The sequence below is a fragment of the Chionomys nivalis genome, chromosome 1 (assembly GCF_950005125.1).
Source record: "Chionomys nivalis chromosome 1, mChiNiv1.1, whole genome shotgun sequence".
Lineage (NCBI taxonomy): Eukaryota > Metazoa > Chordata > Mammalia > Rodentia > Cricetidae > Chionomys > Chionomys nivalis.
In genome coordinates this window covers 148,352,413-148,418,942 of record NC_080086.1, presented here as the reverse complement: position 1 = coordinate 148,418,942, position 66,530 = coordinate 148,352,413, and the positions used below count along the sequence as shown (strand labels likewise).

Genomic DNA, 66,530 nt, shown 5'->3' with positions numbered 1-66,530 from the left:
ATAAAAATGCTTTCCACATATTTTAGGTCCAAAAAATATTATATGAACAAAGTGAATCCCCACCCCTTGCTGTAGAGGCAGATTCAGTTCCATTAACTTCTTTTTATTAACGACTTTCTACTAAATTATCATAACTCCACATTATATTAGCAAGCTTAGAAGCCTGTCAGACACACAGGCATTTTTATAGAGACCATTTAAGACCAAAAATCATTCACCTATCAGATAGATGGGCGATTCTAGGATCAAGTTCACATGTAGGGAAGAGTCTCCACATAGGTCCCTCAGTCATACCTGATGGTATTTGCTGGTGCCAGTCTTACGCTTTGTGAGCACCCAGTTCTGTTTTAGGCAGCAGCTAAATTAACAAAGACAAATAGCAGAAAACACCAGGCTCTGTGAGCTTGTAGAACCCCGGCAGGGGAGGGTCTGGGTAGGCAAAAGTGTTTAATGAATCCAGAGGGAGATGATTAGACAGGCTCAGCACAATCATGCGCTCTCCAGGGAGATGCCGGAGCAGTGACTTTTCACCAAAAAGGCAGCATGACGAACTAGAGTATGAGGTCAACCAGAAAATGTAATACTGACTCTGTCATTTTATACAAAATTAACACTTTGCTAATCAGAACACTGCACTTGGCTGTGGCCAGTCAGACAAGATCCAACTACAGCTTCCTCCTAAAACATCGCTAATTTGATGCAGTAGGTTGGGTGGACAGAGAGCTATGAAAATTGTCTATGCAAGTAACTGTTAGATGTTTTGTGCAGTTTGAAGCATTGTGAAGTGAGAACCATCTGTATTTTTCAAGGACATATACATTAGGAATTCTCTCTCTGAAAAGAACTGAAACATCAAACTAGCAGCGCCGAGGGCTGGAGAGATGGATCAGCAGTTAAGAGCATTGCCTGCTCTTCCAAAGGTCCTGAGTTCAATTTCCAGCAACCACATGGTGGCTCACAACCATCTGTAATGAAGTCTGGTGCCCTCTTCTGGCCTGCAGCGCCTTAAGCATAAATTTTGACAAAAGTGTTTTCCCTATTACTCTGCATAAGTAGTAGCGACTGCTGGCATTGGTTCAGGCATTTCTCCATGGTTGCAAGAACAGTCAGTGGCTCCAGAAATTATTCCCACATTCAAGGACGAGAAAAGGAGGACCACTAAAATCAACTGCCATTTTGCCAAGTTAGGGGTTCCTAGAAACTTCCCTGGAAAGGGGTTTGCTATGGAGTTTGGGAACCCTGGAAAAAGAGCGTAGACTTAAAAGATTTATTGATTAGCTGCTAGCGGGATGAACAATCTCTACGCCAAATTTGAGACTGCCCTGAGAAGGGGGTTGAGGGAAGGACTTTTAAAGGGGAAAACCACAAGAAGACCTTTAGTAGCTACCCAAGCAAGCAAAAAGCAGCCTGTTCTGCCAAGCTGAGTGGTTATAGCCGCTCAAAACAATCTTTGGGTATCTGGATGAGAAAAATCATAGTTAGCCATATCATAACAAAGATACATTACATTACATTACAGCCGTACATTTTTGGGTGGGGGTCACTGACTCGGGCTTACTGGGAATTTACCGTCCAGGAACTGGAGTCAGAGACAAACAGCTGGTGAGTACCAAGATGGATGCCTAGCGTAAAACAGCTTCTTTGGCCGTAACAGTTACCACTGCATCACTCACTATAACAGTGTCCGGTTTCCTCCTCTAAACACAAAGAAGGCTGAGCAAACAAGCTTAGGTTTCCAGGAGATGCTCACAAATGCGTGTTAGTTTAAAGACAAGAGGTCCGATCCACAGGGCCTGTCACGGTTCGCCGTTGAACTGTGAATACTCGAGCACACGACGTCTCCCCATGCAGCTGCCTCACACGGAATACATTCACAGACCACAGAGGCAGCAGCTCTAAGCCTCGGCCGGTACTGCACCCTGCTCAGTCTAGTGTCTGCCACATTCTCTACAACTCATTCTCTTTGCTCCTTCTGCTTCTCCTTTTTCTTCTTTTCAGTGCTGGGGATCAACCTGGGGACTCACACCTGGGGACTGCCTTGGGCAAAGGCACTCTAGGACACGGATTAGAACTGTGTGGGTAGGAATGAGCCCTGGAAGTACTGCAGTGTCCTCTGCCGTGACTCGACCCCATCACTGCTTGCCTGAGCCTTTAAGTGAGAAAATACAGAACGTGCGCCACATGATAAATGTGAAAAGAAAAGTTTTCACTCTCGCTAGGGCCATCTCAGACTTCAGCGTCTTCGTGCATCCCGGCAATATTTACCACCCTCAGCTAGGTGTGGTGCTGCACACCTTTAATTCCAGCACAGGGAAGGATCTCTGTGAGTTCAAGACCAGCCTGGTGAATATAGTTCCAGGTGAGTTCAGCCGGGGCTACAGAATGAGTCTGTTTAATACAGATCTAGATAGATATATAAATTCCACCCTGAATATTCTCTCCCTCTGAACTCTGGGCAAGCATCCTGCCCTCCCGAGCCCTTTTCCTCACTACCACACTGAACAGTTCCGGGTCTTCTGGAGCCCCTAGCCTGTGATGTGTTCTGTTGCTCTCGTTCCTGCAGGCAGCGAACTTGTTGAAAGAATTCTTCGGGAGCTTCTGTCTCCCTACTTTATGCTGAGAACAGTAAGGGGAACCAACCGATAGGACCACAACAAAGCACTTGCCTGCCTCCTGAGCTCTCAAAGGACGGCTCCTGGATAAGTTTGCTTCCACAATGCTGGGCGGTGGACCAGAGTTGACATGCAACTTGTATCTATAAAAATGTGATAAATGAGTGTAAGTTGATTTTTTAAAGCTCCATTGGGGATATACTTTAAATGCCTGAAATTAGGCCTTGAATATAGCGTTAGCCCTGATTTGTCAATATTACCTACTGACATTTTGCAATCTGAATTGTCACAGGTATCCATGTTGTCTTTGTTTTGAAGGGAATGCTACATTCAAGACTACATAAAATTTACACAGAAAGAGTGAATATATTTTTTTAAATATTTATTTATTTATTATGTATACAATATTCTGTCTGTGTGTATGCCTGCAGGCCAGAAGAGGGCACCAGACCCCATTACAAATGGTTGTGAGCCACCATGTGGTTGCTGGGAATTGAACTCAGGACCTTTGGAAGAGCAGGCAATGTTCTTAACGTCTGAGTCATCTCTCCATCCCCAAGAGTGAATATATTGCAAGAAGAAAAAGTTCTTGCTTTTAACTTATTTCTTTCATACATGTAAACATCTTACATTATAAATTAAAGCCAAAAGTTAAAAAAAAATAGTTATTTTCCCTTTTCTTTCTCTGGTTCTTTTTCTTGTTTCATAGTCTTGAGGCTGAATAGGAAGATAGAAAAGAGTTAAGAGGTAGGGCACTGGGAAAATAGCTCCATCAATAAAGTTATTGATGATCTGAGTTCAATCCCAGACACTCAATATAAAAATCTGGGCACTGTGGAGTGTGCTTGCAATCCCAGTGTGATGGAGGCAAAGATGGGAGGACCCCTGAAGCTTACTGGACTGACAGTCCAGCCTCAACAGTGAGGTCCAGGCCAATGAGAAACAAATGAGGTTTAGGGCAAGGAGTGGGGTTAAGAGTAGCACAGGCATTTAATCCCATCTCTGGAGAGGAAAAGGCAAGTGTGTCTCTGAGTTCAAGGCCAGCCAGGGCTACACAGTAAGACCCTGTTTTAAAATTAAAAAAAAAAAATCCATCTGGGTTTGGAGAGATGGCTCAGAGGTCAGATGCTCACACTGCTCTGGCAGAGGACCCAAGTTTGGTTTCCTGGACCCAACATGTGGCAGCTCCTAACTGCTTGTCACTTCAGCTCTAGGGGATCCAACACCCTCTTCTACCCTCAAAGGGCATTGCACAAATATGCCCAAGCACACTCTGAGATGTAAACATATACACATAATGAAAATTTTAAAAATCATTTTAATTTGTTTAAAAAAATAAGCTGGGAGACCCGCGGTGTAGACGCGGCGGGAGCCTGTTCCTGTACCTGAAGTCCCTCCTGAGTGGAGAGTATTCTTGAACTGCAGTGGGACCCAGGAAATGGAGCAGGGGCATTTCCCGACCTCCTTGACTACCCGGTCAGTCTGCGGGGGCTGCTCCCCTCTGCTGGGGCTACTCCTCCTCTGCTGCAACCTCTCTCTCCCTGGCCCATCCCAGCTTGCCCCCAGAGGCTTTCTTCCTTCTCCCTCCCTTCTAAGGGGCCGCGGGATCACCCATTTCAGACTGTTTGGGTGCTGGGTCGGGTGCTTGGGGCAGAGGGCAGAGGGAGTGTCTTTGTTTTGGTGACTGGCCTGCAGAGGGGTAGGCCTTTTGTTGGCGAAGTCCCTGGCGAACGGGGAGCCTGGTCCGGTTCCTGTAGACCCTCCTGAGTCGTGAGAGGGATCTTGGCCCCGGGGCGGGAGCCAGGAAACGGATTGGGGGCATTTTGTAAGTGGGAGGGGGGGGCAATAGATAGCATCGGTAGGAGGAGATGGGCAGGCGCCAAGGCAAAAATTCACCCAAAAATCTGAAAAACAACATGAAAACACCAGAACCCAATGATCTTACAACAGAAGGTCTTGAACACCCTAGCACAGAAGAAGTAGAAAAAATTGACTTTATGAAAGCAATAGAGTACCTCAAACAACATGTAAAAAATGCACAGGAGACCACTTCCTACGTATAACCCCAGCAGCACAGACATTAAGGGCATCATTGAATAAATGGAACCTCCTGAGACTGAGAAGCTTCTATAAAGCAAAGGACACTGTCACTAAGACAAAAAGGCAACCCACTGACTGAGAGAAGATCTTCACCAGCCCCGCAACTGACAAAGGTCTGATCTCCAAAATATATAAAGAACTCAAGAAACTAGACTGTAAAAGGCTAATCAACCCAATTATAAAATGGGGCACTGAGATGAACAGAGAATTCTCAACAGAAGAAGTTCAAATGACCAAAAGACACTTAAGGTCATGCTCAACTTCCTTAGCGATCAGGGAAATGCAAATCAAGACAACTTTAAGATACCATCTTACATCTGTCAGTATGGCTAAAATGAAAAACACCAATGATAACCTTTGCTGGAGAGGTTGTGGAGAAAGGGGTACACTCACCCATTGCTGGTGGGAATGCAAACTTGTGCAACCACTTTGGAAAGCAGTGTGACGGTTTCTCAGGAAACTCGGGATCAACCTACCCCTGGACCCAGCAATACCACTCTTGGGAATATACCCAAGAGATGCCCTATCATACAACAAAAGTATATGCTCAACTATGTTCATAGCAGCATTGTTTGTAATAGCCAGAACCTGGAAACAACCTATATGCCCTTCAATGGAAGAATGGATGAAGAAAATATGGAGTATATACATATTAGAGTACTACTCAGCAGTAAAAAACAATGACTTCCTGAATTTTGCATACAAATGGACGGAAATAGAAAACACTATCCTGAGTGAGGTAAGCCAGACCCAAAAAGAGGAACATGGGATGTACTCACTCATGATTGGTGTCTAGCCATAAATAAAGGACATTGAGCCTAGAATTCGTGATCCTAGAGAAGCTAAATAAGAAGGTGAACCCAAAGAAAAACATATAGTCATCCTCCTGGATATTAACCTTCATCAGGCGATGAAAGGAGACAGAGACAGAGACCCACATTGGAGCACCGGACTGAAATCCCAAGGTCCAAATCAGGAGCAGAAGGAGAGAGCACAAGCAAGGAACTCAGGACTGCGAGGGGTGCACCCACACACTGAGACAATGGGGATGTTCTATCGGGAACTCACCAAGGCCAGCTGGCCTGGGTGTGAAAGAGCATGGGATAAAACCGGACTCGCTGAACATAGTGGACAATGAGGACTGCTGAGAAATCAAGAACAATGGCACTGGGTTTTGATCCTACTGCACGTACTGGCTTTGTGGGAGCCTAGGCTGTTTGGATGCTCACCTTACTAGACCTGGAAGGAAGTGGGGGGTCCTTAGACTTCCCACAGGGCAGGGAACCCTGACCGATCTTAGCTCTTAGGGTTGACAATAGAGGGGTAGTTGATTGGGGGAGGGGGAGGGAAATGGGAGGCGGTGGCGGGGAGGAGACAGAAATCTTTAATAAATAAATAAATTTTAAAAAAAAGCTGGACCTGGTAGCATAGGTCTTTAACACCACCGCTAGAGAGACAGAGACATGCATATCTCTGTGGGGTTTAGGGCCTCTCTAGTCTGTATAATGAATTCTAGGCCAGTCAGAGATACATAAGACACACAGTCTTGTCACACACACAAAAAATCTTAATAACACAAGGGGGAACTCAGCTGAACAAGGACCTGAGTTCAAATCTGCAGAAAACATGTTAACTCCAGCACTATCAGGAGGCAGTTTTGGCAATCAGTGGGGCTTGTGCTCTGTGTCACGGCAAAAAGACAGAGAGTGATAGAGGACACTCAGGGTCCTCCTCTGGCCTCCACACACCAGTGCCTCTGAGCACACACACATACACACCACATACATCACCACACTGCCACACATTTACACACACACACACTGAAGGAAGGCAATAGCAACCACAGTGGATGGCTATTGAAGAAAGACACCGACGTTGACCTCTAGTCCCCGTACACAAACCATGCACTTTCAAATATGACACACCAAAAAGAATTGAGGGCACGTGCGAAAGGAAAGAGCCCCTCATCTCATGGCTGACATAGATTACTCACAGCTCTATGGCAGAGGCACGTGAGTACATTTCTCTTTTCTCATCTGCGGCTGATTCTCTCCAAGTGCATCTTTCCTGTTGTGAATCAGGCTTTACTCTGATTGCCCTGACATTCTTTCTTGCAGTCCCAACAAGCCGTGATCCCAGCTGCACATGCTCAGAGGCCCCAAGCAGTGATCCCAGCCACACATGCACAGAGGCCTGAGGCTCTGCAGCTCTGGATTCCTCCTGGTTTCCCAGCTGCCTAGCGATCAACCTTCCCGGTTTCCCATGACCTGTGAGTTTTGAATGACAAACAATTGCCTTCAAAGATTAGTTCATAGCACATCAAGTTTTGTTATAATTATCAGCATCTCAAAAGTTTCAGTGTGTCAAAAAAAAACTTGGCTCCATAACATGCCCCAATCAACTGAGTTTCTCTGACTACAATGTTTTTAAAAAATGCTAAGACAAGAGAATTTGGAAATTTCAAATTTTCAAATTTTCTTTGAGGAATAAGATTTTATTTATGCCGGGCGGTGGTGGCGCACGCCTTTAATCCCAGCACTTGGGAGGCAGAGGCAGGCGAATCTCTGTGAGTTCGAGACCAGCCTGGTCTACAAGAGCTAGTTCCAGGACAGGCTCCAAAAACCACAGAGAAACCCTGTCTCGAAAAACCAAAAAAAAAAAAAAAAAAAAAAAAAAGATTTTATTTATTATTTAAAACATTATTGATTCTCAAGTTAAACATAATCCAAGGGGCCAGGAATGGGTCATGTCTAGTGGAATCGTTGACCAAAGGAGCCCCATGGAAACCCCCAACAACGCAGGTCATTCCCAAGGATATTGGTCTCTCCTGGCAAACTGACAGTGAGACCCTGCTGCTGAAGACAGCACTTACACACCTCATTGAACACAGAGAAGTAAAGCTGGGGCCCAGCCAGAGCCTTCACCATGGTACCCCGCATGTTACCAGAGGAGAAAGGTGACCAGCGCAGTGGCAAACCCTGTGGTCTACAAAGGTGATCTGCCTGTGTGATATGATAGTGCAATAGTGGGAACAGCCAACTGCCAACTGTTTGGGGTTAAGGCCCACTCCACAGATGGAATCCTTCACTGACACTGCTAGGTGTCATGGTTTTTTGTCTAAGAGGCAAGCCACACCCACTCCCTGCTCCCCCCCCCTCCATCTCGGATCTCTTACTGTTCCCTCTTTGCGCGTGCATCTCTCCACTTCCACCCTTTCTTCCCCCCACACTCTCTCTTTCCTCTGAGTAATAAATATTCAATTCTATTCTGTACGATGTGTCTGCCTGTGTCCCTTCTTACCGCCACCTGCTCAGCCGCTCGCTGCTGGGAAACCACACCAGGTGGGACCAGCCTGCTGGGGACTGCTGCCTGCCGCCACATGGCCCACTGCTGTCTCTGCCTTGGGACTGGCTACTCCCAGAGCTCGCTCCCTGCCTAATGCTGCCTGGGACCCGCCAGCATTTTTTTAAAAAAAATCATAAAACTAGGGTACAAGAAGCTGAGGCTGAGCAGGTCAGAGCCCTAGGGGAAACCCATTACTACTGGTCTGCTAAAGCAACATGGCAATAAAACGGCTCCTAAGGATATTCTGCTATACCCATAGCTCAGTGCCCGGCTCAGTCATGATCAAAGAAGATTCCTCTTGCATTAGATGGCAACTAACACAGAGACCTACAGTTGGAATTTTCAGAGCACTCAGTTCTAAGCGGGATCTCTTCATCACTCCCCTCCCATCAGGGCTCAGGGATGTATGCAGAAAAGTAGGCAAAACAGCTGTAAGAGCCAGAGGGGATGGGTGACTCCACGGAAACAGTGTCTTCCAGACACAACAGGACCGATGCACATGTGAACTCACAGAGACTGTGGCAGCATGCATGGGGCCTGCACAAGCCCAAGCTAGACGGGGTCCCAGTGCTGAGAGGGAGAAGTGGACAGGAGCCCCCATCCCTAACCAAGGAGCTATCTCCAATTGACATGCATTTGCAAAGAAATATTAGTTCTCTCCAACGGAGTTTCATTGGTAATATTAACCATTCCCAGCACAAAACAAATTCAAAAGCATGTTTGTAGACTTTTTATCTCATATTGCTTTGTTTGGGCTTTTTTTTTTTGTTTTACTAGACTTTTGTTTGTATATTATGGTTTCTGATTTTTTATTTTTATGAATTGTGTGTGTGTGTGTTTCTTGTGTTTTTCCTTCATTTTATTTTGATTATGCTTTGGGTTTTTTGTTGCTGTTGCTATTTACCAGTTTCCTAAAAAGAGAAAGAAATAAAGGGCATGCAGTTGGGAGGGCAGGTAGGGCAGATTTGGGAGGAGTTGGGGAAGAGAAAACTGTAATCAAAATGTATTGTCTAAAAATTTTTTTCAATAACAAAAAGAACCTTAATCTGTATTTTATCAACTTTCTTCAACTCTTGTTTTTTTATTTATTTATTTACTTTGTGGGTCTGGGTATTTTGTCCATAAGTATGTCTATGAACCGTGTGTATGTGTGATGCAGGAGGGGCCAGACGAGGGTATTGGATTCCCTGGAACCACCATGTGGGTGCTGGGAACTGAACCTGGGTCCTCTGAAAGAGCAGCCAGTGCTCTTAACTGCTGAACCATCTTCTCCAGCCCCATTTTCTTTAACTCTTTGCCTCTCTAAAATCCCATCTCATTAATTATACAAGCATAGCAAAATTGAATAATGTCAAGTCATTTATTTTACTTTAATTTCTTTTAAAGGGATAAAACCTGTATCTATATCCTATTAGAGTGAACTTATTTTCTTGTGTAAAGTATTTTATGTATTGTAATTTTTCTTGTACTCAATAAGCAACCTTTTCTTATTATAAGTTTAGGGAAACTGAATAATGAGTATTGAATTTGAAATCATTATTTCTCCATCCAACAAATATCACCATATACCTGTTTTGGATCCTCAACTATCATCTCTCCTGGACTGTCCCCCATGCTCAGACAATAAGATGAATGAATGTGTTTCTGTGCTGTTACACAAAAGAGCAAGCCGAACACATCCTGTGAGCGCTTCCTGTCACCTAAGCTCCTTCCACAAAACGTGGTACAAGCCAAAGGCGCCCTGGCCAGAGACTGTAGATGCCAGTCCTTAAACCTACAAAACTAAATAAACATTTCTTCCCCCACCCCCCCCCCCAAGACAGGGTTTCTCTGTAGCTTTGGAGCCTGTCCTGGAACTACCTCTTGTAGACCAGGCTGTCCTCAAACTCACAGAGATCCCCCTGCCTCTGCCTCCTGAGTGCTGGGATTAAGGGCATGTAACACCACCGCCCGCCTAAATAAACCTTTCCTTATGAGGCACCAGCCTCAAGTATTTCACTACAGCAACAGAAAGTGGACTGCTATAGTACAGAGTACGACAATGAGGGAAGCAGGCGCAGGGGATAAGATGGAGTGTCACAGTCAGGTAAGTGCCGCCAACGAGGCAGTAGCTTGTGTAGACCCCTGGAAGAAGGAAGAGAAGGAGCCGCCCTGAGGCAGAAAGATCTTTCGCCTATTCCCAACAACGAGGCCATTGTGTTTGGAACGGGTGTGAACAAAGAAGAGACCTCTAGACAATGACGTCCGTGGGAAAGCAAAGCAGATCACAGGGCCTGGCCGAGCCAGCAGAAACACAGCATAAGTTGCAGGTGTCGTTTTAAAATTTCAAGCAGTCAAACTTGAGGAGTAAAAAGAAAGAAGTGCAACTTTAATGACATTATTTTGTTCCAGCCAAGATATTATCATATTAGCAAGGAACAACTGTATTACACTACAAAGCAATGTACTAGTGTGATGGTTTGCATTTTTGGTTTTCTTGCTAAGTCTTTAAGTTTAGCATGGATTTTAAACTCACAGCACAGCTAAATTCAGTCTCCCAACATTTCTGTGAGGGCCAGCCATGATCATCATCATCTAAGTCTGGGTAGAAAGAAAGTTCTTTACTTCCTCCAACCATTATCACCTGGGACTCTGGCCATCGATAAATTTAAATGGAGTCTAGAACCTCAATAGTTTACCCTGAGATATGCCTGGCAGGCCGAGATTACCTGACCCCTACCCATGAGCAGACCATTCAAAGGAATTCCTGGCATTCCAAGCACTGTAGATAGAAACACCTGCCAGCACTTCACCAGGATACCCCTAGACAAATGTCAGCCAATCAGGGGTCCTGAACCTCAGAGACCCCTCACCCCCTACCTTTACTACTATAAAAACCCAATTCTAATGAGCTCGGGGCTCTCCAGTTATTCCAATACATTGGACATGCGGAGAAACCGAGTTTGCAAACTTAATTAAAACTAAGGCTCTTTGTTTTTACATATGGGACTCAGTCTCCTTTGTTGACTTTTGTGGGACCCACAGATTTGGGCATAACAATTTTCAAGTACCCATTACTCACAAATGGCTACTAGCTATCCTAACTGATCAGGCAGTTAAACAAAAATTGTGAAGCTTTTAAAGGGTTTTGGTTTATTTTTATATACCTATAACATTATTAATTATTCATTTTATCATTTAATTTTATTTTTATTTATTACTAATTTATATTCTATATAATTTAAATGATAAAGCCTAGCAATATGAGAAAAAAATGAACTATTATGAATTCATGTTTCCATCACACACTTTAAACAGCAATGTCTGGTCAAGCTTCTGTGTGTGTGTGCGTGTGCGTGTGTGTGTGCCCACGTGCTCATCTCTGTGTGACACTGTGTGTGTAATGTATAAGTATGCACACCACCATACCACAGTACAGAGCATGCGTGGCTGGTCACTTGATTTGATTCCCCCCCTCCCCTTGGGATTAGGAGGCTATACAATACATATGTGCGGATCAGAGACTACTTTGAGAAGCTGGCTCTTGCCTTCCAGCAAGGGTTTCAGGAATTCCTGATCATCAGGGTCATACTACAAGGACTTTCTAGTCAGCCTGGTCAGTGTTGATTCATCTGTATTAGCCAAAATCCAAGCTATTCTAAAGAAATACACTGGCAAGTTTGGAACAGAGGAGTACCTTATCAAAGCCCATGCCACTGCCTAGTGGGAAGAAATTGTGAAGGGCAGGCACGGAGGGAATTAAGATCTGCTGGCCTGGTCTGTCACCTAGTTACACTGGCCTTTAAGAGACAAGCCCTGCCCTCTCCCAACCCCTCCCCTTCTGCCTAGGGAAGCGTCTATCCCACCTCCTCCAGCCCGCACCCTGTCTTTCCCTCTCTCTCCCAAAGAGGTAATCTCTTTCTCTTTCTCTCGGCTCTTCCCCCTTCTCCCCTTTCCCCCTTTCCCTTTCCCTCCATAACCACTAAATAAATAAATAAATACCCACTTTCTCTGCATGTCTATCCGTCTCTGTCTCTCACCCAACAGCTGACCCGCCAAGGTCTCTCATCTGCTGCTTAGCTCCCTGCTTGGGACCTGCTGCCCCTTGTGGCCCACTGCCCACTGCATTACAGGAATATCCAGACAAACTGGCAGCTGTGTATCTTGGGGTGGCGGCTGTCAGGGTGGCGGCTGTCAGGTGAGAACAGGCGGGGCTGACCCTGACAGCTGAAGCTAACCGGAGATACTGATGGATTGGTTATGGACTAAGAGAAGGAAGAGCCATTTATTAAATATGGGAGAGAACCAGCAACTGCTGAACAACAGAGAGTTTGTTTAAATTTAATGCATTAAATTCAAGCCACCCATCCACTACCAAAGTGGGGACAGTAAATTTAAAAGTTGGATTTGTAGAGCCGCAGCTCAGAAAAGAAGTAGCAGCAGGCCGGGCGGTGGTGGCGCACGCCTTTAATCCCAGCACTCGGGAGGCAGAGGCAGGCGGATCTCTGGGAGTTCGAGGCCAGCCTGGTCTACAAGAGCTAGTTCCAGGACAGGCATCAAAACCACAGAGAAACCCTGTCTCGAAAAAAAAAAAAAAAAAGAAACAAATTTGAGAATATAGGCAGCAGTGGGAACCCTGGGCCACCTGTAATCTATTGCTCGAGAGAGAGGAAGATTTTAAGTTCTAGACCAGTTTAGGATACATTCTTATGTCAAACGGCAGGGGAGGGCAGGAGAAGGCAGGCAGATGTGTTTAGGAGGAAATTTATGGAATTGAGAGGAACAGAGAGAGGGTTGGTGCCCCCCCGCCATGTTCATGGCAGGAAGAGGAAACACAGAAGCCCAAAGTGAGTAAGAAAAATTTAAAAATAAAACACAAAGGAAAGTAATGTCACTAAAGATAAGAAAAAGATGTATTTCAGGAAGGAGAAAAAAATAATTCACAAAATTAGAAAATAAACTGAAACAAATCAGCATCTGTTTGGTGACAAAATCCAGACAAAGGGTTATTCTACCAGACCTGGAAGCAAAATTTTGTTGCTCCGCATCTCTGCACAGTACTTTCTTGGAGGCGGCGGGGGGCGGGGGGGGGACACGACAAGCAGGGGAACAGGCTTCAGAATTCTTCCTTCAGCAATCTCATTGTTAACAATATCACAGGTATTTTGAAGCAGGGTACTTTATTATATTGCTACAAATAAACTCTGTTAAAGACAGCAAGCCAGAACATTCAGCATAAAAAGATTTGCAAACATTTGCGATCTCATACTGGCATCTGGGTGAGGGATTTCACACCTATAATCCCAGCAAAGGAGACTGAAGCAGGAAGACAGTGACTATATAGCAGGAATCTATATCCTAAAAAAGAGAGAGAAGGAGAGAACAAAAATATAAAATTCTCCTGTTGTAGATGTATATTGTAGATAGAATCCTAATGTAAAAATTTTAATTTTAAAAGTTACATATTTTATCTGTCTATGCCAACAATGCTTCCACAGGGAATGCTCCTAAAATTCATGGGACTTTCTGGGAGAAATACAGCAATCACCTACCCTCCAACGTCACACAGCACAAGGATGTCTGTGGGACCAGGGAAAGCAGCATCATGGCAGGAGCCTGCAAAGATGGACATGCTGAGGCTTGAGTGGATGGAGCTCAGACACAGGCTAAGAGAACCTCTGCAGGACATAAGAGAAAAGGCCAGTGGTCCAGTTCTCAGCTAGGCGATGGTGGCACATGCCTTTAATTCCAGCAATCGGGAGGCAGAGGCAAGTGAGTCTCTGTTAGTTAGAGGCTAACCTGGTATACAAGAGCTAGTTCCAGGACAGCCAGAGCTGTTACTCAGAGAAACCTTGTCTCAAAAAAAAAAAAAAAAAGAGAGAGAGAGAAGAATGTAAATTTGCACAGCCACTATAAGAATCAATATATAGTTTCCAAAAACATTAATAATAGAAATTACCATGCAATTCTACTCCTGGGTTTATATCCCAAGGAAGTAAAATCAACATATCACATATCTGTGTTTGCATGTTCATTGTCACAACAGCCCAAGGCAAAGAGTTAATCTTAAGTGTCTACCAGTGGATAAACTGATAAAGAAATTATGGTATAAATATAAAATGGAGTAATATCCAGCCCCTGAAAAAAAGAAAAACCCTGTAATATGCAATAACATAGGCAAACCTGGAGAGGAAAACATTTAATTGAGGCTGGCTTACAGGTTCAGAGGTTTAGTCCATCTCATCACAGCATAAAATAGGGTAGCACGCAGACAGACATGGTGCTGGAGAAGGAGCAGAGAGGTCTACATCTGAATTGGCTGGCAGCAAGAAGAGAGAGAGACACTGGGCCTGGCTTGAGTATCTGAAACCTCAAAGCCCTCCCCTGGTGACACACTTCCTACTCCAACAAGGCCACGCCTACTCCAACAAGGCATGTCTCCTAATAGTGCCATTCTCTATGAGCCTCTGTGGGCCATTCCCATTCAAACCACCACAAAAGGTAAGGAAACCAAACAGGCAAAATAAAGTTTCAACACAAACTCACTAACAAGTACAGCCTAAAAAAAAAAAAAAAAAAATCAAGCCGCAAAAGAAAAGAACATGGTAAGATGAGGGTGTGGAGTGGGTCGGGACTAGCTAGAGAGACGTTGCTGAAAGGGTGCCACCCCCATCCATGAGAACTCCCTTCCTGCTTTCTATTCAGCTGCTTTGGTCAAGGTGGCCAGAGGCTTCACGCTGCCAAACCCAGCAGCCAATTCTCTGCCCCTGGCAACCTTGACCAAAGCAGTTAAATGGGCTCAGGGATGGAAAGAAGGGACGGAGGGAGGACGTGGCTGCAGCAGGCCCACAGGTCATCTGTAAGTCTTCCCCTCCACCATGCTCCGACTTCCTGTGTTCACAGCCTTGGGCAATTGTTCTCTTACAGGCCAACAGCATGGTGACATTTAGATGTCACTTTCAGGTTCAGACTGTAAAAGACTGACTTCTGCCCAGGCAGTGGTGGAACACACCTTTAATTCCAGTACAGGCAGACACATCTCTGTGAGTCTGAGCTCAACCTGTTCTACAGAGCGAATTCCAGGGTAGCTAGGGCTACACAGAAAGACCTTGTCTCACCCCCACACCCCAAAAAAAATACTTCCGCCAGTCTGCCTTTTAGCAGATTTCTCAATTTGATGAAGCAAGCTGCCGTGTCAGGAGACCGGCTATTAAGCAGCCTAGGAACCAAAGTCCTCCCAGTCCAAGAGGCCAGCGTGTACAGCCTGCACTGGAGCAGAGCGAGCAGCCCCGGCAAGCACCTCCATGCCACTTTGTGTGGAAGATAAAATGTCGGGGACCAGCCTCGACGAAAATACCTTTCTAGGGTAGAGGCATGGGAATTTAGAAATATAGTAAAGAATACGAAGACATGAATGAAAATAATAAAATGCAGAAACATATAGGATAGTATCAGGAGGGAATTTCCATGAGTACTGAAAATTCTCCCATGTTTCATTTCCAATTGCTTAAAATACCCCTGACCCCAAAAGGTAGGAGTAAGATAAAGACTATATTAACATGATACAAGAAAATGAACAACAGACGAATTGAAGGTCATGGACTATGACCACAGTAAAACTTTCTGTTGCTAGAACAAAGCAAGTCACGCTCACACCCTAGACCAAAACATTCTGTAGGCAAACCACTCCCTGGGTGGAATCCAGAGTTATCTCCATAAAGGAAGATAAAGAGATCCTTAGACTCTTGAAGTTGGAACATCTGCTTCTCTATTCCTGCAGTACAAGGGCTGGCTATTGGCCACACCTGTTGGCAATAACTCTCTGATCTACATCTAGGTGGGACCTTTGTTTAAGGTGAAAGAACAATCACCTTGAAAGAACCAGAGGTAAGTTCCAACTCTCTGCCCTTTGGTCAACGTGGAAATAGGCTTGTATTTTCAGGCTCATATTTCATATATTTCCACATTGAAAGGAGGCCCAGTTAACTGGTGCCTGTACATCCGATCAAACAGAGACTGGGAGAACAAGTAACTTTAAAGTGGTCGGTTCTTTGGTGAAAGCAGTTACAAACAACAGGTAACTAATATGAGGGCTACAGTCAAAGTGTGTGGGGAGGGTGTGGGGGGAGGCTCTTTGTTTGTTGTTGTTTGGTTTTTCTCAAGACAGGATTTCTCAGGTTTCAAGACAGAGCCACGGCTGTCCTGGAACTCACTTTGTAGACCAGACTGACCTCCAGCTCATCTGCCTATCTCTGCCTCCCAAGTGCTGGGATTAAAGGAGAGCGCCACCACCGCCCGGCTCTATTCTGCTATTCTGGCTTTTTTGAATGAGGTAGCCCAGGCTGGTGTTGATTCCCAATTGCCCTGACTCAGTTTAATGTGAGCGGACTGGGATGGAATGGGAGGTTACACCAGTCGGAAAGCAAGTACTGCTTGTAAGGTCACATAAGACCAGAGACTGAAGCTGACGATACCCTCTCAAGAACAGGGCAGGGGATGTCTCTAAGAGCAGATGACAGAAAAAAAGCTAGTTTGCCCCAAACCAAAACTCTGGGGAAGAGAAAGGATATCTTTATTTTTGTTTATTTTTATACTTAAGATTTGTGTGTGTGTGTGTGTTGTGCCTATGTGTCTCTGTGCATCTCTGTGTGTGTATGTGTGTGTACCTGTGTCTCTGTGTGTGTATGCGTGTGTACCTGTGTCTCTGTGTGTATGTGTGTGTACCTGTGTGTGTATGTGTGTTTCCCTGTGTCTCTCTGTGTGTATGTGTGTGTCTCTGTGTATGTATGTGTGTGTACCTGTGTGTGTGTATGTGTGTGTACCTGTGTGTCTCTGTGTGTGTATGTGTGTGTCTCTGTGTGTGTATGTGTACCTGTGTGTCTGTGTGTGTGTATGTGTGTGTACCTGTGTGTTTGTGTGTGCAGGACTGAAAAGGTATCAGATCCCCTGAAACTAGAGTCTTAGTCACCTTTCTGTTGCCATGATAAAAGACCATGGCCAAGGCAAGTCTAAAAGAAAAGCACTTAATTAGATTTATGGTTCCTGAGGGTTAGAGTCCATGAAGGCAGAGTAAAGGCCCAGTAGCAGGACCGGCTGAGAGCTCACTTCTCACAGCAAACAGAAAGCAGAGAGCACACGGCATGGTGGAAGGATTGTAAAACCTCAAGCCCACTCAGGGACACACCTCCTCCAACAGGGCCACATGTCCTAGTCCTTCCCAAACAGCCATCAACTGGGGGACCAAGTATTCATACGTATGAACCTGAGTTGGGGAAGGGGCATCCTCATCCAAACCACTACAGTTGGAGGTACATACATGAGGTGGTAGTTATGAGCGGCTGTTGTAAATGCTGGGAGCCACGCTCAGCATCCACAAAAGCAGCAATGCTTTTAACCACTGGGCTTCTTTCCAGACCCTGCCCCGACTACTGTAAGCGCAACTCTGCCCTCACAGGGGCTCCACGGAAACTGCTTGGTCCTTTTAGTCTCAAGGCAAAAAGACAGGACTGTCTCGGGTTATCTGCAATGTTTCAGAGATTCCCAGCAGAAAGCAAAAACAAAATCAATGTCAGGGTATTATCTCAGTTCAGGCCAGACAGGATTTCCACCACAAAAACCACACTGATCATGGGACAACAATTCAACATTACATAACAAAAACAATGTCATGAATGACAATCAGTATTGACTAGAAACTATCAAATTAGACCTGCAAAGAACTCGCTTTCACATAATAGGATTTGATTAGCCATGCCTGGAGCCACAAGCCTCTAACTTCAGCTACTCCGGAGGTTAGAGCAGGATAATTGTATGCTCCAGATTTGCCTGGACAATGTAGTGAAACCTTCTTTCAAAATTTAAGAAAAGTATTGGGAAGGTTGGAATATTGGTTGCTTTCCTGTTGTTGTGATAAGCACCACGGTCAAGACAACTTACAAAAAAGGTTTACTTTGGACTTAGAGCTCTGGAGGGCTAAGAGTCCATCACCATCAGATCAAGGAAGGGTGGCAGCAAGCACCAGGCTTGGCGACAGGGACTGCGGTTTAGAGCTCACATCTCTAACAACAAACAGGAAGCAGAAATCGCGACGGTGGGAGTCTTAGACTCTTCATAGTAACAAACTTTCTCCAGCAAGGCCACACCTCCTATGCCTCTGCCGACCAAGTGTTCAGATGCTAGAGAAGGGAGATATTTTATCATCCAAACCACTGCAAGAGCCAGAGTTACATTTTAAGTCTTAACTACTGTGCCTAAGAGACCCGTGAAACAAAACTGCCTCTGACCTCGAGCCCCTTGCCAAGGACAGAGAGTTCCTGAAGTGCTTGAGGTTGTTTGTGCGAGACAACAAGCCACAAGTTTTCCATCCCCACTCCCCCCACCCCCCCCAACAGGTTTGTCTGAGCCAGCGGCACCAGATGGGCTTGACAACCTGTAGGTGGGAGAGGTGCGCAGGCAGGAAGTGTGTCAGGATTGGACCTCATGGGAAAGAGTGGCCTTCTGGGTGTGCCTTTTTAAGTCTCAGCAAACGGGAGTAGTCACTATTTCTTGGGAACCATGAACGGACCTCGCCAGAGTCCACCAACCTGGCCAGTATTTCAATAAAATTTGCTTCAAATTTGGCTTTAAATTGTGGTAGTAGTCTTATTATCAACCGGTGGGATTAATGCCAACACACCTGGAAAAAGACTTCAGAGGTAAAAGCAGAAAGAAGGGAGGTAGGGAGGAAAGAGGAAGAACGGGGTTTTATCAGAGACCATTTGTTTTTACTGTTTAAAAAGAAAGGGTTTGTTTGGTGGTGGGGGATGAAACCCAGGGCCTTGTGCACACACATCCTTGTGCACATACATCACCCAAATTCTCACATTAAAATAATAATAATAATAATTTAACCAAGTGGTGGTGTACACCTTTAATCCCAACACTTAAGAGGTGGAGGTAGGTGGATTTCTGTGAGTCTGGGGCCAACCTGGTCTACAGAGTGAGTTCCTGGACAGCTAAGGCTACACAGAAATCCTGTCTCAAGCAAAAAAAAAAAAAAAAAAAAAAAAAAAACCCAACAACAATAAAAAGTGTGTATTTGAAAAGAAGATGCCCATTCTCAGCCAAGATGACAAAATAGAAACTGCATTTGCCTCCTGTGGCTGGAAATCAACATGCCCCAAATCAATGGAATCTGTAGGGTTACCACACAGGGCAAAAGAGACGTGGCAGACTAGGGGTCTTGAGATGGGGAGACTGTCCCCGATACCCGAGGGCACTGATGTCACTAATAGTGTTTGTGCAGGAAGGAGGCAGAGGGTGACTGGCGCACTGCACGCACTGCACTGCTAGCTCGGGAATGGAAAGGAGGGCTGCACGCCAGAAAACGCAAGGAAGGAAGCCCTAGGAGCCAGACAAGGCAAGGAATGCATTTTTCTGCCAGGAGCCTCTGGAGGGAGCAGGTCTCCCTTGATCTCAGCCAGGATAACTGAGTTCAGATTTCTGACCTCCAGAACCACAATGGAATAACTGTTATCACCCACCAAATTTGTGATTATTTTTATGACATCATAGAAAACTAATATAATACTCCCCCTTAAAACCAAGGACCAAATATATAGAACAGGTTTTCAGGCATGGCACAACAGGAAGTATGAAATGCTGGTGCCCAGGAGAAGGAAGGAAATGAGCATAGTACATACATGTACACACACACACACACACAGCATTGCTCTCAGCCTACACTATTAGTTTCAAAGCTTTAGCACAGGGAACATGAACCCACATCAGCCAGGTGTTCTCCTTTTTAAGATAAAAAGTTGAGAATTCAGAAAGGCTGATGCAGCTATCATTGATAAAGCAGAGACAGTACTGCCCAAGACAGAGCCACACCGAGGACAGGAGACATACAGAATGGTCCCACGTAGACCTGAGTTAAGGTGTGCTGCTCAGTGATTGATTAGAATCACTGAGATTGCATTTCCTCCTTTGCCAAGCATTTTAAATCCTAAGAAGGAGCTGCACTTGAGTGACTAAATTAAGCTGCAGATAACATCAGAATGTGTAACGCCCTTAGTCTTCAGCTCCACAGAAGGCATATAAATTATCAAGAGGTCAAATTTCCTGAAAAAAATACAGGGATGGTCAAGCCTGACTGTAATTTGAACACTGAGGTAGCTAGCCAAGGCTACACAGTCAAATCCTAGTTCACTCTACAAATTGAAAGGGAGAATGGTTTTTTTCTATTTGGAGGGGGGGTTGTTTTCATTTTTTTTTTTTTTAGTAAACTACAGGAGCAGACCAAGGAGCTAAAGTTCAATAATAATGTCCCACTCCAGAGGAGAGAAAAACACATTACCTGAACGATGAGTTCCCTAGGCAGAGCCTTTTCCCCTGAGACTACTTTCCCTCTTCAGAACGACCTCTGCAGCCAGGTGGTGGTGCACACCTTTAATACCAGCACTTGGGAAGCAGAAGCAGACAGATCTCTGAGTTCGAGGCCAGTCTGGTCTACAAAGCGAGTTCCAGGACAGCCAGAGCTGTTACACAGAGAAACCCTGGGGGGGGGGGGACAAAACCAGAAACACCTTTGCACACCCAAGTGCTTTAAGATGGAGCTTTGAGGGAAACTATCATCTTTTCAGGACAATGGCCCTTGAATAAATTTGATTTTTGTTCTTCCTTCTCCCATTTGCCAGGTATTGGCTTTGAGAATTGACCAACTAGACCTGGGCGTGGGAACAATAAGCATCGTCACATCTTTGTACAGGACATGTACGCACAGCGTGCTCTTCACACATTGTGTTGGAAATGGGAAATGGTACAGCCACTCTGGAAAAGCATGGTGCTCAACATAGTGTGAACTGACACGATTCAACAAGGCCACTCCTGAACATTCTTCAAGAAAAACACTAAACATATGAACACAGAGATCTACACACCACGTTTATATTAGCTTTATTGATAAGCCTCAGGGACTAGAAAGAGCACAAATACCTATTAACTAAGTAATGGACAGTAAATGTTATAGTATATTATAATGAAATAATTCTCAGCAATGAGAAACTCCTGATCCACGCTGTAATACGGACACAAACCATAGAAAGCTAAACACACAGAAACTTCCATGAGGGGTCTGGAAGGTAACTCAGCTGGTAGTGCTTGCAAAGCAAACACAAGAACATGAATTTAAATAAATTCATATTTATTAAAAACAAAAAAACACAGGTATGATGATGCCTATTTGTGATTGCTGCACTGAGAAGGTTGAAGACAGGAGGATCCATAGGTCTCACTGGCCAGCCAGCATCACCTACTTGGAGAGAGGTCCAGGCTAGTGAGATACCCTGTCTCAAAATACTGAGGGGGGTCCTTGGCCTGACTGGAGAGGCAAGGGAATGAAGAAATAACAGGCATACAAACACATAGACAAGTTGGGCTTAGGTGGACTAGGCTCACTGATGGAAAAACCTCAGCACCCCAGAAGCTCAGTGTATTTATTCCATACAGCTGAACAAGGGGGTTTACAGACAAACAAGGAGGTGGAATTAGCTAAACTCAGCAGGAGTGCCTTAGGGTTCCTATTGCTGTGAAGAGGCACCATGATCATAGCAACTCTTACAGAGAAAGCATTTAATTGGGGTGGCTTACAGTTTCAGAGGTTTAGGTGTGCAGGCCGATGTAGTGCTGGAGAAGTAGCCCAGTATATTGACTTGCAGGCAACAGGAAGTGGTCTGTCTCACTGGGCATGCCTTGAGCGTATGAGACCTCAAAGCCTGCCTCCACACTTCCTCTAAAAAAAACCACACCTACTCCAAGAAGGCCACAACACTCCTGATGGTGCCACTGCCTTTGGGGCCATTTTCTTTCAACCCACGACAAAGAGTAAATCTCTGTAAACAAAGTTTTTAGGCTGTATACACCCAGGGAAAGAAGGACCGGGGAAGGCTTTGCCATCCCTGAGTCTACTTGAGAGGAAGACTTGCCATTTTCTCTTGGGCTGAGGATTGGAGTCCTTTGGTATGGAATGTCCTTCTGTGCGCCAGATGGTGGTGGCGCACGCCTTTAATCCCAGCACTTGGGAGGCAGAGACAGGTGGATCTTTGTGAGCTCTAGACCAGCCTGGTCTACAAGAGCTAGTTCCAGGACAGGCTCCAAAACTACAGAGAAACCCTGTCTTGTGGGGGGGGTGGGGGAAGGAAAGTCCTTCTGTGCATGTTTGTGTATGTGTTGTTTTTATTGGTTAATGAAGCTGCTTGGGCCTATGGCAGGGCAGAATAGAGCTAGGCAGGAAAACTAAACTGAATGCTGGGAAAAAGAAGGTGGAGTCAGAGAGAAGCCATGTAGTTACCAAAGGAGACAGATGCCCAGGAACCTTACCAGTAAACCACGAGCTTTGTGGTAAAATATAAAATAATAGAAATGGGTTAATTTAAGATATAAGAGCTAGCTAGAAATACGCTTGAGCTATTGGCCAAACAGTATTGCAATTAATATAGTTTCAGTGTGATTTTTTTCAAGTCTGGGTCCTTGACAAGGCTGTGTGAATAGCACACATGCACTTAGGACTTCATTCACTCCAGGCTTCTTCCACCCCCTATATCCTTGGCACTAGAGTAACCTCCACCAAGGCTTTGTGCTAGGAACTTGAGGTAGCAATCTAACACTTCTGTAAGAACTAAAAGGTAGCCCAGCAGTGGTAGTGCCCCAAGCCTGGTTTGTGTGGTGCTGGGAATTGAACCCAGGACTTCATGCATACTAGGCAAGTACTCTACCAACTGAACTACATCCCCAGCCCAAGCTAGGCGTTTAAGAGTGACATAACAATGCTACATTTTAAGTGTAGTCCTGAAGATAGAACTTGATGTTAAAGGACTCACCCACCACGCAGAAAGGCTGTAGATCTGACGCATGCCCAGCTTTAAGGGGGAAAATTCTAGACTTTAAGGCTCTAGACTTAATCAGGGTCTCTATTGCTGCAAAACACCATGGTCAAAAAGCAAGCTGGGGAGGAAAGGGTTTATTGGCTTACACTTTCGTATCACTGTTCATCACTGAAGGAAGTCAGGATGGGAACTCAAACAGGGCAGGAACCCAGAAGCAGGACTGATGCGGAGAATGCGGAGGCCATGGAGGGGAGAGCTGCTTACTGGGTGGTTCCCCATAACTTGATCAGCCTGCTTTCTTATAGAACTTATGACCCTGACCATCACTTAACCAATGTTCTTTTTCTTTTCTTTTCTTTTTTTTTTTGGTTTTTCAAGACAGGGTTTCTCTGTGGCTTTGGAGCCTGTCCTGGAACTAGCTCTGTAGACCAGGCTGGTCTCGAACTCTCAGAGATCCGCCTGCCTCTGCCTCCCGAGTGCTGGGATTAAAGGCGTGCACCACCACCTCCTGGCTTAAGCAATGTTCTTAAGACTCAGTTACTCATGGCTGAGATTACAGGCATGCACCAACACACTGGTTTATGGGGATGGAGATGGAACCAGGACTTCAAGCAGACTAGGTAATCACACTACCAACTAGCCACATCTCCAGCCCCTAGGATTTTCTTGTTGTTTTATAATTTTTTGTAAGTTATTTGAAGTTAAAATAAAGCCCAAACTTATATTAAGATTATCTTTCATCATCTGGGCGGTGGTGGTGCACACCTTTAATCCTAGCACTTAGGAGGCAGAGGCAGGTGGATCTCTGTGAGTTCAGGGTCAAGCCTGGTCTTCAAAGCAAGTTCCAGGACAGGTAGAGCTGTTACAAAGAGAAATGCTGTCACAAAAAAAAAAAAAAAATTATTTTTAGTCATTAAGGGCTGGGAATGAAATGGCCGCCATTTAAAAAAAACACATGGACCAAATGTAAATACAAACAATATATTTTATTTCATCCCTGAAAACAATGACAAAACCAGAAATGTTCACAACTCTTCGAGACTGAACAAGGGCTTCAGATTTCACCTAGTGGACAATAATTTCTTCACATAAAGGTACAGGGAAGACATTTCAGACAGCTATCTTTCAAGAAACAATATATTCTTATACTTATTTTAACAAAATAATCACCGCTACTGTTTGTGGTAGCATATTATAACAATGAACAATATCGAAAACTAAGTTCAATTTAGTCTAAATCTAGAGGCTAGCTGCAGTTCAGCCATCATTATATAGAATAAATACTACAAAATATAGAATACTATATAGCAATTGGATTTGCTACAAAAGATATTTAAATAAAGACATGTTTTGTTCTATATTAGAGTTAACCAATTAAGATTTCTTGTGCTGTATACAGTAGCTGTTTCCCTAAAAAGATAATCAATCTTCATAATTTATACTTTAATGCTCTTAATTTTGCAAAGGGGTCATTTACATAAAAAAGTAGCTAACCTGGCATCTCCTAGTGCAGGATACTCTTACATAACATCAACTAACATTAACATATCCAAGCAGCTTTGTGCAGCACAAATATGTTTATTATATACATCTGACTAAAGTCCTCAATCTCTTCCTTCTCCCGCCAATATAACCAAAGCAACATTTACCACCATATGGAAACAATGCACTTTCCTAATAGCAGAAACAGTCAATGGACTAAGTATTTTCCTTTATTTTAGACAGGGTCTGCTCTTGTCCAGGATGGCAGTGAGCTTGCCAGTCCCCTGTCTCAGCCTCCTGAGTATCCATGACTACAAGCATATGACATTGGAATTTACTTTCAAATCAACAATCATGATTGTGAAAAAATCATGCATATTTTACTTTCCATCATAAAAATATGTATTATTATGCAGAATATATGTAAGAAATTTTAAGTATGAGATTAGAGATTATTCTCATCTCTATTAAACAGTCCCCAATGGTTAGGCTATGGACAGTGGCTGCTACCCATTTCAAAATTATACTCTTACAAATGCTATTTTTAAAAAATACAATTAACCTTCAGTTATTTTGAAGGATAGTGCAAATGAAAACATTCTTTGGGTCTATTTTAAAACATGATTTCCAACATGACACTTCCTTTTCCTGCTCATAATCTGAGTAACAAAATATAGTATTGGAACTAAGCATGTTTCTACTCACAGGGACATCATGAGGGCAGATGACAGAATGATTCAGTAACTTTATCGTCCACTTATCTGAAAAACATGTTATAAACTTAAATAAATATTTTATAGAAAGGATTCCATGTCTTTCTAGTGTTTTTGTTTCTTCCTAATCTCAAATACCAAAGGATGGCCTCCCTGCTTAGCACATCAACTGTGTTACCAAAGTCCCATTAAATGTACAGAACAGCATCAAAGAGCTCTGCGGGAAAGCCAGCTAATAACGCCTGTGCATCTATATACAGAATTAGCGTCCTACGAGCCCAGCGAGCTCCTTGGAAATGTGTGGAGCTTTTTTGTCAAGTATTCCTCTGTCCTAGGCAGCAGTGTAAGAGGTGTCCTGCGATGGATGTATCCCACAGTGGTGTCAGCCCTGCAAGGTGGCTTCACTGCTATCTGACACTGCCGGATGCACTCGTCCTTTTGTTGGTTACCGGCACCAAGTTCCCACTGGCGCTGTTGGTAGTATTGGCTGCTGAGCCATTCACAACAATATAGTCAACCTTGTTCTCCAGCTTCACCAAGCGCTGCAAAATGTCATCTAAGAGGACTGCGATCGTTCTCTTCAGGTCCGCTAAGGGGAAAAATGGGAATAAATCATATTAAATAGCAATAGAACACTTGATATTTGTGTCTTCACAGTTTAAGGGAAAGAGGTAAACAATTATCAGGACATCTGAAAGAAAACGTGCTCCAGAGAACACACTCAGACCCCAGACGGGGAAAGCCAGCAAGAGAGCTAAACACACTAGAACTCACCCTCTGAGAGCAGATTGAAAGTCAGGCTCAAGACATCAGGAACATTTAGACTTTCTCTCACTTCTATGTGTATGCATGCTTTATTTGAATGTATGTCTATGCACCATGTGTATGCCTGGTGCCCAGAGGCCAGGAGAGGGTGCTGGAATACATAGACTGGAGTTAAAGATAGTTGTGAACCCCATGTGGGTGCTTCCAGGACCTCTGAAAGAAAAGCCAGTGTTCTCATTGACTAAGCCACCTCTTGACACACTATGCTGAGTTTCTTGAGCAGTGTATACAGAAGGCTTGGACCAGGCAGGTAAAGTACTGGTAAAGGCAGATAAAGAGAGCTATGGAAACAAATCAACCAAATGCAAGCAAGACACCCGAACCCTCAGACAGGAACAAGGATGGGGAGCCAGGGCACAGGGTGACCTGCTCGAAAGACTGTTCTGATCTAAATTACTCTAGAGTTTGATACAGTGACTTCCAGATTCGCCTGGGTGACTCCAGGTCACCAAGCAGTCCTTGACTCCATGAAGAGGATCTTGTTTGTGTGTAGAAACTACAACCTGACCATTAATAACCACAAGGCAGTGACCATTAACTTCTCCATATGAGCAAAAAGATACACACCAGACCCAAGAAGAATTCAACACCCTCAACCTGGGTGCCATAGAAAGAGAGAAAGAGGCATCAGAGGGCTGGAGAGATGGCTCAGCAGTAAAGAACACTGGCTGCACAAATAGCATAAAATATCTTGGAGTAACTCTAACCAAACAAGTGGAAGACTTGTATGATAAGAACTTTAGCTGGGCGATGGTGGCGCACGCCTTTAATCCCAGCACTCGGGAGGCAGAGGCAGGCGGATCTCTGTGAGTTCGAGACCAGCCTGGTCTACAAAGCTAGTTCCAAGACAGGCTCCAAAGCCACAGAGAAACCCTGTCTCGAAAAACAAAAAAAAAAAAAACAAACAAACAAAAAAAAAAAATGAAGAAAACACCAGAAAGTGGAAAGATCTCCCATGTTCTTCGGTAGGTAGAATTAACATAGTAAAAATGGCAATCTTACCGAAAGCAATCTACATATTGAATGCAATGCCCAACAAAAAACCAGCAAAAATTTTCACACACCTCGAAAGAACAGTACTCAACTTCATATGGAAAAGCAAAAAACCCAGGGTAGCCAAAACAATCCTGTACAATAAAAGAACTTCTGGAGGTATCACAATCCCTGACTTCAAACTCTACTACAGAGCTACAGTACTGAAAACAGCCTGGTATTGGCATAAAAACAGACAGGAGGACGAATGGAACCGAATCAAAGACCTGGATATTAATCCACACCCTTTCAAACATCTGATCTTTGACAAAGAAACAAAAAATATCAAATGGAAAAAAGAAAGCATATTTAACAAATGATGCTGGCATAACTGGATATCAACATGTAGAAGAATGAAAATAGATCCATATCTATCACCATGCACAAAACTCAAGTCCAGATGGATCAAAGACCTCAACATAAAGCCAGCCACACTGATCCTCATAGAAGAGAAAGTGGGAAGTACACTTGAACGCATTGGCACAGGAGACCACTTCCTAAATATAACCCCAGCAGCACAGACACTGAGAGAAACAATTAATAAATGGGACCTCCTGATACTGAAAAGCTTCTATAAAGCAAAGGACACAGTCAACAAGACAAAATGACAGCCTACAGAATGGGAAAAGATCGTCACAAACCCCACATCAGAGGTCTGATCTCTAAAATATACAAAGAACTCAAGAAATTGGTCATCGAAAGAATCCAATAAAAACTGGATTGTAGACCTAAACAGAGAACTCTCAACAGAGGAATCTTAAAATGGCTGAAAGACACTTAAGGAAATGTTCAACAACCTTAGTCATCAGAGAAATGCAAATCAAAACAACTATGAGATTCCATCTTACACCTGTAAGAATGGCCAGGATCAAAAACACTGATGACAACTTATGCTGGAGAGGATGTGGGGTAAAGGGAACACTTCTGCATTGCTGGTGGGAATGCAAGCTAGTACAGCCTCTTTGGATGTCAGTGTGGTGATTTCTCAGAAAATTAGGAAACAACCTTCCTCAAGACCCAGCAATACCACTTTTGGGTATATATCCAAAGGATGATTAATCGTGCCACAAGAACATGTGCTCAACTATTTTCATAGCAGCTTTGTTTGTCATAGCCAGAACCTGAAAATAACCTAAATGTCCTTCGACCAAAGAATGGATAAGGAAAATGTGGTACATTAACACAATGGAGTAATACACAGCAGAAAAAAAATAACGACATCTTGAATTTTGCAGGAAAATGGATGGAGCTAGAAAACATTATTTTGAGTGAGGTAACCCAGACCCAGAAAGACAATTATCACATGTTAAAACATAAAGCAAAGAAAACCAGTCTAGTCGGGTGGTGGTGACGCACACCTTTAATCCCAGCACTCGGGAGGTAGAGGCAGGCGGATCTCTTTGAGTTCGAGACCAGCCTGGTCTACAAGAGCTAGTTCCAGGACAGGAACCAAAAAACTACGGAGAAACCCTGTTTTGAAAAATTAAAAAAAAAAAAAAAAAAAAAAAACAGTCTACAAATTACAATCCCAGAGAACCTGGACAACAATGAGGACCTTAAGAGAGACATACATGGGGGCTGGAGAGATGGCTCAGTGGTTAAGAGCATCATCGCCTGCTTGTCTAAAGGTCCTGAGTTCAATTCCCAGCAACCACATGGTGGCTTACAACCATCTGTAATGAGAGATCTGGTGCCCTCTTCTGGCCTGCAAGCATGCATGCAGGCAGAATGCTATATACACAATAAATAAATAAATCTTTTAAAAAAAAACAGAGAGAGAGAGACATACATGGATCTGATCTACATGGGAAGTAGAAAAAGACAAGATCTCCTAAGTAAACTGAGAGTGTGGGGACCTTGTTGGAGGAGGCATGGCCTTGTTGGAAGGAGTGTGTCACCACGGGTGTGCTTTGGGGTTTCAAATACCCAAGCCAGGCCCAGTGGCTCTCTCTTCCTGCTGCCTGCAGACCCAGATGTGGAACTCTCGACTCTTTCTCCAGCACTGTTTGCCACCATGCTTCCCGCCATAATGATAATGGACTAAACCTCTGAAACAGTGAGCCAGCCCCAACTAAATGCTTTCCTTTTCCTTTATATGGTGTACACAGTAATAAAACCCCAAGACAATTTTCAAAAAAGGCAATCAATATTAGCTCCCCAGAAAAGAATATATATCTTTGTACAGAGATAAATAAAGCTGGACACCAGGATACATGCCTATAATCCCAGCACTTGGGAAGTTAAGGCAGAAGGATCTTGAGTTCAAGGCTAGCTTGAGCTACAAAGCAAAACCTTGTCTCAAAAGAGCAAAGGGCTAGGGTGATAGAGATGCCCAATTCATGGCTGAGCAATTCGACAGCCACTTATTCTCAACCTTGGCTTATTTTTGAGACAGAGTCTCACACTGTACCTAGAATCTGCCAATCCAGTTGGACTGACTAGCCAGCAGGCACCAGGGATCCTCTTGATTCCACCTTCCTAATGGGGTTTCAGGTGTGCTCTGCCATTGCTGGCCTTTTCTTTTTCATGTGGGGACCACAAACAGGGTATCTACATATCCTCCAAGGCTCAGGAAATAACACAGAAGGGCAGAAAGAACATGAAAGTGACCTGGGAGTGACAAGCTATTGTACTCTCGACTCACAGCAGTTATGATCCCTGCTGTGAGCAAGGCCTCTTCTCAAGATTGGAAATACCTCTGCTGAAGGAAGACGGGTGGCTTGCACAGAAAGCAATACACACCCAACAAACTTAATGCAGATGCCCAACCCCAAGGCACACAGGAGGCAAGAAAGGTTCAAGGTCAGCCTAATTTACAAAGCAAGAACCTATCTCAAAAATAGAGTTGAGCACATAACTCAGGTAATAAAGTGCTCACTCAGTGAGCAAAACCCTAAATCTGATAACACATACACCAAGAATTGTGGTACAGACCTGCAGTCCAGTACTAGGAGGAGAGAGGAAGAAAGATCAGAAATTTAAGGCCATATTCAACTACATCATAAGTTCAAGGCCAATCTGGGATACACAAGACCCTGCCTCAAAATAAATGATTAATTAAATAAAACAGACTGGTCTATCGCTTGGTTTCCAGTGCTTGACTAGCATTATTGAGGGCCCTGGGTTTGAGTCTCAGCACCAATTGAGCAGGCTTCATTCAGACTCATGACTCTCCCCATCTCAGCCTTCTGGAATTCCTTACTCCTCACCTCATCTAAAAGGAAGAACAAACTGGGCTGTGGAAGCACTCAAATCCCAGCACGTGGAGGCAGAGGCAGGTGGATCTCTGTAGTTAAGGCCAGCCTGGTCAAAAGGGCTGGGCTATGCAAAGAAAACCTGTCTCAGTGGAGGGGAGAGTTGGGAAGCCAACTGTGGTGGTACACACCTTTAATCCCAGAGGCAGGGGCAGGTGAATTCAAGGCCAGCCTGGTCTACAGAGATCCTGCCTCAAAAAACAAAACAAAGCAAAACTTAACAGGAACCTAGGCTCTGAAAGGGAGGCTGCAATGAGCAATGTTGGAACTATAGGAAATCCTGCTTCTTGAGACTTAATAAATATTGTCCATTGATGTTTTATATCGAGAAATCAAAAAGAAAAATTAGGAAAATATATATCTAAACAATTACATTGTGTTACATATTCATTTTTAAATACACATAATACACTTTATACATATATATTTTAAAGAGGTGAATATAGTAGTGAAATGCCATAATTTCTATAACTTACTTAGAATATAAATAAATGTGAAGTATTAATAACAAATCTGGGTGAGGAATATACGAGTATTATATGCCTACTTTACACTCGAAAATATACACCTGCAGTTTTTTTAAAAAAACAGTTTATAAAAAGCACACACGAATGCTGAGCTCACACAGGAGCGGGCTGGATCCGTGGTTCTTACCGTAGCCTGCCATGGAGGCGCCACTGTCCACATCCACCGCGCTCTTGCTCTCCTCCGCCAGGGCTTTCACGTATCTTTTGCTTAAGTCTAGGATTTGCTCCCGTAACTTGACGCTGCTCTGATGTCGCGGCTGTTGGAACGTGTAGTGAAGCAGCAGCAGACCCCAGATGAGTCCGAACACCAGCAACAGGAAGCTCAGCTTCTGGGACATATTTTTCCTTGAGATTGTAAAAATCATTTCTGATGAAGCAAGCAGATTTGATTGAGAAGCAGTAACTGGAAACAATTTTGAGCAGAAAGGAAAAGCTCCCTAGTGCTGTGTATCCATCTTCAGCACGGCTGCCTCCGTGTTGACAGTCCTGTAAAGGAAGAACAAAGGGGCCATTGTCACCTCGATGGGCAAGACAATGAAAGTTCTAGAGTTCTGATTTGTTATTAAGCCATCTTCCCTGACAACTTTCTCTGTCACATAACAAGCTTCCTGATCACCTATCAGTTCCATTTACATACATTTTTCAAAATTAAACTAAAAATAAATACAAATTCATTGAGAATATCTGAAAATGTGCCACCTCACTCACAAACTTTGAACAACTTCTCATCTGCTACTAAAGTCATTGTTAAGTTCACAGACAATACAAGGTTTCCACGGTCTGTCTGTTCAAACATGGCCACAAAGGTATTCCTAAACCAAAACAGGGATGTCAAAATAAAAGTTAGAAATGATGAAAAGCAAAGACAGAAAGTCAAAAAGTCTCTCTAACAAGAATGGCCATAGTAGCCGGGCGGTGGTGGCGCACGCCTTTAATCCCAGCACTCGGGAGGCAGAGGCAGGCGGGTCTCTGTGAGTTCGAGGCCAGCCTGGTCTACAAGAGCTAGTTCTGGGACGGGCACCAAAGCTACAGAGAAACCCTGTCTCGAAAAACCAAAAAAGGAAAAAAAAAAAAAAAAAAAAGAATGGCCATAATAAAGCGTGTGCCGACATCCGGGCCTGCCACTAGAAGGTGGACATAATGAGACATGACATGGAAAGAAAACAAGTGAAAGGAAAGGTAAAGCCAACCATGAAATTTGGAAAGACCTAAAATTTAAAAATAATGTTTATAGACCACCGAAGCACCCAGTACCCAGAGGGGAAAAGAATAACCGAAGTAAAAATCTATAGCGCATTCCCCATGACTACTTCATGGCTTATTGAAAATGATCCCTAGGTTTGCATTTCTGCAATGACAACAAATAACCTCAATTTTAATCCATTTACTAGGAAAAACAAACTAAACATAACATATTTTGCGACCATGACTAAAGGTTCACACAGTACAACAGCGTAAAGGTGACAAGTCAGCGACAGAGGCACACACCAGCAACTCAGTGCATGGAGGAAGAGTCAGCATGGCGAGCTGCAGGCCAGCCTAGGCTGCAGGGCAACGTCAAGTCTGTCTCAGCCACACAGCAAGACAAAAACAAAGCAAAAAAACCAAGCCCATGAAGCAATAAATAGCACATACTGAGTTAGGAACGAGGAATACTCTAGAGTTCTACCCAAGAAATTAGCTTTCTAGCATAGATGCTAGAAATTTTTTTTTTTTTTTGGTTTTTCGAGACAGGGTTTCTCTGTAGCTTTGGTGCCTGTCCTGGAACTAGCTCTTGTAGACCAGGCTGGCCTCGAACTCACAGAGATCTGCCTGCCTCTGCCTCCCGAGTGCTGGGATTAAAGGCGTGCGCCACCACCGCCCGGCTAGAAATTTTTTGTTTTACTTGAGACAAGCTCTCATTGTGTAGCCCTGGATGGCTTGGAACTCACTATGTCCATCAGGCTGACCTCAAATTCACATACTTCTATCAATGTATACTGGCTCTTCTGTGTCTTCAAACACAAGCTGCAGAGGACACTGTGTGTCTTAGCACCATGAAAAGAGCGCCTGGACTCCCCTGAGTTGGTCAGGTAGTTCAAAAGTGGCATGGCTGCAAGAAAAGTGACAGCACTGGAGAGCGGAGAAAGCAGCCAGCTCGGTATTTTTAGCAGATGAAGATTTAAATGACAGCTAAGAAAGAGGAAGGAAGGGGGAGAGAAAGCAGTGAGGCCTCTGTTTTCCGAAGTAAACCATATAGGCAGGAAAGCTGTGTGCACGGTGGAAATGCTGCAATTATGACATGCAATAGTCTTGGACTACGAGCAGTGTGTTTAAACCAGCATGAGGGCATGCACACTGCAGAGTGGCATGCTACGTGGTCAGAACCAAGGCTACACGAGGCAGCATGCGCGAGCGCTGCCACAAACACCTTGGGTTCACCGCACATGCGGTTTTGAATTCACTTCTGACTGCTGTACATTTGAGAATCTTTTACTGTGGCCCAATTAAAAAACAAATCTCAATGAATTCCTCAATCCCAGATAAGATAACCACGCAGTGTAAGACACTGGACTCTGACCAACATAAGATCTGATTACACCACCAGTCAGAAAAGAGACCTTCATAAAGTCAAGAATATGGATTCTACGGAGTGTGACTCTGATACAGACATGGGGAGAATCCGGGTCTCCTCTTGGGGTCCTTTGGTTTGGTTTGGTTTTTGGTTTGTTTGTGTTTCAAGACAGGGTTTCTCGGTGTACCCCTGGCTGTCCTGGAACTCACTCTGTAAACCAGGCTGATCTTGAACTCAAGAGATCCACCTGCCTCTGCCTCCCAAGTGTTGGGATTAAAGGTGTATATCGCCACTGCCTGGCGGGGTTCTTAATCTTATTAATAAAAAGATTTTAAGAACAGGCCCAGAGTTGGGCGGTGGTGAAGCACACCTTTAATCCCAGCACTCTAGAAGCAGAGGCAGGCGGATCTCTGCGAGTTCGAGGCCAGCCTGGTCTACAGAGTGAGTTCCAGGACAGGCTCCAAAGCTACAGAGAAACCCTGTCTTGAAAAACCAAAAAAAAAAAAAAAAGAACAGGCCCAAAGGAAAGCCGGAAAAAAAAGCCCCAGGGCTGGCAAACTGTAGCTGTCCACAGATTTAGCTGAAGCGAGCACGGAAGTGAGAAGGCAGCAACAGGGGAGCTTTAGAGAGAGCGCAGAAGCACAGACTATCAGTGCGGTTCAAGGTGATAAGGAAAGCATGTTTAGAAAAAGGAAACTGAAAAGAGAAGTGACACTTTCCTGACTAATTCCGAGCCGCCAACAGGCTCCTGATGAGCACAGGGCAGGCTGGGGAAGGAGAGGCACAGGCACACTGGAGGACCAATTATTAAACCGACCTCGTTAGTGTGCCTACTGGGGTAGTTCTTTTTTTTTTTTTAAGATTTATTTATTTATTATGTATACAACATTCCTTCCATGTATGCTTGCATGCCAGAAGAGGGCACCAGATCTCATTATAGATGGCTGTGAGCCACCATGTGGTTGCTGGGAATTGAACTCAGGACCTCTGGAAGAGCAGTCAGTGCTCTTAACCTCTGAGCCATCTCTCCAGCCCCTGGGGTAGTTCTTAGGTCAAGCCTTGTTCATGCCCAGCTGGAAAGCTAGGTCTCCACCCGGGCCAGATCCCCTTTTCTTAACTAGGAGTTTTTCTACTGTTAGCAATACTCAGCCTTCCACAGAATAAAATGTCCACCTCACAAAATGCCCACCCCTGTAGGGTGTCAGGGTCTTGGACAAACATAAACATGATAAGGAATCTATGATCTGCAATTTGGGAGTGTCTGCTTCACGAATGCTCACGGTAATAAGCCATTTATTATGAAAAGGTTTTGGTCAATGTGGTATATATACACACAATAGATTTTACTCAGCCATAATGAAAAACAGACTTACTCACAGGAAGATGAACAGAACTGGAAATCACCAGAAGTGGAACAGGCTAGTCTCACCAAGTGTTATGTTTTCTCTTATAGGTGCCGGCTATCTTTAAAAGAAAGAAATGGAAGGGGGACAATTTGGAGTCTAAGAGAAAAAAGAGGGAGGGCAAAGAGAGTGTAAGGAATGGAGTGAACACCATGAAAGGGCACCCTATGTGTGCGAAGACATCAGGGAAGCCCACTGCTGCGCACGGCTAACACACACTGGGAGAACTGTCAAATGAAACAGCTGTCCTGAGAATCAGGGCTGGGAGCCCTGATCCAACTCTACACCAGAGGATCCTGAAAGGACATCAAATGGACGACTGACAGGAGAAAGAACTCTAGAACTTTCCCAAGTTAAAAAGATGTCCAGGAGCCAGCTTGTGCCTGACAAAGGGCTGAAAAGTCCCTAAGTCCAAGAGGATTCCCTGAAGCACTCGGAACCTGAGAACTAGTGTGAGAATCCCACAAGCAAGTCCAAGCGACATAGGCAGAAGGAACTAAGGTTTTTAAAGGTACACATCTGCCTTAGGTCTTTCTCAGGTAATGTTTTACATAAAATCACCCGGCCAGACTTTTTATAATCCTAGTATCAAATCACATCCCATACCAAATGAATGAGAATGCAGATGGAAACCAAGCTTCATCTTTGCTTTCGTTTTGCTTTTTAATGATGTGCTGGTGAGCCTTCCTACGAGGTGGAAAAATACATCAGTGTTTACAGCTGTCACTGCTTCAAGACAAAGGTTAAAATATGCACCTCAGGCTGGCCTGTCATCTCGCCTCAGCCTTTACAAGTGTGGGGATTACAGATGCGGGCTACCACACCTGCTGCTAGCAATATCTTTTAAAGAACACTGGGGTTAGTGCTCAGTGTACAGCAAAGACAGAGAAGAATACTGCTCATGCCAGACCCTTCATAAAGGGAGGCAGCAGCCAGAGGGGCAGGAGGCTGGTCAATTACAATGTATAAATCACTCCATTTGGTGTGACATCGGAACCCTCTGCTTGGACCTGGGCATGGGAGGTAGAAAACCAGTGACCTTTACCCCAGTAAACAACACAAGTTGTTACTACCAGAATGACCAAGCCCCACTTTTTGACTGGGCAAGTGTAAAGTGGAAAAGCCAACTCCGCTGAACTCCCATGTCCCTGTTTGCTGGGACTTAAGCCGGACAGACAAGGAACTGGAACTTTCAGCAACTAAAGGTAATTGACTTATATACTTTCAGGGGTTAGAGAAGAAATAATTATTAGCTTCAACTAGGAAAAAAAAGGATTCAATGTGTTTTTCTATACAAAGTACAAAGCTTATGATGACAGCAGAACCTGTGCTTTAAACACCCCATCTTTCTTTGTTTCAAATACTGGACCAGCACTTGGGAAGCCATGTAGATGAGAGAAGAGTCACTACCTAGAAATCTGGCAGGCCAACACGTCACTAAGGGGTTCTGAGCTACCACCATAGTTTTTGTCTTTTTCTTTTTAAAAAATACTAAACCGGGCGGTGGTGGCGCACGCCTTTAATCCCAGCACTTGGGAGGCAGAGGCAGGTGGATCTCTGTGAGTTCGAGACCAGACTGGTCTACAAGAGCTAGTTCCAGGACAGGAACCAAAACCACAGAGAAACCCTGTCTCGAAAAACCAAAAATAAATAAATAAATAAAAACTAAAAGAAATACTGTAAGAGTATTAGGGCAATGACCCAGAGGTTGACCAATTTCTTATTGGACTATTCATTAATTTATTATTGATCCATTATGTTCCAAATACATTTTACTTACATAAATCAAAGCATTACAAAGTTGCTATAAGAAGGATCTAAGAATAAAGATCAAGGCTGGTAAAGCACTTGCTTTATAAGCATCAAGGCCTGGGTTTGATCCCCAGAAATTGCCTGAAAAGGCTGACCACACACACACAACACTCACACACACCTCACACACAACACACATACACCACACACACACACACCATACTCACACACACTACACTCTCACACATACCACACTCTCACACACACAATCTTACACTTTAAATAAATAAATACTAAGACCCCAAACCAGGCCAGCAAGCACAACTCTTCCAGATTGGCTGGGGTCTGATCTCACAGTCATTCCCAACTGAAGAGTTTTAAAAGAACCATGCAAAGAAAATGAGGGAAAGGATGGGTGTACCACTCCGTTTTGGGGAGGGAAGGCGAGCTGGCTTTGTATAAACAAATGTGGGGAGCCGGGCGGTGGTGGCGCATGCCTTTAATCCCAGCACTTGGGTGGTAGAGGCAGGTGGATCTCTGAGTTCGAGACCAGCCTGGTCTACAAGAGCTAGTTCCAGGACAGGCTCCAAAACCACAGAGAAACCCTGTCTCGAAAAACAAAAAAACAAAACAAAAAAAAAAAAAAAACAAATGTGGGGAAAGGAAAGATTTGCATAGAAGTTTTACAAGGTGGAGAAGTGATGAGAAGCGTGGGAGATGCGCGGAATTCGGGCCGCGGTTGGCTGTCTACCTTTGATAGAAAAACATTTTCCCCTCACAGATAGCAGGAAACCCCAAAGTCCCTGATGACCCTTTCTTAAGAACTTGTCGGGCAACCTCATAACATATGGAGTCAGTAACTGTAAGGAACCTCAAAGTCGGCTAGGACACCCAAAACCAAGTCCTCAGCACAAAGGAGATTTATTTACCCCAGAGGACAGGGATAAGGGACAAAGACAGGAGATAAGGAGGAGGGAGAAGGGGAGGGAACACGGGACAGAGGATAAGAAGACGACAGATGTGACCCATAGGAAAATGGTTATTTATAAAGGTAAAAATGGAAACACCACATTAGGATGAGGAGTTTAATTTTAATTGGACATGTTAGTTACCCAAAGGGGGCTTTTAATTGCTGGACTTCAATACTTTGATAGATGGGCCTCGGTAGTCAGCCTCAGAAGGAGGAAGAAGCCAAATAAGGGAATAGACCTTGGTGGCTAGCTGTAGAAATGTAACCTAATGGACTGAGGAGAAGGGCAAGGCCTCCCAGAGCCACCTGCTCCAGCGAGCTAGTGTCCTTTCAGCAGTGATCTGACATGAAGGTCTTTACAAACACAAAAAAATACTCTACTTTGTGTCTTCTGACAGCCAGATGCAGACTAAGTCTACCTAGCAATTCCCAGAAAGTTAATGGAAAACTGTTACTAAATATTTTAAGCACAATGTGTCAAACAGCAAATACTGGCAGAAGTGTTTTCTAAATTTCTGTATTTGCTACAGGTTTTAACATCCCCACAACAACTTATAAAATCTTTACAGGAAGCAGGGTGTAGTGGTGCATGCCTATATAGTTTGGTGTGCAGGACACAGAAACAAAAAGGTCTGAGTTCGAGGCCCAGGGCTACATAGTGCGAGGCTATCTTTAAAAAAAAAGAAAGAAAAAGAAAAAAGGGCAGTAGTTTTCAACTTTCCCAATGTTAGGACTCTTCCTCATGTTGAGGAAGTATTTCATTGCTACTTCAGAAGTGCAATTTTGCTGCTGTTATAAATTGTAATGTAAGCCGGGCGGTGGTGGCGCACGCCTTTAATCCCAGCACTTGGGAGGCAGAGGCAGGCGGATCTCTGTGAGTTCGAGACCAGCCTGGTCTACAAGAGCTAGTTCCAGGACAGGCTCCAAAACCACAGAGAAACCCTGTCTCGAAAAACCAAAATAAATAAATAAATAAATAAATAAATAAATACATAAATTGTAATGTAAATGTCTGATATTTGACCCCTCTTGGGGTCACAACCCACAGGTTGAGAACCACTGTTTTAAATGAAGGCACCACTCACCTTTAATCCTTTAATCCCAGCACCCGGGAGGCAGAGGCAGGTGGATCTCTGTGAGTTTGAGGCCAGCCTGGTCTACAGGAGCTAGTTTCAGGACAGCTAGAACTGTTAAACAGAGAAACCCTGTCTCGAGAGAGAAAAAAAAAAGGGAAGTGCTGTTCAGAGCTCTCCTATACTTCTTACCATCTTACCAAACAGTACACGCCATGCACAAAGCCAAGGAGTTAAGCAACATTTCAGTGGTTTCTACACAGTCCAAAATCAACACGTTAGGTCAGCATTATTACTAGAAAAAAAAAGAAAAGAAAACCAACGAATCATGAAATATTTAAACTAGAATTATAAAAAGGAAGGAAGGAGAGCAGCAAGGGAGCAAGAACCATCCAACGACATCAAAGGAGCAGTGAAAACCGAGACAGCCAAACTCTCGACTCAGGGCCTCACTGCTTTTCAAAAGCAGGGAACATAACAGATTATTTGCAACAAGCAATGTTTTGGAAAACAAAACAGAAATCATCAGAGCAAACTGTATACACTACAGACTTTCTCGGGATATTTGTTTTTACATAGACAAGCATGCAGCTATAAATCTATGAAATCTAAAGATTTCTTGCTGAGTTGTAGTATTAAAAGCTATTTTAAAAAAACCCAGAGCATTTCAAACTGCCTTCCATGAAGTATTTCCATGTATTTTTATGCAAACACTGTAATAGCAACACTAAAAACACTAACAGATGGCTAATCCTACCTTAAATCTCCCATTCGCATCTCATCTTGCCTAGCTCCAGGGCTCGGTTTTGTGCTGTTATGAATATTACCCAGCGGCAGCCCTCACTCAGCCTCAGGTGCTCTAAGAATCGCACCTGCCCATTAGTCTCCAAAGGACTCCACAGCCACAGAGGCACACGTGTGTCATAAAAAGGACATGGTGTGCTCACGAGCACTCAAAGGAACACACAGCACTCTCCGAGACAGCATTCAGAACTAAGCCACACACACAAACACACACACACCGGACTTGGCCTTGGAAGGGAGTTTCTGGGGACAGGGTCCTAAAATATTTCCTGGACACAACACTGCCTGAAGCAAATATCTGCTGGGAAAAATTAACATAGGCGACAGCTACCCACTCTGTAATCCGGTCTAAACTTGAAGATGTCTTAGGCCTGGGGGTATGTAGCTACTGGGTTCAGTCCACACTGCCAAGAAATAAAGATTAAAAAACCAAATTGCCGGGCGGTGGTGGCGCACGCCTTTAATCCCAGCACTCCGGAGGCAGAGGCAGGCGGATCTCTGTGAGTTCGAGGCCAGCCTGGTCTACAAGAGCTAGTTCCAGGACAGGCACCAAAACCACAGAGAAACCCTGTCTCGAAAAACCAAAAAAGTAAAAAAATAAAAAAATAAAAAACCAAATTGTACCGCCTTGAAGAAAGCTACACAGCGTTCCTGCTGAGGTAACACACAGATATCATTTTTTTGGATGGCATTTTTGGGAAGGGAGGAAAACAGAAACAGTAAAAGTTACAAAATAGGTCAGCCGGTGGTGGCTTTAATCCCAGCACTCGGGAGACAGGCAGGAGGATCTCTGTGAGTTCGAGGCCAGCCTGGTCTACAGAGTGAATTCCAATACAGCCAGGGCTACACAGAGAAACCCTTCCTCACAAGATAAACAAATAGAATTTTTAAAAAAGGAATGAAGTACCTTAAAGTACTCCGCATGATTGCTCGTGCCTTTAATCGCAGCACTAGGGAGGCAGAGGCAGGTGGATCTCTGTACACTGGAGACCAGTTTGGTCTATACAGTGAGTTCCAGCCGGCCAAAGCTACACGGTGAGACTATCAATCAATTGACAGACAGACAGACAGACAGAAAGACACATATAGATAAACTCAAAAAGGGGTGGGGGTAAAGTGAGGCAGAGATAAAACCAGCAGCACTATAGCAGAAAGACAGCACTTCATGACTGTCCTGCAGTGAGTGCTTAATCTAAAATACATTATGCAGCATCAGACACTTCACTCACAGCCTGAGCCAGTCATAACCAGTACTACATGGTGACCCTACACTCCTTTCCACAGCTAACTAGACTAGCAAAGGGCACCCCTGCCAGAGGCCTTCTACAAAAAGAGGCCATAGAGAAAAGAACAGCTGAAGTCGATGACTTCACGAAGAGTAAAATTGAAAACAGGTTAGAAAAGTGAGACTGAAAGTTATGCACAAGAGCAGGTACCCAGGGCCACCAGCAAAAGGGGGACGATGGACGTCAGCACAGAAAGAGCTTGGGGCATTGGTCGGCAGGGATCGTGGTTCCTGCAGCCGTACAGCTCTTTCACGAGTCCCTTTTCTATCATTCTGGACGGAGAGAACTATACAACCTGGAGGGCAGGGAACGAGGATGCAAATATCTTCTTCCCCTACATTAAAATGGATGCTTTGGAAGCCTAAGACAGAAGAGTCCCGGGATCGACCAAGTCACTGCTTTAGATAAGCGAAGGGAACTGCGGTGAGAGCCGAGCTAAGGTCATAGAGAAGGCGGCAGCACAGGACAGGAAACCAAGGGCTCCTTTCTCTGTAGTCATTCCTGTCTCCTCCGCTACACTCAGCAACGGCAGAAGCGTTTCCTTCAGAATCAGTGTTTCTGCCATACACTTTAAGGCTACCGGGAATGCTTATGTGCCTAAGCCTTCTTCCACAATTCCCCATCATTAACTATGTCACTCTTCTAATAGCCATTAGAAGTCTTCCTTCTACCTAAAGACATCATGCAGTCACTCCATCTGGCCCATCAACTCCACTGCCCCACGACAACTGTCCATCCAAAACCATACTCCGTTATTTCACATGCTGCACAAGCGTGTCTCCCCTCAAGTTAGTCCACACAGAGCAAACATCGTAAATGAAAAGGAAACCCAGTTAAAGATCTATAAAGATTTCCTTGAAAAGCCATCACTAATGTCAGTAAGACTGAGAAAGTAGTGCAAAAACAGCTGACATCACAGGGAATACGGCGAGCACGTTGAAGTGGTTCCCCATCAGATTTACTGCAGCCATTCAGTGTGGGCATTCTCGAGGACAAAAACTTGGAAGCAGAAATCTTAAGTGGGTAAAGACTGTGGACCAGTGAGAAACAGTACAGAAAGTTGCCACAGGCTGCAAAGGGCTTGGGTGCTGACTGACAAAGCCTTTAATCCCCTCTTTAGGGTTTCCCACAGGCCAAGGCTGGGGCAGTGGGGGAAGGTGAGTAAGTCCTTGTACTGTATCTCCAGAGCTGATCCGGAGGAAAGCAGAGTCATCAATTTCCTTAGACCATTCTCAGCCATCTTAAAAGGGTGGAAATTGAGAAGCCAGCAATTTTTAACACAGTGGTTCTCAACCTTCCTAATGATGTGACCCTGACCCTTTAATGCAGTCCCTCAACCATAAAATTATTTTCATTGCTACTTCATAACAGTAATTTTGCTACTGTGATGAATCATAATGTAAATATCTGATATGAAGATGATCCTGGGCAACCCCTGTGAAGGGTCCTTCGACCCCCTGATTGAGAACCGCTGTCTTAAGGAATTGTTTCCATGTAAGGTGAGTACAATATAAAGTCAACACACAACTTAGAGTAATAATGATTGAACAAAAGAACACATACACAAGTGCACACTACTTTGTATCGCATTCAAAACATCTTTTCATTAAATGAAGAGCTCATGGTGTTATAGTTTATTATTCGTAAATCTAACAACTTAAAACTATGTGTTATCTCCATCTGCTGGATGAAACAAATCGGGCTTAGAGCCTTTGATTTGCCTGATGGGAGCAGCACCAAGGGTTCGAATCCCGGTAGCCTGACCACTCAACCACCACCGCCCGCACCAGACAGCAAATGAAGTTCGCCCCCACCAGCCTCCAGGAGAAGAGTTTGGCAGATTTAAAGGGCATTTCACGATCCTTCTCCCAACCGGAGAAATGAGCTGTCAAGAACGGAGCAGAAGTGAGCGCGGCCGCAGCGGCTGCACATCCCCACGGAGAGCCGCCAAACCCGGCCCGGGAGTCTCGGCTGTCACGGCGGCAAAGCCCGGGCCGCGAGGACACAGCCTCCCGCCTCCCCTCCGCGTTACCTGGCCCGTGGGCTTCCTGTCAATCACGCAGGCCGCCCTCCGCGGGGCTCACGAGCTGGAGCAGCAGTCTCAGCCCGCCGTGGGTGTTAGGGGCGCCGCAACAGCCTCCGGGCCGGGACGGAGGTAGGACGGAGAGCGCTCGGCGCCCGGAGACTCAGCTCCCCGTTTCCGCTCCGCCTCCCGGCCGCCCTTCCCCCCAACTCCGCGGGCTGGGCCCGCTACGCGCGGCATTGTGGGAGATGTAGTCGGGGCTTGCGGAGAGGCGGCACGTGCTCTTAGCCCAGGGGCTGCGGGTGACGCCGTTGCTCGGCAACCAAGAGGCGCCGCAGACTAGAAAAGACGCAGCGTCCTGATCTGGAACTGGAGTCTCCGCGTCCTACTACTGACCTTCCAACAGAAAACCAACCCTTCAGATGATGTTGGCTGACGCTGGACATCCTACTGGTACAGACTGCAAGTGTGCCCATTGTTGTTGCAGAAGGGTAAGAAAAATAAAAGGATTAAAGATTAGTAGAAACAAAGTATCCTTTTCTGAAGGTTACTTAAGACCTGGCTCAAGCCGGAAGGTGGTGGCGCACGCCTTTAATCCCAGCACTCGGGAGGCAGAGGCAGGCGGATCTCCGTGAGTTCGAGGCCAGCCTGGACTACAAGAGCTGAAACCAAAAGCTACGGAGAAACTCTGTCTCGAAAATCAAAAAAAAAAAAAAAAAAGAAAAGAAAAGACCTGGCTCAGCAGTTCAGTTTGCTGAGAACCAGAATGCCAGAGTTCCATTCCCAGCTCCCACATCAAGAGGTTCCTAACCTCCTGGAACTCCAGTTCCAAGCGATCCCACCCTGTTCTGGCCTCTGCAGACCAGCACACTCACACACAATTTCATAAATACAAATAAAGTATTTTTAAGATATTCTTTTCACATATGGTATAATTATGTATGCACACTGCAAATACAATTTGTAGACAAAATACAAAAGTTAAGAAGAGTTTAACAAAGTTAATACATTTTTTATCAAGAATTTTCAGGTTTGGGGATGCAGCTCAGTGATAGAGCACTTGCCTAGCAAGCATGTGGCCCTAGATTAAATGCCCAACACACATAAATAGCCCACATTAGAAGTCAAATATAGGGCTAGAAAGATGGCTTAGTGGTTAAGAGCACTTGTTCTTGCAAAGCATTCAGGTTCAGCTCCCGGTGCCCACGTGGTGACTCACAGCCATCTGTAACCCCGGTTCCAGATATTGGACTATCCTCTTCCAGCCTCACAAGGCGTGCAGGCGGTATGTTGATGTACTGGCAGGCAAAAATCCCACGTTCTTAAAATCTCTCTCTATCTCTATCTAGCTCTCTCATCCTCACTCTCTCATCTTCTCTCTCTGTCACACACACACACACACACACACAGAGACACACACACCACAAAAAGAACAAAACCAGAGGGTCTGGCGATCAAAGCCAGCCTGGGAAAGACACAGTTTCAACAGCAGCAGACAAAAAGCAAGCCTTAGAGTGGAGTAGACGGCTGCAATATGTAGAACCAGGAAAGGCCTTGCATTCAGACTATATAAAGAATTTTAATACAAGAAAAAGATTCGAGGGGGGAAAAAGAGTTCAGTGGTAGAATGCTAGCATGTGTGAGAATTAAATAGTCTGATCATCAACACCGCAGGAGAAGAGAAAGAGAAGGAGGAGGAGGAAAGGGGGATTCAGATAGGCCCCTAACTAAGGAAAAAAATCCAAATAACCAGTGTTTACTGTCATGAAAGGGGGTCAACCGCATGCGAAAATGGAAAAAGTCAAACCATGGTAAGAAAGCCTACAACAGCTGAAACCAACGGCTGGCAAGTGCGTAAGGGGCTTCTCGTATTTCACTGCAAGGAACAATAAAATGAACCTAAATGCATTGTGTTAGAAAAACGAGCCGTAAACCGGGCGGTGGTGGCGCACGCCTTTAATCCCAACAGAGGCAGGCAGATCTCTGTGAGTTCGAGACCAGCCTGGTCTACAGGAGCTAGTTCCAGGACAGGCTCCAAAACCATAGAGAAACCCTGTCTCGAAAAACCAAAAAAAAAGAAAAACAAGCCGTTTGGGGCTAAAGAGAGGCTCAAGGGAAAAAGGTACTCACCTCCAAGCCTGCAAGCCTGCCGATCTCAGTTCAGTCCCTGACGGAGAGAATCGACCCCCACAAGGTGTCCTCCTCTGGCCTTCACACACCTGCTGCAGCGCATCCAAAACCACATCCTCACACACACCCACATCCGTACTAAATAAGTAAATGTTTAGAAAAAACTGTGGAGAAAAATAGAGGGAATGCACGTGTCAGAGATAAAACAAACGGAAACTCAGAGGCCAGGGCATGCGCCAGCCAGAAGGAATGCACAGCCTGCTGAGGGAACTTCAGTCCTCGGAGCCCACTGCCCTCTGCCCTCACTCATGTGCTGACACTCATGCCTACATCCACACACACCGTACTCACACAATAATAAACTAAATAAATATGAACTTTTAAAGTTTTGTTTTTTTTAACAAAAACTCAGGAACTTGTTTCCATAGAGTGTGACAAACACGACCTGCAGAATCCCTATACAAGGGGAGCTAAGGTTGGTAAGTGGTGGGCTAGAATTCTACAGACCATCTATGTCCTGGTGTGGATACTGTAGGCTTTATAATTTGACAGACAATTATATATTCATTTTTCCACATATATACTGTGCTTACCAAGTCGAAAATCAAAGATCATAGATCCTGAATCAGAGTCTTCACTGAACTGTAGGCCCTACAACTTTATGACTTTAGGCAAACTCCACGACCACATAAATCTCAGCTTCCCCACTTATAAAACATCAGCAATGGGGCTGGAGTGATGGCTCAGAGGTTAAGAGCACTGGCTGCTCTTCTGAGTTTAATTCTCAGTCACCACATGGTGGCTCACAACCATCTATAATGAGATCTGGTGCCCTCTTCTGGCGTGCAGGCATACATACACACAGGACACTGTATACATAACAAATAAATAAACCTTTGAAAAAAATAAAAAGCATCAGTCATAAAAGTAAATCATAAGGCCGGGCGGTGGTGGCACACGCCTTTAATCCCAGCACTCGGGAGGCAGAGGCAGGTGGATCTCTGTGAGTTCGAGACCAGCCTGGTCTACAAGAGCTAGTTCCAGGACAGGCTCCAAAACCACAGAGAAACCCTGTCTCGAAAAACCAAAAAAAGAAAAAAAGAAAAAGAAAATTCAAAAAAAAAGGTAAATCAAAAGGACACTGAATTAACTTGAGATCACGAGCTGATATGTATTTTCATAGCGCTCTGGGTATGGCAAGTCCTTGGAAATGTTGGCTGCATAGCATCCCTCACACACTCAAGAATTAAAGACACTATCAAAAGTAAAGCCTGCAATGACTCCTTACTGTAGAAAGGGTGGAGGTGAAGGCAAACCATCTCTGCAGCTGTCTGTATGGAAACAGTAAGCCTGGTAGGCAGGCATAGAGGAAAAGGAACAACAGCATTCATGTGTACATAATGGAGTAATCTGAATGTAGATTTTCTGTGCTCTCTAATGCTGCCAGCCACGTGTGACCCTTGAAGACTTGCAAGGTAGTTAGTCTAAAACAGGATGAGCTGTAACAGCAAGCTACCAAATACTGAAGATTTGCTATAGAAGAAAGAATATAGACTATCACCCAGGATTTTCAACTTTTTGACTATAAATGTTAAATTATATAAAACTAAGTAGATATATTGATAAGATTCTATTTTTTTTGTTTGTTTGTTTTTGTTTTGTTTTGTTTTGTTTTTTTTGGTTTTTCGAGACGGGGTTTCTCTGTGGTTTTGGAGCTTGTCCTGGAACTAGCTCTTGTAGACCAGGCTGGTCTCGAACTCACAGAGATCTGCCTGCCTCTGCCTCCCAAGTGCTGGGATTAAAGGTGTGCGCCACCATTGCCCGGCTGATCAGGCTGGCTTTGAACTCAGAGATTTGACTGCCTCTGCCTCCCGAGTGATGGGATTAAAGGCATGCACCACAACCATCTGACTAATTAATTTATCTTTTTCTTTTTTTATGTTCACTATGCAATAAAACCTTTATCAACTTTTTTGTTAGGTTTATTTATTATAGTGTTCTGCCTGCACGTGTGCCTGCATGCCAGAAGAGGGCACCAGATCTCTTTATGAATGACTGTGAACCATTTGGTTGCTGGGAATTGAATTCAGAACCTCTAAGAGGCCGGGCGGTGGTGGCGTAGGCCTTTAATCCCAGCACTCGGGAGGCAGAGGCAGGCGGATCTCTGAGAGTTTGAGACCAGCCTGGTCTACAGAGCTAGTTCCAGGACAGGCTCCAAAGCCACAGAGAAACCCTGTCTCGAAAAACCAAAAAAAAAAAAAAAAAAAAAAAAAAAATTAAGAACCTCTAAGAGCAGTCAATGCTCTTAACCTCTAAGTCATCTCTCCAATCCCTTTCTCAACATTTTTTAACAGAGGTTCAGCTATTACCGAAATACATAATTTCTAAACTTAAGTCAGGGAAATTGACTATATTGTAGAGTAGATGCCCACAGGGAGTGTAGACTGATAAATTACTAGCCATCCCTCAGGGGGAGGACAAGTGAAGTCAACTTCCTAGATGTTGTAGCCAGAAAGAATATGACTATCTTCCAGCTGCTTGCTGTAGAGATGAGCCTCTGCTGGTCCAGGGGGATGCTTTCTTTCTCCTGGCTCTTGGATCGTTGCCTTCAGATTGTTTTCAAAACTCTCCCTGTATAGCTGGCTGGCATGGAACTCAAATAGGCTCCTGAGAGCTGTGGTTGAGGCACACGCCACCACACCATGTCTGCCTGCCTCCTGCCCTGCCCCCTGCCATGACGGTCATAGACTCTCCTCTGAAACTATAAGCCCCAATAAACACTTCTTTCTGTAAGCTGTCTTGGTCATGGTGTCTCTTCACAGCAATATGAAAGTAACTAAGCCAGTCTTTAGCATTTAATCACAACACTAGAAACCCTGATTAAAGCTGGGCTTGGTGGCACACGCCTTTAATTACAGCACTCAGAGGCCGAGGCAGGGCGGACCTCTGAGTTCAAGGCCAGCCTGGTCTATTGAGTGAATTCCAGGACAGCCAGAGCTGTGCAGAGAAATTCTGTCTGGAAAAACAAACAAACAAAAGAAACCCTGATTAAAATATAAACAGTCTGTTTCCAGGCAATAGTAGGAATTTTCAGTGACCACATGGGAAATGTATAAATTTTTCTCCTCACCCCAGTTCACTGATCTCTGGACACTGCATATACTTAATAAGTTCTGTTTGTCTCTGGGGGCTCCCTGGATTCTGTGTAAGGATTCACTGTATGCTACTTAATAAGTTCTGTTTGTCTCTGGGGGATCCCTGGATTCTGTGTAAGGATTCACTGTGTGCTATTTTCTTTCTCTTTTTTCATTATGTGTATCTCTGTGTAGGTATGTACACAGATTTCCCTGGAGCTTGAGTTACAGGTGTTTGTGAGCCACCCACATGAGTGCTGGGAATCAAACTGGGCTCTTTTGGAAGAGCAGTATGTGCTCTTAACTGCTTGAACCATTTCTTCGGCCCTTACTTCTGAAAGTTGTCCTGTGACTACCACGTGTGTCGTGATATGCACACATCTGCAATCACTCATCATACATACATTATTAATGATAAAATAAATAATAATTTATTTTCTAATTTTTTGTTTTTGTTTTTTCAAGACAGGGTTTCTCTGTGGCTTTGGTTCCTGTCCTGGAACTAGCTCTTGTAGACCAGGCTGGCCTCGAACTCACAGAGATCCACCTGACTCTGCCTCCCGAGTGCTGGGATTAAAAGCGTGCGCCATCACCACCCGGCAACACGCACTTTTCAATAGCCCCTATCACCTCCATTCAGTCCCACAGCCTGGTAGACAAAAATAAATTACTTTGGAAGGTTCAAGAAATCAGAAATAATAATTTTTATCTTTTATTGCATTTTCAATTTAGAAACCATTTTCTTAGAAGTTGTGGATGTAATGCCAAACTCATTCTGCTCATCTGCCGAAGAGACACTAAAATCAAAGGAATGCAATTAGCTGTTCAGGTGAATTTCATCAGAGTGGAAACCATGCCTTTCCAGAATCCAAGATGGAAATCACAGCCAATTAGAATCGGAGCCCTGTTAGGGAGTGCCATCTTCCTCAGCAAGAGGGCAAGGCCATCCATATCTCACTAGTAAGAAAAACAGCCACTCGTTTGTTTAATCATGTGATCTCTAAGGAAAAGAGCTAGGAGAGGACTGGGAGAGGAGGTCAAGTTGGAGTTCACCTCCATTCTTGCTTATTTGTCTGGAATTGAGACAGGCTCTGGTGTAGCCCAAGTTGACCTCAAATTTGCTGTGTATGATGCTGACCCAAGAGCTGGAATTACAGGTATGCACCAGCAGAAAGTTCAAAGTGGAGAGCTATGTGTCTGGAGATGGACTGAGAAGCCAGTGGGAAGGTCAGGATGTGAATGGTTGCACAGATCTGTAATCCAAGGACTCAGAAGGCTGAGACAGGAAAATCACAAGGTTGAAAACTACCAGTGTTACAGAATGATTCCAAGGCTGTAGTGGTTTGAAAGAAAATGGTGCCCAAAGGGAGTGGCACTATTAAATGGCCTTATTGGAGAAGGTGTGTCATGTGGGAGTGGGCTTTGAGGTCTCTTTTCTCAAGCTTCACTGTGACAGTTTCTTCCTGTTGCCTCTGAGTCAACTCCAGCACCATATCTGCCTGCAGCAGCCGTGCTCCCCATCTTGATGATAGTGGACTGAACCTCTGAAACTGTAAGCCAGCCACCTCAATTGAATGTTTTTATTTATAAGACTTGCCGTGGTCATGATGTCTCGTCACAGCAATAAAAAATCCTAACTAGCCGGGCGGTGGTGGCACACGCCTTTAATCCCAGCACTCGGGAGGCAGAGGCAGGCGGATCTCTGTGAGTTCAAGACCAGCCTGGTCTACAAGAGCTAGTTCCAGGACAGGCTCCAAAGCCACAGAGAAACCCTGTCTCAAAAAACCAAAAAAAAAAAAAAAAAAAAAAATCCTAACTAAGACGAAGGCCAACCTGAGGGAGTTGGTAAGACCCTATCTCACAAAGAAAATTTAAAATAGGACTGGGGCAACCACTCAGTGGTAGAGTACTTGTCTAGCATCTGCAAGGCCCTAGCTTCAATCCCTAACACACCTACACACACACACACACATCCAAACCACAGAAATGAAGTAAGACTCCCTGGACAAGACCACTATTGAGAAGGCTGAACCCTGGATCACTGGGATGCAGACCCAGTAAATACGTTCTGTTTTACCTATAGCGATTTCATCACAGAGTGTGACAGACTGGAACAGGGGGGGCCTGGCCATGCCCTTTTCGAGACTTGTATGAGAAGTACCTGTTAGTTATGAAAAAAACTATTAAAATAGATGCAGCTTTTATTATATTTTATAAATCGCAAGGATAGTTTGTACATTTATAATACAACTTATAAGGGCTGGAGATGTAGCTCAGTGGTTGAGCGCACATAATGCTCTTCCGGATGACCAGAGTTCAAGTCCCAACACCCACATCAGATGACTTACAACTACCTGTAATTCCAGCTCTATGGAAATCTGATGCCTCTGACCTGCAAGAGATCACATACACAAGCCCCATCACACACACACAATCTGAAAATAAAAATAAACCTTTTATTAATAAGTCCTATGTGAATTCCTACGTTCCAATGCACTCCGCTCTGTACTTGACTCAGTTAACCCGAGCAGAATAGATAGTATTTCATTAGAACAGGTGGAGGTGGCCTTGAAACTCACGTCCACCCACACACCACGTCAGCAGCTCTCTTGGATTCCCTAAAAATGAGAGGGAAGGAAGGAGGAGGAGGAGAAAAAAAAGTTGGCAGGCATTAACTACACCGTCTCTTCATTTGGCTGAGGATAAACAGGATTCAGACTCTCAGTTTTCATACAAATAACTTCCTCTGTTCAAACACAGGATCGAGTGTTTCCAGAGCACCAACTGCCCAGCTTCATGCTGGTGTGGCAAGAACACAGGGCCAGCACAAACAGGCCCACACCGCGTGACTTTTCCAAGGAGGCCAAAATAATGTGCCCAACAAGAAAAGCATGTGACAAAAATACAAGGCATTCTTAAGTGATGTAGTATTGATAATACCATAAAAACTCAAGGTCATGGAATATTTAGGACATAGTAGCAAGTGTTAGATAAAGTTCAAGTATAGCGAGAGCACTGCTAAATCTGGGACCTGCTGCTACTTAATATGATTGCTGGAACTTACATCAGTCAGGGTTCTCTAGAGAACAGAATTAATATAATGAATAGATATTTTGTTATTGAGACATTTCTCTGTGTACCTGGCTGTCCTGGAACTTGATCTGTAGACCAGGCAGACCTTGAATTCATATTTGCCTTCCTCTGCCTCCCAAGTGCTGGGATTAGAGGGGTGTGCTACCACTGCCCGGTTAAAAGCAGGATTATTAGAGTGGCTCACAAGTTATGGTCCAATTATTCTAACAATGGCTGTCTCCCAGTGGAAAATACAAGGCTAGATGGCTCTGCTGATCTTCAGTATCCATCAGAATCCTGAAGAAGGCTCCAAAACCAGTGAAGAGATTAAACTGCCAGCAAGAATGAGAGCAAGGTTTCTCTGTAGTTTTGGAGCCTGTCCTGGAACTAGTTCTTGTAGACCAGGCTGGCTTCGAACTTACAGAGATCTGTCTGCTTCTGCCTCCCAAGTGCTGGGATTAAAGGCGTGCACCATCACTGCCTGGCTAAATAAATTTTATTTTATTTTAAGATTTATTTATTTACCCAGCACTCGGGAGGCAGAGGCAGGCGGATCTCTGTGAGTTCGAGACCAGCCTGGTCTACAAGAGCTAGTTTCAGGACAGGCTCCAAAAACCACAGAGAAACCCTGTCTCGAAAAACCAAAAAAAAAAAAAAAAAGATTTATTTATTTATTATGTATACAGTGTTCTGCATGTATGTCTGCAGGCCAGAAGAAGGCACAAGATCTCATTACAGATGGTTGTGTGCCACCATATGGTTGCTGGGAACTAAACTCAGGATGTTTGGAAGAGCAACCACTGCTTTTAACCTCTGAGTCATTTCTCCAGCCCCCATGGCCTCATTTGTAAACATTTTTTTGCAGCAATGCAATATTCTGAAAATATGTCTTACATTCTAAGAGACTGGAACTTTTTTTTTTTTTTTTTTTGGTTTTTCGAGACAGGGTTTCTCTGTGGCTTTGGAGCGAGACTGGAACTTTTGATGGACCTCATAGCCAAAATTAACAACACACCTTGAAGTCACTGAAGACAAGAATGTTCTCCTACTGTGTACTCAAACTGTTTGTTTATACAATCCTTTTGTTTTGTTTTGTTTTTGTTTTTTTGTTTTTCAAGATAGGATTTCTCTGTGTAGCTTTGGAGCCTGTCCTGGAACTTGCTCTTTTGCTCTGTAGACTAGGCTGGCCTTGAACTCACAGAGATCCGCCTGCCTCTGACTCTACCACAGGTGTACATGTGCTACAGCGTGCAGGTGTACATGTATTACGGTGAGCAGGTGTACATGTGCTAGAGTGAGCAGGTATTGTGGGAGGTCCTTCTGCTCCTCCGGCCAATAGTGGCTGAGATACCAGTCTATTGGGGCATGGTCTCTCTCCCTTTAAAAAAGCGGCTACTTCCCTCCTCGCTCTCTCTTACTGCTCCACTTCCGGTGACTAGACTCCCTTCCTGATTGCACAGAGGGCTGTTGTCTGGGACGGTGATCTGTAAGTTTTTTTCCCCTTTAAATAAACAACCATTATATTAATCATAATTCCAAACTACCGTGGGATTGTTTGTGACTTACGCCTTCGCCTTCATCTGGCGCCCAACGTTTGGTTTTAGGACCCCTCCTTCCCCCCGCTCAGCTGTCTGCCGCCAGTTCGGCCGTGGCCTGTGCCTTGCGGCCTGTGCCTTGTGGCCTGTGCCTTGTGCATGGAGCCAGCAGTTTAACATAAATCATCACGCAGTGGCTTTTCTTGCTGCAGTTCTTTATATTTTCCCTTTAGACACCTCAGATTGACTTCAAGTCCCCACGCAGCCTATCGTTTGCCTCCCCACATGGATTTAAACTCCACAGGCCCACGTAGTCTCTGCCCGCGTGGTTTGCTCTTTTCTGAGTCGTTTTTAAATCTCCCTTGCAAGCACGGCGCTTGAGTGGCGGGAACCAGAGCACGCGGTTGCTGGTTGCCAAAAGCTGCAACCTCGGGGCGACTCTGTCATGTGGAGGCATATACGGCTTCCAGGTTACTCTTCTCTGCCCCTGGATTCTGGGTTTATGGTTCCATGTACAGAATTGATTCAATTACATTTACTTTGTTGAGCAACTTGCATTTCCCAGTTTTTAACAAATACTAGGCGGACACTGAAACAGGACCCCTTTTCATCGCGACTTGGCAATGGCGCCATCTGCTGGATAATAGGTAATATGGCAGTTTTCGTTTCCAACACAAATTTTACTGTTTTGTTTGCCAATACAATGGGTTATTTCATGCAAGGTTTATATGACTATGGGGATAACTTAATTTACTGGTTACTAGGTTTCAGTATTCTTTTGAATATTCTATCATTTAGGAAGATTATGGCACTCCTAAGAACCATACAATCTTTACTAGAAACTCATGCAGGTCAGGAGATTCAGGATTCAAAAGAGACAATAACAAAAAGACTTGAAATAATTGAAGAAATTATTGGAGCTGGTGAACAGAGTAAGAAGGCACAAGGACAGGATACAATGCTACCACCAGCTATTGGAACTGGCTTACCCAGGGTTTTAGCGATACCCTGTAATTCATTCTGACAAAGCATCAACTTCTAAGGGCTCAAACGGAGTCAGAGAAGCTAGATGGATGCCAATAGCAATGAATGATCTACAACAAATTAAGCAAGCTATTGTTAATTTTGGCTTGCACTCTGCATATGTTAAGGAAATGATAAGGACTTGGGCTTCTAATGCTAGAGCTACCCCCCACGATTTCCATCAGTTAGTGTCTGCAGTTTTAGATAATGGACCTTCCTTGATGTTTGGAATCTATTTCAGAGAAGAATCCAAACATATGGAACAACAAGGAAGAGCAAAAGGTGTGGAGGTTTCCCAAGATCAAATTCTTGGTGCAGGAGAATATGCTGATCCACAGATTCAAGCTCTTTATGATGATGAAGTACTATGTCTATGTCACCAAGCAGCTTTAGATGCTTGGAATATGCTACAAGATCCAGCAAAAAGGGTTGAATCATATACCAGAATTAGGCAGGAACAGAGAGAACCCTTTATTGACTTTTTGCAAAGATTAATTAAGGCTCTGGACATAGGGGTAACAGACCCAGAAGCTAGACTAATACTTCTTGAATCTCTAGCTTTTGAGAATGCAAACATAGAATGCAAAAATATCATTGGGCCTTTAAAGTCTAAATCAGCACCTATGGATGAATGGATTCAGCATACAATGAATGTTGAGACGTTTAGCTATGATGATGAATCTTGGGTAGGAGAAGCGATTTCCAAAGCAATGAGGAGACATCAAACTGCCAGGTGTTTTAATTGTGGTAAATTAGGACATCTGAAAAGGGATTGCAGGCAAAGGATTTCTAGGAATAATATCCCTTCTGGGAATGACAAAAATAGGAGACCTCGGCCTTCAGGTATATGTAGGAGATGCGGTAAAGGCCAACATTTGTCTAACGAATGCAGGTCAACAACAGACAGACAAGGCAACCCAATACCACCGGGAAACTCCTTGAGGGGCCTCTTGCAGGCCCCCAAGTCAACAGTGGCCCAGTCATTCCCGGTCACAGTGGAGAACATGCCTCACCAAGAAAATTAAAAGCTCCAATTTCTGTTGTAAAAAATATTACTGGTCTAAATGATGAATTATGCATGGAGGATGAGTCAAAAAACCCAGTAGGACAGAGTAAACGTATATTTTGTCAGACTTTTATTAACGATCAAAGACCAAAGCTAAGAGTCTGTATAAATGGCACTTTTATTGAAGGCTTATTAGACACAGGTGTGGATGTAAGTATCATTACTCCAGAATCTTGGCATCCGAATTGGCCTCTTCAAGAGGTAGATGTTCAGTTCCTGGGAATTGGAACCCTATCTCGTGTAAAACAAAGTACAAGATGGGTTGAATGCATAGGGCCTGAAGGGCAAATAGGAAGACTAAGGCCATATATTGCCAATATTGCAATAAATTTATGGGGCTGTGACCTGCTACAGCAATGGAATACCCAGATTAACATTCCTGTAGTTCCAGGAACTCATAATTCTGGGAAGGAAATGATGAGGTATTATGGAAAAAGGTCACCAGCCATTCAGGCTGTACAAGAACATACAGCAAATACCAAACCTTTAGAGGTACCAACAGCCCTACCTTTAAAATGGCTAACTGAGAAGCCAATATGGATCAAATAGTGGCCTCTAGCTGATGATAAATTACAGGCATTGGAACAGCTGGTGCAAGAGCAACTAGATGCTCACCATATTGAAGAATCAACCAGCCCTTGGAATTCTCCTGTGTTTGTTGTAAAAAAGAAATCTGGTAAATGGAGAATGGTGACAGATTTAAGAGCTGTCAACAAGGTAATTCAAACTATGGGCCCACTACAATCTGGAATTCCTTTGTCTTCTCTATTACCAAAAGGATGGCCTCTTATAGTTATTGATTTGAAAGATTGTTTTTTCACTATACCATTACAAGAAAAGGATAGAGAAAAATTTGCCTTCACAGTGCCTACTTATAATAATTCCCAGCCTAATAGGAGATATCAATGGACTATCCTCCCACAGGGTATACCCAATAGTCCTACATTGTGCCAATATTTTGTAAGTAAGCCTTTGGAAATAATTCGTAAACAATTCCCCAAGTCCATAATTTATCATTACATGGATGACATCTTGTTATCTGATTCAAATAAAGATACTTTAGAAAGGATGTTTGAAGAAGTAAAGAAAGTCTTGCCTAGGTGGGGTTTACAAGTTGCCCTTGAAAAGATTCAAAGAGGAAATTCTATTAATTACCTAGGTTACAGAATAGGGTTAGAGAAAATTAAATGCAAAAGGCACAAATTAGGAGAGATGGGTTAAAGACTCTTAATGACTTCCAAAGATTGTTAGGAGACATTTCCAGTCTATGACCAGCTGTTGGGATAACACCTGATCTAATAGTTCATTTAAACAAAACCTTAGATGATGATAAAGATTTGAATAGTCCAAGAAAACTGACAGCTGAAGCAGAAAAGGAACTGACAATGATTGAGGAAAAATTACAGGAGGCACATGTGGATAGGGTGAACCCAAATCTTAGCTGCATCCTAGTCATATTGCCTTCCAGAATTTCTCATACAGGGATTCTAATGCAGAGGGAAGATATTATTTTAGAGTGGATATTTATACCTAATAAACCAAGTAAAAAATTAAAAACTTATGTGGAAAAAGTCTCTGAATTAATTATAAAAGGTAAACTGAGACTTCATCAACTAGCAAGTATAGATCCAGCAGAAATTATAGTGCCTTTTACTACTGAAGAAATAAAAAAGTTATGGGAAGACAATGACCATGGCAAAGAGCTTGTGCTAATTTTTTGGGAGAAATTAATAGCAACTATCCCAAAAGTGGTAGACTTAACCTCATAAAGAGAACTTCTTGGATTCTTCCTAGAATTGTACGTGATGCTCCAATAACTGCAGCCCATACGTTCTATACTGATGCAAATAAATCAGGGAAAGCAGGTTATAAGTCAGATGAATTGAGTAAGGTGGAACAAAGCCCTTATAATTCTGTCCAGAAGGCAGAATTATATGCCATTCTTATGGTGCTAAGGGATTTTAAAGAACCTCTTAATATAGTTACAGATTCACAATATGCAGAAAGAGTTATCTTGCATATGAAACTGCTGAATTTATACCAGATGACACAGAGTTGACTTCATTGTTTATCCAGGTACAAGACATAATCAGGAACAGGCTTTGTCTGATGTACATAACACACATCCAGTCCCATACAGGTCTGCCTGGTCCTCTAGCACAAGGCAACGTTGAGATTGATCAATTATTGATTGGAAGCATGTTGCAGGCCTCAGAATTTCATAAAAAGCATCATGTCAATAGTAAAGGCCTAAAGAAAGAATTTTCCATTACATGGCAACAAGCTAAGGACATTATAAAGAGATGTCCTATTTGTTCTTTCTATAATCAAATACCGTTGCCTGCAGGGAGTAACCCAAAGGGTACTAAAAGAAATGAAATCTGGCAGATGGATGTGTTCCACTTTATGGAATTTGGTAAATTAAAATATGTACACCATACCATAGACACGTATTCAGGTTTTCAATGGGCTACTGCCCTGAGCTCAGAAAAGGCTGATTCAGTAATCACACATTTATTGGAAGTTATGGCCATCATGGGTATACCTGCACAAATAAAGACAGATAATGGTCCAGCATATATATCTAAGAAAATGAAACGCTTTTTTGATTATTATAATATAAAACATATTACAAGTATACCAAATAATCCTACAGGTCAGGCAGTTATAGAAAGATCAAATCGTACTATAAAGGACATGCTGAACAAACAGAAAGGGACCGAAAATACCCTCAGAAATAGATTACGTCATGCTTTATTAACCTTGAATTTTCTTAACGCTAATGAGAAAGGAACGACAGTGGCAGAAAGACATTGGAGAATAGAAAAGTCTGCTGAACTAAATCAACTGATTTATTTCAAAGATGTGCTGACCTCTCAATGGAAGCCAGGAGATGTGCTACATTGGGGAAGGGGTTTTGCACTTGTTTCCACAGGAGAAGAAAAATTGTGGATACCATCAAAATTAATAAAGGTTCGATTTGAAGAGGAGAAACCTCTTGGAAAGGAGAAATGACAACTCATCCACAATGATGATATTCATACAGGTGGTAAGAAAAACATATAGTACGAGGGCAGGGTTCTCTTCTTATCTCTGCAGGAAAACACTCATCTTCAAAAAATTCAAGAGACCCTGGATGTTTGAATACTGACAGATGGAAACTATTTACAACCCAATAAGAATTGGCAAGAAAATCAAACAGGTCCCGTAAGTAAAATTATTCTACTCTTCTCTTTAAATATGTATTAATGTGCATTTATTTTTAATATAGAGAGCTGGTTTTGAAGTTGGACTATGGCTCAGTCCCTCTCCAATTCCAAGTCTGTTGGTAAGAGAAAAACCCAGAGTTTCTGGAGTTTCTGTCTCATGTCAAGAGCCATGATATGGGACAGAAAGAAATAATGAGTTTAGAAAACATCTTTGCTTTTCTTCATATCTATCATACTTTTCATTGAATATATCTATCATGCCTTTCATTGAATATATATATATATGTCTATATATGTCTATATGATTAATGTTTAAGTTTTTCACAATGAACAATGAGTTTTTCCTGAAGTGACATTTAAAGTTTCCAGGAAGAAGATGGGGCCTCACAACAACTCCACCTGGTTGATATGACGTCATGATACTGATAGCGCTACTACAAGACCTGTTTTGGGTACCACCTGCACAAGACAGTTCCAACTTGGTTAGCTGAAATGGTGCACATCTTATACAACATTCTGGCCAGACCTGCACAAAATACTCAGAGACTATTTGCAATTTTAAAAGACATTGATCTTGAAATTTAACCATCATTTTACTTTCACAGGATCCCCCAGAAAGAACGTCGCCCCCATGACAGCTGGAAGTAATTCTAGAGGACGATGTCCCCTCTCCCGGTAAAGTTTGCCCCTGGGTTTAGGGACATCATTTAGGGGTTGATTATAATTAGTATATGGTTGAGGGTTGGGGGAGGAATTTTATAAGCTCAGGGATCATTTGAAAAAAAAAAGAGGGATAATGGGATGATGGGATAATAGATTGGTACTTGTTGGTACTTGTGAGTTATTGTTTTGAGACAAATATATTGGTATCGATTCTTATATATTGATACAAAGTGAAATTATATTAACTATTGTATGCATGCACGTTTCTACCTCTGTTTAAAACATTTTTTTATGTATTGACAAATATTGTATTGATATATATATTGTATATATTTACCATATTGTAGTGTACATTTCTGCCTCTGATTAAGATACTTATATATTGTTTGTGTATTGATATATATTTACCATACTGTAATGTATATTTGTACATTGTTTATATTTGGAGGTCATTGTCCTCATTTGTTTCACAGTCGTTTATTGTCTTAGTCTTTAAGTTAGATAGGTATTGAGAATTATATAGATCAATAGTATTCTAAGTTTGTCATTTATAATTAGACTAATCAGGTTCTTTAGATACATAGAGATTATACTCAGTATAGACATATAATCTTCAACCTCTTCAAAGAGCTGTAGAAAATGACCTTTAATCTAACTCAGAGTTTTGTGGTAGTGAGACACAATTGCTCCTGGCAACACCGCTCTATTCCCGAGAGAATGTTGAGCACCAAAGACACTCCACCTGGTGCCTTTCTTCTTGGCTGAACTGGCCTTTGGGCAAAGAAATGCCCATACCTGAACCACTGACAGAAATACAGAGTATCTGTGAATGGAAAAAACAGGACTGTCATATCCTGCCAAGACAGGGTAAGATAGTTTTGAAAAGTTTCTTGCCTTTGAAAATGGTATGTCAGTTATGTTAGGCCTTAGCCAAAGTTGGTTGCTTCAGTGCTGCAAACGTGACTTTGGGTGATTGCCCAGGTAGCTAGTTGTCTCTGTGATTTGTTGCATGTTTTGGAAGTTGTTTGATTGCACTTCCTAATTACTCAGGTAACGTTATTTCCCTTCTCAGATATTCGATGGGGTTGAAGATTATATAAATGTAGTTACTTTCCACTCATGACTTGGCCAAGCTATTTATTATACAAGACCTAAGCTAGTTAGAATAGGATATTTGTACTTATTGTATATAATTTCATAGTAGGTTTAGAACTCTCTTACTTAAACAAAAGGGGGAGGTGTTGCGGGAGGTCCTTCCGCTCCTCCAGCCAATAGCCGCTGAGATACCAGCCCATTGGGGCGTGGTCTCTCTCCCTTTAAAAAAGTGGCCACTTCCCTCCTCGCTCTCTCTTACTTTCTGCTCCACTTCCAGTGACTAGACTCCCTTCCTGATTGTGCAGAGGGCTGTTGTCTGGGACGGTGATCTGTAAGTTTTTTCCCCTTTAAATAAATAACCATTATATTAATCATAATTCCAAACTAGCGTGGGATTGTTTGTGACTTACACCTTCGCCTTCAAGCAGGTGTACATGTGCTACAGTGAGCAGGTGTACATGTGCTACAGTGAGCAGGTGTACGTGTGCTACAGTGAGCAGGAGTACATGTGCTACAGTGAGCAGGTGTACATGTGCTACAGTGAGCAGGTGTACATGTGCTACAGTGAGCATGTGTACGTGTGCTATGGTGTCAGGAGCCATTTCCCCCCAAAATTATTGCAGGGACCATTGCCCTGGGGAATTTGCAAAGAGCCCCACACCCCAACGGAATTTAGAACTGTTTTATTGGCAGAGCCTATCCCACACCCAATTATCTGTTAACAGAGAGCTATCTGTTAGCGGAACCTGCCTCACATTTCAACTATCTAGAGAACTAGGTGTGTCAACTCGTGACCTCCTGACCGAGGAATAGTGACCTGACCGATCATAACCTCCTGGCCGACGACCTCGTGACCGGCTTGGTCCATCTTGCTGCAAGATCCCTTCTTACCCTGGTCATGCCCCTGCCCCCCCAAATTCCTCATCCAGGGGCTATATAAGCCGCTGCCATGACGCTAATAAACAGAGGCTTTGACAAACCCTGCTTGGCCTCCTTCCTGTCTTCCGCCCATGTCTTTCAGGTAGCGCCTCTCCGGGACCCTGGAATAACTGACCAGCCAGGCGGGTTACAATCCCTAGACTAACTGACTTGCCAAGGCAGTCTACACTACGGTGAGCAGGTGTACATGTGCTACAATGAGCAGGTGTACATGTGCTACAGTGAGCAGGTGTATGTGTGTTTTGGTGAGCAGGTGTACATGTGCTATGGTGAGCAGCTGTACATGTGCTATGATGACCACGTATGTGTGCTATGGTGTGTGGAGGCACACAGAGGGCCTTTTCCACCCCCTTGACTAAAGGTCAGAGAGTCTGAGCTTTTATTTTATTTTTTTTTTTTGAGACAGAGTTTCTCTTTAGTTATTGGAGCCTGTCCTGGAACTAGCTCTTGTAGACCAGGCTGGCCTCAAACTCACAGAGATCCGCCTGCCTCTGCCTCCCAAGTGCTGGGATTAAAGGCGTGCGCCACCACCGCCCCGCTGAGCTTATTTTATTCTTTCAAAGTGGTTGATAACAGGTGTGACTACAAATAAGATATCCTGACCTAGGTCATGGTTACTTGGTGTTTTGGACATTAAGATGGCTCATAGAGGTGGATCTGCTCCACCTTCACTAAAGGTGAAAGAATTTAAACCTATTCCTGCCCCTTTGTTTTAAAATAGGAGGTTTGACATAGGGATTGGCAGCATACTGGATAGTTGGTCTAGGGTGTCTTCGCTGTATATCCCGCTCAAAACTTCAAATGCTTTACTCAGGAAATAATGGCTTGATGTCTCAAGTCCTAAAGCCAGTAACTGTTCTGGTTGTCCTTTGTGTCATGTTAAAGCAGTCTTTTGCCTTCTTCTCCCCCTTTGGGATGGGCTATATAAACACAGGGAAAATGAATGCAGGCAAATTCAGCATTCACTGAGTTGCTCTCCCCAGCACTATCCTGTGTCTCTGTATTTCATATCTCTGTTCTACCTAACATTTCTAATCCTCACGCCCCTACCCTGGAACATACGAACCCATCCTGGCAGGACTGTAACAGAAGTCACCCCAAAATGTGATTTACGACAATGGTGCACAGGTCTACATGTGCTACGGTGTGGAGGTGTTGGTCAGAGGACAGTCTCGAATGTCAGGCATCTCCTTCCGCCTGGTTTGATACAGCCCCTCTTGTATGATTCCTCACTTGCACACAGGAGGCTGGCTGGGCCTCTCCTGTCCCCACCTCCCATTCGGTCAGAGAAGCACTGAGACTACAGATGTGAGATACCACATCCGGGTTTCTGTGTGTTCCAGCCATCTGAACTCAGGCCCTCATGCCGTGTGGCAAGTGCCGTTCCCACTGAGCATCTGCCAACCCAGAATGCAGCTCTTGTACCGTACAAGCTTCTGTCAGGGTCCGTGGGGGTGTGCTCTCATTTTTCTTACGAGCCTTATTCCAGCTGTAGGTTCTTTGTTTATGGGCTGTTGTTGTTACTTCTGTTGTTGTTGTTGTTGTTGTTGTTTGAGACAGGTCTCACTCACTGTATAGCCTTGGCTAGCCTGGAACACGCAATTAAGCCTTAGCGACCTGCTTAAAATAAATAATTGCACAGAATGCTTATATCTGGTAAATTACTCTATGGTTGCGATGGATTAAGACAAAATATTACCACTCTTTAGTCATGTATGAACTAACAGAAGACATGAATGAGCAAACACCTCTTATCCTGGGACATATGATTGATTACCGCTTCTTTGCTGGCTCTAGCACTGGCCTTATCGATTGTATCAGAGTCTAGGTAAGGCTTATTCACGTAAAACCCTGAGGTCAGGTGTGGTGGCTCATGCCTTTAGTCCCAGCACTCTGGAGTCAGAAGCAAGAGGATGTCAGTAAAATAAAGCCCCGTGCAATGGCCTCTGCTTCCTCATGTCATCTGATAATTGTCCCAATGCTTGCATGTTTCTGATGATCTGGAACAGTGACATCTGGAAAGCATGGCATCTCAGTTCTGAGACCACTGATTGTATTACCTTTAAAAAGTCTACTATTGAGGCTGGAGAGATGGTACAGAGGTTAAGAATACTGACTGCTCTTCCAGAGATCCTGAGTTCAATTCTCAGCAATCACATGGTGGCTCACAAACATCTGTAATGAGATCTGGTGCCCTCTTCTGGTCTGAAGGCGGGCAGAATATTGTATACATAATAAATAAATAAACTTAAAAAAAAGTTCGCTATTGGAGAAACTTGGTGCTAGGGAAATTCCCAGGAATCCACAAGGATGACCCCAGCTAAGACTCCTAGCAGTAAAGGAAAGGGTGCCTGAACTGACTCTGCCCTGTAATCCGATTGGTGAATACCCTAACTCTCATCATATAGAACCAACAAACTTTAGACCGATAGCTGTAGAGCCCGCATGGGACAGAGCTGGGCCCTCTGCATGTGGGCAACAGTTGTGTGACTTGGTTTTTTGGGGGGTCCCTGGCAGTGGGACCAGGATCTATCCCTGGTGCATGAGCTGAACTTTTGGAGCCCGTTCTTTGTGGTGGGATGCCTTGCTTGGCCTTGATGCAGTGGGGAGAGGCTTGGTCCTGTCTCAACTTTGTTGACACCCCATGGTCCTTACCTTTTCTGAGGGATGGATCGGGAATGGGTTGGTGGGGAGTAGGGAGGAGCAGGAAGAGCGGTGAGAAGGGGAACTGTGGTTAGTATATAAGATAAGAAAAATACATAATTTTAAAAAAAAATCCTCTATTAAGGGCTGGAGAGATGGTCCAGTGGTTAAGAGCACGCACTGCTCTTGCAGAAGACCAGAGTTTGGTTCCCTGTACCCACACTGGGTAGCTCGCAACTGCCCGTAACTCCAGCTCCAGGGCATCTGATGACCTCTTCTGGCCTCGGTGGACAACTGCACACCCTTGACATACATAATCCACACATATACACGCATACACACACGGGAAGAAAGGCTGCTTTTAAAAGATCTAGATTCTCGGGGGCTGAAGAAATAGCTCAGTGGTTAAGAGCACTGACTTGTCTTCCAGAGGGCCCAGGTTCAATTCTCAGCACCCACATGGCAGCTCACAATGGTCTGTAACTCCAGAATCCAACACCCTTGCACAGACATACATGCAGGAAAAACACTAATGTGTACAAAATAAAAATAAATTATAAAAAAATCTATATTCTCAAACATAAATTACAGATCTCGATTATGTTTCTTTCCAGATAGGAAGATAAAACAACAACAATAACAAGAAACGGTTTTAGATTTGCCCAAAAGGATTGGCTCTTAGTTATAGATTTCTGCATCACTAAACTAACTAAATAAATAACTGATCAATTTCTGTGTGTCAAGTACCATTTGAGCATTTTGAATCTATTAATGCTTCTTCACAATAATCCTAAAATATCTTTATTTTCATTTTACACATGAGAAAGCTCAAACACAGAGATTAATCAAAGATCTTGCCCCGTATCCTAAGTGGTTGAGTTAAGATTTGGATCCCAGGCCCTCTGTTTAAGGATATGTCCCCTAATAGTTGCTTGAAAGGCGCTGACAACAGAGTTCAAACATCTTTCTTCACAAAAGCATCTAAACATCCCTTAGACCTCAGCTGCCTATGCGGCTCCCAAGGCACTGGCCCTGAAAAGAACCAAGACGCTAAGCAGCACCGATGACAGAGCCTGACAAGGTCAGAAGGAAAATGTTTCTTCAGCGCACAAAAACCTGAAAATCCCCATGACCCCATTCTCCCACACAACCGCTTTTAACAGGGTGAGAACCGCTGATCTAGAGTATGACCATTAGTAAAATGGCAACTGTTGAGATTTACTTAATGTGTATGATTGTTTTGACTGTATGCCAGTATGTGTATGAATGCTTTGACGGTGTGCACATATGTGCGTCACGTGCCTGCCTGGTGCCAGATCACCTAGAACTGGAGTTATGGATAGTTGTCAGCCACCAGATGGATGCTGGAAACTGAGCCTGTGGCCTATGCCAGAGTAACAAATGCTCTTAGCCACTAAGCCATCTCTCTGACACCATGTCGTTGGATTTTAAATCACACCTGGGGTTACTTAATATTTAATATTTTAGATCTGTCCTTGGAACATTTGTCAACTTAAAAAAAACAGGATCATCAATTCTGTAGTTGTCTTTTGCTTTTTGCAAAGCTAGCTGAGTCAGCTGCCTGCATGTAATTTACCAGACTTGAGTTATTTAGTACATTTGCCTATACTTACCGGGGCTTAAAGCTACAGAAACATTGTTAGTAATTGTTTAAACTCCAACTTTTAAAATAAAGGCTTATTTTATTTATTTTTTAAATTTTATGTGAATGTTGTTTTGCCTGCAAGCCATATGTGTATCTATTGCCTGAAGAGGGCATCAGATTCCCTGAAACTGGAGTTGCAGATGGTAGTGTCTCCGTGTGGATGCTGGTTATCAAACCCTGGGTCTCTGCAAAAGCAGTACTCTCTTGTAACTGCTGAGTCATCGCTCCAGCCACCGAATTTTAAACTTTTTGACATTGCTAACAAGCATGTTCATCTTGTCACTAAGTCCAAAAAAATTATGCTCAATGTATATTCCTACAGGCTATGTGTTGACCTGTTTTTTAAATTTATTATTTGACAACTGCATACATGTGTATAATGCATTCTGATCGTGCTCACTCCATAGCCTTTATATCCCTCCCAACCCTGCCAATCCCTGCCCACTGCCCTTCACACTTTCAGGGGCTTTCTATGTTCAGTTTTTGTGATCCACTTAGTTTAACCAGGGTTGCCCACATGGCTACACTATGCCACTGTCCCCTAGAGATGAGGGATCACCAGGGGCTACAGCACTGAAGACAGTGACTTCCCCTCTCCTAGCAACCGTCAATTGTCAATAGCCTCAGAGAAGGAGAGAGCCTGTTAACCTGTCAATCCCAAAAGTTTGCTACTGTCTACAATTTATTTTTGTAGAAACTATCTTTAGACTTGTTTATTTCACGCATATCAGTGTTTTGCCAGCAAAGAGAAGTGTGTACCATGTGCATGCCTAGTACCCACAGAGGTGAGAAGGCAAGATCAGATCTCCTAGTACTGCTATGCCCAGATCGCACAGTCCCCCCAAAACCAACCAGGAGACTAGTATGTAAAAGCAAAGAGTCTTTACTCTTTTTTTGTTTTTTTTTGGTTTTTCGAGACAGGGTTTCTCTGTGGTTTTGGAGCCTGTCCTGGAACTAGCTCTTGTAGACCAGGCTGGTTTCGAACTCACAGAGATCCGCCTGCCTCTGCCTCCCGAGTGCTGGGATTAAAGGCGTGCGCCACCACCGCCCGGCTTTTTTGGATTTTTTGAGACAGGGTTTCTCCGTAGCTTTTGGTTCCTGTCCTAGAACTAGCTCTTGTAGACCAGGCTGGCCTCGAACTCGCAGAGATCCACCTGCCTCTGCCTCCCGAGTGCTGGGATTAAAGGCGTGCGCCACCACCGCCCGGCTTTTTTGGATTTTTTGAGACAGGGTTTCTCCGTAGCTTTTGGTTCCTGTCCTAGAACTAGCTCTTGTAGACCAGGCTGGCCTCGAACTCACAGAGATCCACCTGCCTCTGCCTCCCGAGTGCTGGGATTAAAGGCGTGTGCCACCACCACCCGGCTGAGTCTTTATACTTTTTTGGTTTTTTTGTTTGTTTGTTTGTTTTTTGGGTTTTTTTTGTTGTTGTTTTCTGAGTCTTTATTTTTACACAAGTTTGCAAACTCAGTCTCTCCATGTGTCCAACATATTGGCATGATCAGAGAGCAACAAACTCAGTTGGGGTTGGGTTTTGTAGTAGCAAAAGTGGGGGTGAGGGATTTCTAAGGTTCAGGACCCCTAATTGACTGACATCTGTCTAGAAGCGTCCTGGTGAAAAGTGATGGGTGTGTGCTGGCGGGAGATCTTATCTACAATTGTTGGAACGTTAGGAATTTCCTTTTGGGAGGTCTCTTCCTGGGTGGTACCTGGGTGGCCTCAGTTTGTAGTCTTTCTTGGAACCAGGGTAAACTACTGAG

General features: G+C 43.8%; 1 protein-coding gene across 1 annotated transcript; it reads right to left on the bottom strand.

Moving 5' to 3' along the window:
* Positions 1-23,873: 23,873 nt before the first annotated feature.
* On the bottom strand, positions 23,874-42,783 carry Ccdc126 (coiled-coil domain containing 126). The gene is made up of 3 exons (XM_057775247.1): positions 42,608-42,783; positions 30,861-31,219; positions 23,874-25,684 (listed from the first exon to the last, which is right to left on the bottom strand). Exons 2-3 carry the CDS (start codon positions 31,096-31,098, stop codon positions 25,503-25,505), a joined length of 420 nt encoding a protein of 139 aa, XP_057631230.1. The 5' UTR covers positions 31,099-31,219; positions 42,608-42,783; the 3' UTR covers positions 23,874-25,502.
* Positions 42,784-66,530: the final 23,747 nt, after the last annotated feature.

Coding starts and splice junctions, on each gene's coding strand:
- Ccdc126 (XM_057775247.1), bottom strand. CDS start 31,098: ATGATTTTTACAATCTCAAGGAAAAATATGTCCCAGAAGCTGAGCTTC. Junction 25,685..30,860: donor CGCCTCCATGGCAGGCTACG/GTAAGAACCACG, acceptor TTTTCCCCTTAG/CGGACCTGAAGAGAACGATC.